The sequence below is a fragment of the Triticum aestivum genome, chromosome 4B (assembly GCF_018294505.1).
Source record: "Triticum aestivum cultivar Chinese Spring chromosome 4B, IWGSC CS RefSeq v2.1, whole genome shotgun sequence".
NCBI classification, from domain to species: Eukaryota; Viridiplantae; Streptophyta; class Magnoliopsida; order Poales; family Poaceae; genus Triticum; species Triticum aestivum.
Window position 1 is genome coordinate 415,229,869 of NC_057804.1, and position 72,089 is coordinate 415,301,957.

A 72,089-nucleotide genomic window follows, 5' to 3' on the forward strand; every position below is an offset into this window, starting at 1 on the left:
TCAAGTAGACCGAAACGATTCTGCATCTACTACTATTACTCCACACCTCGACCGACTCCTGCCTGCATCTAGAGTATTAAGTTCATAAAGAACAGAGTAACGCATTAAGTAAGATGACATGCTGTAGAGGAATTAACTCAAGCAATATGATGAAAACCCCATCTTTTTATCCTTGATGGTAACAATACAATACGTGCCTTGCTGCCCCTACTGTCACTGGGAAAGGTCACCGCAAGATTGAACCCAAAGCTAACCACTTCTCCCATTGCAAGAAAGATCAATCTAGTAGGCCAAACTAAACTGATAATTCGAAGAGACTTGCAAAGATATCAAATCATGCATATAAGAATTCAGAGAAGAACCAAATAATATTCATAGATAATCTGATCATAAATCCAAAATTCATCAGATCTCGCAAACACACCACAAAAGAGTATTACATCGAATATATCTCCAAGAACATCAAGGAGAACATGGTATTGAGAATCAAAGAGAGAGAAGAAGCCATCTAGCTACTAGCTATGGACCCGTAGGTCTATTGTAAACTACTCACGCATCATGGGAGAGGCAATGGTGTTGATTAAGAAGCCCTCCATGATCGAATCCCCTCTAGTAGGACGCCAGAAAAGGCCCCTAGATGGGATCTTACGGGTACAAAAGGTTGCGGCGGTGGAAAAGTGGTTTCATTGCTCTCCTGGATGTTTTGAGGGTATAAGAGAATATATATAGGTGAAGGAGCTAGGTCAGGGGAGCTACGAGGGGCCCACAAGGTAGGGGGCGCGCCCTACCCCCTGGGCGCACCCTCCTGCCTCGTTGCCGCCTCGTTGCGTCTCCGACTTCATCTCCAAGTCTTCTGGTTTCCTTTCGGTCCAAGAAGGTCATCGCAAAAGTTTCATTCCGTTTGGACTCCGTTTGGTATTCCTTTTCTGCGAAACTCTAAAATAGGCAAAAAAACAAAAACTAGCACTGGGCTCTCGGTTAATAGGTTAGTCCCAAAATAATATAAAATAGCATATAAATGTCTATTAAACATACAAAACAGATAATATAATAGCATGGAACAATCAAAAATTATAGATACGTTGGAGACGTATCAAGCATCCCCAAGCTTAATTCCTGCTTGTCCTCGAGTAGGTAAATGATAAAAAAATAATTTTTGATGTGGAACGCTACCTAACATATTTATCCATGTAATTTTATTTATTGTGGCATGAGTTTTTAGATCCAAAAGATCAAAACAAAAGTTTAATATTGACATAAAAACAATAATACTTCAAGCATACTAACAAAGCAGTTGTGTCTTCTCAAAATAACAGGGCCAAAGAAAGCTTATCCCTACAAAATCATATAGTTTGGCTATGCTCCATCTTCGTCACACAAAATATTCAAACCATGCACAACCCCGGTTTCAACCAAGCAATTGTTTCATACTTTAGTATTCTCAAACTTTTTCAACTTTCACGCAATACATGAGCATGAGCCATGGACATAGCACTATAGGTGCAATAGAATGGTGGTTGTGGAGAAGACAAAAAAGAGGAGATAGTCTCACATCAATTAGGCGTATCAATGGGCTATGGAGATGCCCATGAATAGATATCAATTTGAGTGAGTAGGGATTGTCATGCAATGGATGCACTAGAGTTATAAGTGTATGAAAGCTCAATAAGAAACTAAGTGGGTGTCCATCCAACTTGCTTGCTCATGAAGACCTATGGCATTTGAGGAAGCCCATCGTTGGAATATACAAGCCAAGTTCTATAATGAAAAATTCCCACCAGTATATGAAAGTGACAAAATAAGAGACTCTCTAGCATGAAGATCATGGTGCTACTTCGAAGCACAAGTGTAGAAAAAGGATAGTAACATTGCCCCTTCTCTCTTTTTCTCTCATTTTTTTGATTGGCTTCTTTGGCCTCTTTTTTATTGGCTTCTTTGGCCTTTTCTTATTTCCTCACATGGGAAAATGCTCTAATAATGATGAACATAAGACTTCTATTTACTTACAACTCGAAAAATTACAACTCAATGCTTAGAACAAAATATGACTCTATATGAATGCCTCTGGCGGTGTACCGGGATGTGCAATGAATCAAGAGTGACATGTATGAAAGAATTATGAAAGGTGGCCTTGCCACAAATACGATGTCAACTACATGATCATGCAAAGCAATATGACAATGATGAAGCGTGTCATAATAAATGGAATGGTGGAAAGTTGCATGGCAATATATCTCGGAATGGCTATGGAAATGCCATAATAGGTAGGTATGGTGGCTGTTTTGAGGAAGGTAAATGGTGGGTGTATGGTACCGGTGAAAGTTGCGCGGCACAAGAGAGGCTAGCAATGGTGGAAGGGTGAGAGTGAGTATAATCCATGGACTCAACATTATTCATAAAGAACTCACATACTTATTGCAAAAATCTACAAGTCATCAAAACCAAGCACTATGCACATGCTCCTAGGGGAAGGGTTGGCAAGAGTTAACCATCACGCGATCCCGACCTCCACACAAAGGATGACAATCAAAGAGATACCTCATGCTTCAAATTTGTTACACAACGGTTACCATACGTGCATGCTACGGGAATCACAAAGCTCAACACAAGTATTTCTCAAATTCACAATTACTCCACTAGCATGACTCTAATATCACCATCTTCATATCTCAAAACAATCATAAAGAATCAAACTTCTCATAGTATTCAATGCACTTTATATGAAAGTTTTTATTATATCCCTCTTGGATGCCCATCATATTAGGACTAGTTTTATAACCCAAGAAAATTACCATGTTGTTCTAAAAGACTCTCAAAAAAATGTAAGTGAAGCATGAGAGTTCAACAATTTCCACAAAATAAAGCCACCACCGTGCTCTAAAAAGATATAAGTGAAGCACTAGAGCAATATTGCCTAGTTCAAAAGATATAAGTGAAGCACATAGAGTATTCTAATAAATCATGATTCATTTGTGTCTCTCCCAAAAGGTGTGTACAACAAGGATGATTGTGGTAAACTAAAAAGCAAATACTCAAATCATACAAGACGCTCCAAGCAAAACACATATCATGTGGTGAATAAAAATATTGCCTCAAGTAAAGTTACCGATAAACGAAGACGATAGAGGGGATGCCTTTCGGGGCATCCCCAGGCTTAGGATTTTGGTTGTCCTTGAATATTACCTTGGGGTGCCTTGGGCATACCCAAGCTTAGGCTCTTGCCACTCCTTATTCCATAGTCCATCAAATCCTTACCCAAAACATGAAAACTTCACAACACAAAACTCGACAGAAAATCTCATGAGCTCCGTTAGTATAAGAAAATAAATCACCACTTTAAGGTACTATTGCAAACTCATTCTTTATTTATATTGGTGTAATATCTACTGTATTCCAACTCCTCCATGGTTCATACCCCCCGATACTACCCATAGGTTCATCAAAATAAGCAAACAACACGCGAAAAACAGAATCTGTCAAAAACAGAACAATCTATTGTAATCTGTAACTCTCGAATACTTCTATAACTCCAAAAATCCATCCAAATTAGGAAAGAGAAATTTGTGTACAAATCCAGAGCAAAAAGAATCAGATCAAAAGCACGTTTCTTTGAATTGTCAAAACTAATTTACTAAGCGCAAAAGTTTCTTATTTTCAGCAGGATCAACACAACTATCACCGTAAGCTATCCTAAAGGTTCTACTTGGCACAAGCACTAATTAAAACATAGAACCACATCTAACCAGAGTCTATATGAATTATTCATTACTAAACAGGAGCGAAAAGCAAAGAACAAAAAATAAAATTGGGCTGCCTCCCAACAAGCGCTATCCTTTAACGCCCTTAGCTAGGCATAAAAACATGAATAGATCTAGGTATTGTCATCTTTGGTATGCAATCCATAAGTGGCTCTCATAATAGATTCATAAGGCAATTTAATTTTCTTCCTAGAAAAGTGTTCCGTGCCTTTCCTTAATGGAAATTGGAATCTAATGTTTCCTTCTTTCAGTTTTTTCTTCAAAACTATCACTATTTTTATAGCAAATTTGGAAAATATAGCACCCAATGCAAAAAAATATATCAAAAATATGACCCCGTCGGCCTCGTGTGGGCCGAAAGGGAGTTTTCAGCCAGGATTTGGCCGAAAAGTGCTTTTCGGTCGTGCCTTGGCTGAAGAGGTGCGTACGTGTGCCGAAATGACCTTTTTGGTCAGCAGTAGGCCGAAAAGGCCTTTTTGGTCAGCAGTAGACCGAAAAGTCCATGGGGCCCACCTTTTCACGTTAACGGGTGGCCGAAGCTGCATGGCTCCACTCTTTGGCTTATGTTAGGCCGAAATGATTTTTCTAAAATTTTGGCTTATGAATACTGTGCAACCATTGCACATCTTAGACATTGAAAAAATATATTTTCACACAACCCTTTCCCCTCAATATTTTCCCGCCAACTCTTTCCCTCCATATGTTCCCGCCACCCGATTCCCACCAACCCCTTCCCACCATATGTTCCCGCCATACCGCAGTCGTTCTTTCCCACCATTTTCTCCTCTCTACCTATAAAACCCCCTTCACACGGAGGGGGATAAGCAGTCCAGCGTACTGTAGTCGAGATGTCCGATTATCCTTTTGATCGTAGTTTTCACCCTGGGATGAACAGGTGTCTTCTGAGGCTAGCCACCGATTTCAGGATGGACAATAGGATAGTTCCATGGGACGAACTCACCGGTAGTGACACCATAATGAATGAGTTGGCTCACAAATTACGTAGGTCTGGGTGGCCTGAAAGGACCTATGACGAGGTATGTAAAGAACTTCTTAGGTTGCATGAAAGGTGGAAGAAGGTAGTGGAGCCGAAGAGTGAAACTTTCAGAAGGACTGCAGCAAAGAATCCATATTTATGGACTGCTGACAGCGACGACGAAGACGATATCTTCATGTCGAGCACCACGACCAAGAGTACCGCACGTTGAAGGGCAAGAGTAGTGCCGCATCGTCGAAGGGCAAGAGTGCTGCATCGACAGAGGGCAAGAGGACCACAACGTCGACTACACTACACTGGATTGCTTATCCACCTTCATGTGAAGGGATTTTTATAGGTAGAGAGGAGAAAATGGCGGGAAAGAACGACTGTTGTATGGCGGGAAAGGGTTGGCGGGAACATATGGCGGGAAGGGGTAGGAGGGAAAGGGGTGGCGGGAAGATATGGCGGGAAGGGGTTGGTGGGAACATATGAAGGAAAGAGTTGGTGGAAAAATATTCAGGGGAAAGGGTTGCGCGAAAATATTTTTTTTCAATGTCTAAGATTGGCAATTGTTGCACAGTATTCATAAGCCAAAATTTTAAAAAAAACATTTCGGCCTAACATAAGCCGAAGAGTGGAGCCATGCAGCTTCGCCACCCATTAACGTGAAAAGGTGGGCCCTAGGGACTTTTCGGCCTACTGCTGACCAAAAAGGCCTTTTCGGCCTACTGCTGGCCAAAAAGGTCTTTTCAGCCCAGGTACGCACCTCTTCAGCCAAGGCACGACCGAAAAGCCCTTTTCGGCCAAATCCTGGCCGAAAACTCCCTTTTCAGCCCACACGAGGTCGGCGGGGTCATAGTTTTGATTTTTTTTGCATTGGGTGCTATAGTTTCTGAATTTGCTATAAAAATGGTGATAGTTTTGAAAAAAAATCCTTCTTTCATATCAATAATTGCACCAATCATTCAAAGGAAAGGTCTACCAAGAATAATAGGACATGTAGGATTGCAATCTATATCAAGAACAATGAAATCTATGGGCACAGAATTCCTATTTGCAACAATAAGAACATCATTAATCCTTCCCATAGGTTTCTTAATAGTGTTATCCGCAGGATGCAAATTTAAAGAACAATCATCAGATTCACGGAAACCTAACACATCACACAAAGTTTTTGGAATTGTGGAAACACTAGCACCCAAATCACACAAAGCATAGCATTCGTAATCTTTAATCTTAATCTTAATAGTAGGTTCCCACTCATCATAAAGTTTTCTAGGGATAGAAACTTCTAACTTAAGCTTTTCTTCAAAAGATTGCATCATAGCATCAACGATATGTTTAGTAAAAGCTTTGTTTTGATTATAAGCATGAGGAGAATTCAACACGGATTGCAACAAGGAAATACAATCTATTAAAGAACAATTATCATAATTAAATTCCTTGAAATCCAAAAGAGTGGGTTCATTGCTACTTAAAGTCTTGACCTCTCCAATCCCACTTTTATCAATTTTTGCATCTAGATCTAAAAACTCCGAATCATTGGGACACCTTTTAACTAAAGTTGACTCATCTCCAGTCCCATCTTTATCAAGATTCATATTGTAAAATAAAGATTTAATAGGTTTCACATCAATCACTTATAGATCTTTAATATTATTATCATGAAAACTAGAAGAACATGATTTTACAAACCAATCTTTTTTAGCACGCATCTTAGCGGTTCTTTCTTTGTACTCATCAATGGAAATTCTCATGGATTTGAGAGACTCATTGATATCATGCTTAGGTGGGATAGATCTAAGTTTCAAAGAATCAACATGAAGAGAAATTCTATCCACGTTCCTAGCCAAATCATCGATCTTGAGAAATTTTTCTTCAATCAAAGCATTGAAATTCTTTTGCGAACTCATAAATTCTTTAACACTATTCTCAAAATCAGAGGGCATCTTATTAAAATTTCCATAATATTTGTTGTAGGAATTTCCATAATTATTATAGGAATTACTAGGAAATGGCCTAGGATTAAAATTGCCTCTATACGCGTTGTTACCATAATTGTTCCTACCAACAAAATTAACATCCATAGATTCATCATTATTCTCAATCAAGGTGGACAAAGGAATATCATTAGGATCATAAGAAACACTTTTATTAGCAAATAATTTCATAAGTTCATCCATCTTTCCACTCAAAACATTAATCTCTTCAATCGCATGAACCTTTTTACTAGTGGATCTTTCGGTGTGCCATTGAGAATAATTAACCATAATATTATCTAGGAGCTTAGTAGCCTCTCCTAAAGTGATTTCCATAAAAGTGCCTCCCGCAGCCAAATCTAAAAGATTTCTAGAAGCAAAGTTCAATCCGGCATAATTTTTTTGTATAATCATCCACAAATTCAAACCATGTGTAGGGCAATTACGTATCATCAATTTCATCCTGCCCCAAGATTGTGCAACATGCTCATGATCAAGTTACTTAAAATTCATAATATCGTTCCTAAGGGAGATGATCTTAGTGGGAGGAAAATACTTAGAGATGAAAGCATCTTTACACTTATTCCACGAATCAATACTATTTTTAGACAAAGATGAAAACCAAGTTTTAGCACGATCTCTAAGCGAAATTGGAAATAGCTTCAATTTAACAATATCAGTATCCACATCTTTCTTCTTTTGCATATCACACAAATCAACGAAATTGTTTAGATGGGATGCGACATCTTCACTAGGAAGGCCAAAAAATTGATCTTTCATAACAAGATTCAACAAAGCGGCATTAATTTCACAAGATTCAACATTAGTAGTGGGAGCAATCGGGGTGCTAATAAAATCATTGTTGTTGGTATTGGAAAAGTCACACAATTTGGTATTATCTTGAGCCATCGTGACAAAGCAAGCAATCCAACACACAAGCACACAAGAAGCAAGCGAAAAAAGACGAACGGAAGAGGGGTGAAGAAAAGGCAAAGGTTTTCGAAAATCATTTTAGAAGTGGGGAGAGGAAAACAAGAGGTGAATGGCGAATAATGTAATGCAAGGGAAAAGAGTTTATGATGGGTACTTGGTATGGCTTGACTTGACGTAGATCTCCCCGGCAATAGTGCCAAAAATTGGCAAGTTGATGGGAGACAAATCTTGACTTGACTTGGCGTAAATCTCCCCAGCAACGGCGCCAAAAATCCTTCTTGCTACCTCTTGAGCTTGCGTTGGTTTTTTCCTTGAAGAGGAAAGGGTGATGCAGCAAAGTAGCATAAGTATTTCCCTCAATTTGAGAACCAAGGTATCAATCCAGTAGGAGATAATGCACAAGTCACCGAATACCTGCACAAACAATCAACAACTTGCACCGAACGCGATAAAGGGGTTGTCAACCCCTTCACGGTCACTTGCAAAAGTGAGATCTGGTAGAGATAGATAAGCAGTAAAGTAAATATTTTTGGTTTATAGATCGAAAAGTAAAAGATTGCAAAATAGTAGATCAGAAACTAGTAAGATGTAAAAGAGATTCAATATAATGGAAAAGAGACCCGGGGGCCATAGGTTTCACTAGTGGCTTCTCTTAAGATAGCAAATATTACAGTGGGTGAACAAATTACTACCGAGCAATTGATAGAAAAGCGCATAGTTATGACGATATCTAAGGCAATGATCATGAACATATGCATCATGTCTGTGTCAAGTAGACCGAAACGATTCTGCATCTACTACTATTACTCCACACATCGACCGACTCCTGCCTGCATCTAGAGTATTAAGTTCATAAAGAATAGAGTAACGCATTAAGTAAGATGACATGATGTAGAGGAATTAACTCAAGCAATATGATGAAAACCCCATCTTTTTATCCTCGATGGCAACAATACAATACCTGCTATGCTGGCCCTACTGTCACTGGGAAAGGACACCGCAAGATTGAACCCAAAGCTAAGCACTTCTCCCATTGCAAGAAAGACCAATCTAGTAGGCCAAACTAAACCGATAATTCGAAGAGACTTGCAAAGATATGAAATCATGCATAAAAGAATTCAGAGAAGAACCAAATAATATTCATAGATAATCTTATCGTAAATCCACAATTCATCGGATCTCGGCAAACACACCGCAAAAGAGTATTACATCGAATAGATCTCCAAGAACATCAAGGAGAACATGGTATTGAGAATCAAAGAGAGAGAAGAAGCCATCTAGATACTAGGTATGGACCCGTAGGTTTGTTGTAAACTACTCACGCATCATCGGAGAGGCAATGGTGTTGATGAAGAAGCCCTCTGTGATTGAATCCCCCTCCGACAGGACGCCGAAAAGGGCCCCTAGATGGGATCTCACGGGTACAGAAGGTTGCGGCGGTGGAAAAGTGGTTTCGTTGCTCTCCTGGATGTTTTTAGGGTATAAGAGTATATATAGGCAAAGGAGCTAGGTCAGGGGAGCTACAAGGGGCCCACGAGGTAGGGGGCGCACCCTACCCCCTAGGGGCGCCCTCCTGCCTCGTGGTCGCCTCGTTGCATCTCCAATTTCATCTCCAAGTCTTCTGGTTTCCTTTCGGTCCAAGAAAGATCATCGTGAAAGTTTCATTCCGTTTGGACTCCGTTTGGTATTCCTTTTCTGCGAAACTCTAAAATAGGCAAAAAAACAGAAACTGACACTGGGCTCTCGGTTAATAGGTTAGTCCCAAAAATAATATAAAATAGCATATAAATGCCTATTAAACATCCAAAACAAATAATATAATAGCATGGAACAATCAAAAATTATAGATACGTTGGAGACGTATCACAGCTTATGAACCAATGATCTATCCAATTCCTCATGAGCATGATTGGACAAGGGCCCCTGGTCCAGACATTGACCCACCTGCATTTAAAGTGAAGATAGGAAGAAAGAAAGAGAAGAGGATCAAGGGGAGATTTGAAGTTCCAAAGCCAGAGGACACATCAAGAATGGGGACTATAACATGTGGCAATTGTGGACTGCAATGACATAGGTACACAAGCTGCATGAAGCAGTTGAAACCTGAGCTGGCTATGAGGAAGAACAAACATGTGGTAATCCTCTTTTAACTACTAACATGTTTTCCTTCTTGTACATTCCATTCTTTTACTATTTGCTAACTCATTTCCATGTTTATGCAAGCCTCTAGCAAGGAATTCAAATGTTGGTGCTGCCGCTCCTACACCAGCACCAAGAGCTTCTCATCCAGCTCCTACAATAGCACCAACAACTGGAACAGGAGGTGCTTGGAGAGGTGTTGCAGCTGCAGCTGCTGGGAGAGGTGCTGCAAGAGGTGTTGGGAGAGGTGCTGGGAGAGGTGCTCGGAGAGGGACAGGTGCATTCTATGCCCCAAGTCAATCTGCTCCCTCCACATCTACTGCTCCTTCTGTTGGAAATATGCCCTAGAGGCAATAATAAAAGTGTTATTATTATATTTCTTTGTTCATGATAATAGTCTTTTATTCATGCTATAACTGTATTATCCGGAAATCGTAATACACGTGTGAATACATAGACCACAATATGTCCCTAGTGAGCCTCTAGTTGACTAGCTCGTTGTGATCAACAGATAGTCATGGTTTCCTGGCTATGGACATTGGATGTCGTTGATAACGGGATCACATCATTAGGAGAATGATGTGATGGACAAGACCCAATCCTAAGCATAGCACAAAGGTCGGTTAGTTCGTTTGCTAGAGCTTTTCCAATGTCAAGTATCTCTTCCTTAGACCATGAGATCGTGTAACTCCCGGATATCGTAAGAGTGCTTTGGGTGTGCCAAACGTCACAACGTAACTGGGTGACTATAAAGGTGCATTGCAGGTATCTCCGAAAGTGCCTGTTGGGTTGACACGGATCGAGACTGGGATTTGTCACTCCGTATGACGGAGAGGTATTTCTGGGCCCACTTGGTAATGCATCATCATAATGATCTCAAGGTGATCAAGTGTTTGATCACGGGATCATGCATTGCGGTACGAGTAAAGTGACTTGCCGGTAACGAGACTGAACGAGGTATTGGGATACCGACGATCGAGTCTCGGGCATGTAACGTACCGATTGACAAAGGGAATTGCATACGGGGTTTGATCGAATCCTTGACATCGTGGTTCATCCGATGACAACATCGAGGAGCATGTGGGAGCCAACATGGGTATCCAGATCCCGCTATTGGTTATTGACCTGAGGTCGTTTCGGTCATGTCTGCATGTCTCCCGAACCCATAGGGTCTACACACTTAAAGTTCAGTGACACTAGGGTTATCAGGAAGACAAGTATGTGATTACCGAATGTTGTTCGGAGTCCCGGATGAGATCCCGGACGTCACGAGGAGTTCCGGAATGGTCCGGAGGTAAAGATTTATATAAGGAAAGTGGTTAAACGGACACCGGAAAGTTTCGGTGGCATACCGGTATTGTACCGGGGCCACCGGAAGGGTTCCGGGGGTCCACCGGGTGGGGCCACCCCTCCCGGGGGGCCACATGGGCTGTGTGGGAGAGGGAGCCAGCCCCTAGTGGGCTGGGCGCGCCTCCCCACCTAGGCCCATGCGGCTAGGGCAAGGGGAGGGGAAACCCTAAAGGAGGCGCCCCCCTAGCTTGGGGGGCAAGCCACCCTTTTTCCCTCTCCCTTTGGCCGCCGCCCCCCCCTAGGGTTTCCCCTAGAGGGCCGGCCCCCTTGCCCCTCTCCTCCTATATATAGAGGGGTGAGGGGAGGGCTGCTAGAGACAATTGAAGGCGCAGCCCCTCCCCTCCCCAACACCTCTCCTCCTCCGTGCGAGCTTGGTGAAGCCCTGTCGGAGAACTTCTGCACCAACTGCACCACGCTGTCGTGCTGCCATTGGAGCTGTCTTCCTCAACCTCTCCTTCCTCCTTGCTGGATCAAGACGGAGGAGACGTCCATCGTCCCGTACGTGTGTTGAACGCGGAGGTGTTGTCCTTTCAGCACTTGGTCGTCGGTGATCTGAATCACGGCGAGTACGACTCCCTCATCACCATCCCCTTGAACGCTTCCGCACTCGATCTACAAGTGGTATGTAGATGCAAACTCACTCCCTTGGCTCGTTGCTTAGATGAACTCATAGATGGATCTTGGTGAAACCGTAGGAAAAATTTTAATTTTCTGCAACGTTACCCAACACCTTCACCTTCTGGTGGTAGAAATAGTGGATGGAGGGCCTACTTCTATGCAAGTGGTAACCACTAAATGGCAGATGTGCCATTTAATGTTCAAAACTAGATACTTCATGTGTGTTCTTGCATCCTATGATACAATGTGATCTTGCTACTGCTCTCAGTGTACTTTGCTTGTGCTCTTAGTGTACTTTGCTGGTGTACTTTAAGAATCAATGCCATATATGGCTTTGTTCATCTGGATGGATGGATCTATTTATTAGTTAATGCCATTTTTGGAGCTGCTTCATGTGTCTTGATGCATCTTATGAGTTAATGCCTGGAATGGACTATGTTCATGTGGATGGTTCTTTTTATGATTGATATGTTTATGTTGATGAGTACTCATTATATTATTGGATAGAGTAACTCTGTTGTTGGATATATTGCTAGATATATTTTTGGATATGTTGTTAAGGTCTAGGCTAAAAAAGAAGCACTTTGGGTTTTGGGTGGCTCGGGGTCGACGGAACCACCTACAAGAATCAATTAGGGTCTAGGGTGGCTCGAGGTCGATGAAACCACCTAAAAGAATCAATTGGGGTTTTGGTGGCTCGGGGTCGACAAAAACACCTAAACCTATCATCTAGGGTCTAGGGTGGCTTGGGGTCGACGAAACCACCTAAAAGAATCAATTAGGGTTTTGGTGGCTCAGGGTCGATGAAAACACCTAAACCTATCATCTAGGGTCTAGGGTGGCCCGGGGTCAACGAAACCACATAAACCTATCAGTTAGGGTTTTGGTGGCTCGGGGTCGACGAAAACACCTAAACCTATCATCTAGGGTCTAGGGTGGCTCGGGGTCGACGAAACCACCTAAACCTATCAGTTAGGGTTTTGGGGCTCGGGGTCGACGAAAACACCTAAACCTATCATCTAGGGTCTAGGGTGGCTCGGGGTCGACGTAACCACCTGAACCTATCAGTTAGGGTTTTGGTGGCTAGGGGTCGACAAAACCACCTAAACCTATCAGTTAGGGTTTTGGGGCTCAGGGTCGACGAAAACACCTAAACCTATCATCTAGGGTCTAGGGTGGCTCGGGGTCGACGAAACCACCTAAACCTATCAGTTAGGGTTTTGGTGGCTAGGGGTCGACAAAACCACCTAAACCTATCAGTTAGGGTTTTGGTGGCTCGGGGTCGACGAAAACACCTAAACCTATCATCTAGGGTCTAGGGTGGCTCAGGGTCGACGAAACCACCTAAACCTATCATCTAGGGTTTTGGTGGCTAGGGGTCGAGGAAAACACCTAAAACTATCAATTAGGCTCTAGGGTGGCTTGGGGTCGACGAAACCACCGAAACCTATAAATTAGGGTTTTGGTGGCTCGGGGTCGACGAAAACACCTAAAACTATCAACTAGGGTCTAGGGTGGCTCGGGGTCGACGAAACCACCTAAACCTATCAGTTGGGGTTTTGGTGGCTAGGGGTCGACGAAAACACCTAAAACTATCAATTATGCTCTAGGGTGGCTCGGGGTCGATGAAACCACCTAAAAGAATCAATTAGGGTTTTGGTGGCTCCGGTTCGACAAAAACACCTAAACCTATCATCTAGGGTCTAGGGTGGCTCGGGGTCGACAAAACCACCTAAACACAAGCATCTTGGGTTTTGGGTGGCACCATAACAAAAGAATGATGAGGAAGCATTTAAGCATCACTCTAACATAAGAAACTATTCCTTATGCAAATGCATTTAAGCATTTAAGCATCAGTATAAGATAAGCATCTTCCAATGCTTGGTATGTCATCATTTTCAGTCTAACATTCAAAGCAAACAATACTTGCCGGAGTTCAACACATTATGGGCATACACAACCATTGTTCACAATACATAGTGGAGTTCAAATGCACAATCCATCCTTTTCTCACAAAAGGATGAATAGCATAACTACTAGGTACATAAACATCCAGAGTTCCCAATTGCTAGAACCATACATTACACAAACATAATTCTAAGTTACTAGGTCATTGCACGGCCATCCTTCCTAAAAGGTCTGCAATGCCCACTAATCTCAATTCATCTTGTTCAGTTCTGTAAGATGGCCTGGATCCCCTTGATCTTCTCCTTGAGCTTCTCCTCTGCCTTCATGAGCCCACTAATGTTAAGCTCTTGCATGTGCTTCTCTTCATTATGGTTTTCCTTGAGCTTCAGCAGATCAGCAACCTAAAACTTCAACTCTAGCTTCTCTTGGGTGACCTTCTCCTCAAACTTTGTGAACTCTGCATTCTTTAACTCCAAATTCATCCTAGCCTCACTCAGCAATTCCTTTTCTTTCATATTCTTCAACTTCAGGTTCCGGATGACAGTTGCTTGAGCACTTGCCAGGTTGCACAGGAGTTCATACTTCCATTGAAGCTTCTCTATAACTGCATCTTTCTTTGCCATTTCTGCCTTCATACCAGCCACCAATTCAACTCTGCATTGGTGCTGATATGTGATGTTGGACTGCAGATAACTGAAATCCACAACCCTATCCTCCTGCATATCCACAAGTTGATGCACATCTTTCACTAACTTGGCATAGTCTGCATCCAGCTTGTTTTTTTATTCTGTCAAATGGTGAATATAGTTAAAGCACTTTCAAGATTATCATTCACCCTAGCAGACTTGCTCTCTTCAACCATTGACCAAAGCTTCAACAATGCATTGTCCATTGTTGGGGGCCACTGCTCATTAACCCACTGAACAAACCCACAATTCTGACCTTCCTGGAAAAATAACAAGGGCAAAATTTAGTACAATACAACTACTATGAGTAGTAAGCAACAGTTAGTTGATGGCAGTATCTAATGTTGGTACTGATCAACACTGAATTTGCACAGCCATGTGCTAAGCAACAGAAGCACATTGTAAAATAACTTAACGTAATCCTACAATGGGTGATCAATATATTTAGCAGAGTAACACTCCATTCAACTTAGCATGTGCTAAGCAACAGGAGCATATATTTAGCAGAATAACTAATTAGAATTGACCATTAATATAATGGAATCCTACAATGTGCACTACTATTGAACTACTTTGCCCTATATCACTAACAAATGGAACATAGACATCACTGAATCAAGGTTATCAAAGCACTACATTAGCCCAACTAAATACACTACATTAGCATGCAGCAAAAAACTATCTAATGAGACTACCTACTGTCAGCAGTAAGCAACAGTTACTTAGTGGCTCCACTAACTTAATATTGAGCAACACTACATTTGGAAACAAATATAAATAAATAGCATGTGCACACAACAGGAGCATATATTTAGCAGAAATGCACTCCATTGAACTTAGTATTGAGCATTCCTACAATGAGCACTACAGTAGGGCATATATGACTAACAAATTTACCATAGACATAACTGAATCACGCTTGGCAAACAAGACTCTGCCACTTGCAATGAACACATCCAGTGCATAATCAATAAGGCAAGAAAAATACCGGCTCTGTACATGCTAAGAACCTTCTCCCAGTCATTGTTCCTTCAAATGCAACAAGCCTCTCTGATGGCTTCCCATGCTTGTCGCAGAACGACATCAAATCTAGCTCAAGGCCCTTGTAATCCGAGTCCTCAAGTGAGAAAGGCACCTGCCCAAGCAAAATCCAAGTTACCATCATGTGCAGAGGACGAGGACAAAGCAAATCAAACAAAATCCTCACAACAAAGACCACCTACACAGAAAAATCGCCAAAATTTCTAAACCTAACCCTAGCTCCAATGGAGTAACTGACCTGGTTGAGCCCATCGGTGGAGGTTTCGGAGTACATGTACGTGAGGCTTGACTTGTCATCGCTGCTCTCGTCCTCCAAAACCATGGCTACAGCGGCGTGGTGTGGCGGCCGGCGGGGGCGAGCACAGGCGGCGGCGGCGAGGCAGAGAGCAGGAAGAAGGCAGAGCAGAGCGAAGAATGAGCGGGGTTTGGCTCAGTCCGCACCAGTCGCGCCTAAACGGTGCGACCTGGGCTCGTCCGAGTGAGCGCGCGGGCACGCGCTCACTGGCCAACGTGGCACCTGACAGGCGGGCCCAACCGGTCAGATTCCCTGTCAATACGTATAAAACACACTTTTAGCCTCTTTTGCAACGTCTCGCCCCAAACCTGGTACAGACACGTAAAAATTACCAATCTTAATACCAATCTACTTGCAATGCCCCATGCCTTCAGTTGTGGTGCTTCTGTGCAATTTACTCACCCGAGGCTGACTACCACGCCAGGGAAGGAGAGGTTTGCTGAGCGCTCATCCGGCGGCCTCTCGTACACGCCGAAATACGCAGCAACACATATAGCCAGTTTATATTTCACAAAGCTGAAATTCAGACTAGGTAGCGTATCCACGCCCACGCGGTTACCTGGATCGATTCCAAATCCTGGCATTATAAACTGAATCTGTGGTGTTACATGTAAATCTTGAATGAACAAGTTCAGCTGAACATGAATGAATCCATCTGGATTGCCCCAAGCGAACCTTTACATCGCCAGCCAAAATTCAAAACTAGGATCATCTATGAGCCAGACTTCACAATGAACTATAGCTTTACTTCTGGACAATGAAATATAGTGATACGTTTGGGTATCATCTACATCTACATACTTCGGTAAATAAAACTATCATCCGAAAATTTATTTGTGCTGTCTGAACTGAGAGGACAGACTCCATGCGCCATGCCTCAGACCTCTGCAGTTGGGTTCACTGCGTCCATGAGTTTGTATCTTTTCTCTTCAACACCAGTGACGCCCATTTTTATCTCAATGATTGTATGAAGAGGTATCTAGAGGAACAAATGATTTCAGTCGTGACGAACAAATGATTTCAGCCAGGATGACACTATAAGATGTTGCACACGTGCTTACTTCAATCTTAGGAACTTCCTCCAGTGGTTTGTCCGCGAAATACGCATATAGTGATCTCAGCACAGCCTACAAGAGTTTCTTCCCTCATACATCCATAATGCATACTTCGGTAAGAAAAGGTCTAGAAAAATATAAAAGCTGGACATGCTTACCTGGTGAGCTATGACTACCACTGGGGCACGCTGCCTTTCAAGCTCAATTATTACAGGTTCCAATCTGCACACAGAAAATTGACAAGATTAAGAGAGGCACCAACAAGAAATACACTAGTTGAATTATGTAAAGAGGCATGTGATGCTACTAAGCAACTCGGATTAACCTCTGAATGACATCGAGGTAGGATTCTCCTCTAGGATAACGGTACCTCAGCTTGTCTTTGCGACGTGATCTAAACAGACACATATAGGTAAATGAAATCTTCTTCAAGAAAATGAGGAACGGTAAAAATTCAGACATAGATTCACAGGCACCGGATGTGCAGAGACTCCTGGATTGCTGGTTGACAGATGCTGCGTTCATATATCATGGTACGTTGTTAACCATTTCACTAAATTTCCTAACTTTATAACAGATTTATACAAAATATTACAAGCTAAAATACTGTATAGAAAAACCCATCGATAAGGATTAGTATGATGCTCGATTAATATTGCATGATTAAAAGAACAATCCGTGGCTTGAATTTGATCAGATTGTTGCTACAAATCACTGAGCCTCTTGAAGTCTTGATTATAGGTGCAAGCTTGGTTTACTAGTGTATGTTTATAATTGTGCAAGCTTGGCCTGGTAGGATCTGTTCTACTTGGCGGGATATGGAGTTGCTAAAATTATAGGTGCATCAATCAATATCGTGTGGCATGCCTTGTTTCCAGGGAAGAAAAGAAGCAATAAAATCAGTGAATTTACATACTCATATTCTTCAGGTTTATTTTTCTTTACTTCATCATATGTCATCCCATCACAAACACCAGCATTTATCTCATCAAGGGCACGCCATTGTATCTACAAGAAATGTGGGAAAACCATTTAGTGTTCCCAGCTCCTATCAGGGGCAGATAAATCTTGCTGAGCTTTGTTAATTATTAATGGCAACCTACCTTTGGAAATCCGATGATTGGATATGCAGTTAATATTGTCCTCTGGAGTGTGCTAGTCCAAATCTGAATCGGATTTTGCACATATATTTAGCAAGTAGGTTTCTTTCTCAAAAGTAGTAACAAAAGGCATACTCACAGAGGCGGTTCTCTCAGACTTCAGTCGCTTCTCTACAAAGCTTGCAAGTTTCCTTGAATAAACCTCCCCAGCCTCACTGCAAACCATTTATTTTCAGTTATGTAAAGCCAAAGCATAGGTTTTCAAATATAACATGCACAGGGGACTGACAAAAGGAAAGATGAAAACTACCGTGCCCAGACATGCAATGACCAGGTTGTTGATTGGTACTCTGTCCCACAATATAAGACGTTTTTGCAAACTGTTTTAGCTTGCAAAAACATCTTATACTGTGGGACAGAGGGAGTATATCATTATGCATGAAGTTACTGGTCTCCTTCCACCAGGGCATGCTATAATCCCCCAATCCTTTTCCCTTCTCTCTTTTTCCTTCTCCATTTTTAGTACAAATAGAGATGAATGTCCAAAAAATTTCTATAGACAATAAAGGTTACTGGTATGTATAACATTAGATAATCACACGTTCAGTTTAAATAATCATGCACGCGGAGGTGCCATATGGATAGTCTAAGAAAGGCACTCAACTAGAAAGGGAAAAAACCGTTCAAGAACTAGAAAAAGAAAAAGAAAACTTAGATTAGCTAGCACAAAAAGGATTGTTCAGCCCAAATTTTATAATTTGGGCCTATAAATGTTGTCCCCTTAGTGGGCAGATGGTTTTACAGCAAGCACGAAAGATTAATAACCATTTAGAACTTCTGATGTCATGTTCCTTAGTGTAGTACCCAAATGGAACTCAGTATGGCAGCAAAGGCTAAACAACAAGACTCTAGGACAAAGAAATCGAATACCTCAAAGATGAATCTCCACCGATTCTTCCTCTGACATTATCTAAACTTTCCCCATGCCTAGTTAACAGGATAGGACGAGGTGTAAGATGGCAGTTCACCTGTAACAACAATAAATGTGTCAGTTAACAAAACAAGTAGCATTGGAACCAAAACAGCAGCATGCCCCTTAATTACATCCGCTACTACCAGAAAAAAATGGAGCTCGCCAATATAGTAATAACATAAGCCATAAGCATGATTCAGGGCCACTGTCAGTATTATGCATTCAATATCAATTTGAAAACTAGGTTAACATGGCAAGCATTGCTGCTATCGACCTTAAAGTGGTAGTAGTCAATCGCATGAAAGGTACCCAAAAGGAAACATGGTCCAATGGAAAGTTCCCTGGGTCCTTATACAACATCAATTGTAGAGTATCGAGCAGAGCAAGGAAAAATATAGTTCCAATTTTCAAATATGCAGAGAACAGTGCATAAAATTAGAGAGACCCGAGATAGATGCTTGTATCATTGAATCACTAAACGAAACTCACATTGCAATTTGATCTACCATTAGATGAATTAGAAATTATAATCATAATGAACTTCAAAGCAATCAGTTAATCTTAAGGTGTGATAAGAAAAGGTTCAGATATTCTGGATATATACCAAGAAGAAAACAATCCGTCCAGGCAAGTAACCACTTATATTGTTGATCTGCATGAAGAAGTAATAGATAGATTAGGATATTTGGAACTAGTTGCAAAGATTGCAAGTTAATAATATCGTCTTCACCACAGCAGTATATACTTGCATCTAGTCCACATATTAGGTTTTATAAAGCAAGCGCGAAGAGAACCGACTCTTAGATTGTATAGTTAATAAGTATACAGTTATCACAAAATAAAAAGAAACACCAAATTTCAAACAATGTCCACGATAGTATGAAACCAGATGAATTTTGGCTCTATTTAACATATCTCAGATTGACTGCTCATACCTGCAACTGGCCCCCGTTCCCACTAACCATATCGATCATTTTTATGTATGACCCTTCATCTACTGGTTCATACACCTGCACAGATTTCAAATTATTTGGGTATAACTATTCCGAATTCTACACACATTTTTTTCCCCAAATAACACAATTTAGCAGCTATGGACCTTCTCATAATATGCCAGTCGCTCTTTGAAATCTCGCACACCAGCTTCAAAATCTGTTCTGTAATACAAACAACATCAATGACATAAGAAATGCATTGATATGATGTTGACAAGTGAGTAGGCAAGATGTTTCTCACTGCTCCGCATAATCGGGACTTTGTTGAACTTTCAGGCGAATATTTCTCTCAAGAACATCCTGATCATTACATATTGTTTCCACAAAGATGATCTAGAAAGTAGAACGAATGGCCAATATTAAAGGGTAGACAATTAGGTCACAAACTGCACAGTAACTCGACATATTTAACATGTGTGGTGGCGCATTTGGTCTACATGGTGCTTTATGTGACTCAAATCAGAATATGAAGAGCAATATTAAATGTGCAAAACAATGCCAAAGTGAGTGGTGTTTTGTTGAACAGGTCACTTGGACCTAGCGTTTGGTGCAACTCAAAATAGCTGGTGTGATGTCAATTTATTCTGTTGTGATTATATTAGTCTTTCAGATAATAATAGTAATTACTATGGTTTATTTATGTGTAAGAACACTAGAGTAAATTTTGTTACTTCCTCCTGATTAAATTTTAGAGATCATGCTTTTAGAAATTCGCCCTTTAAAATGTGAATGCATTCACTAAGCGTGCGCACACAACAATTACTTTAAGGCCAACACGAACAAAAATGTTCACATGGAAATGGAACAGTATTCGCCCCTGGAGTTTATCCTGAACGTATACCCCATGATAAATGGTTTCAGGTGTTACTTAAAAAAAACGCAGGGGACATGGCCAGCTACACTGAAAACGTGAAAAGTGAAAGTGACAACTATCACCAATGGATCAACGGTCAGCTACTTACTAGGTGAATCCAAATGGTTCAATTAACCAAGAAGACACTCAAGAGCTACCGCCGATTTAATTTGTACCTTACATTTTCCTTCAGCCATTTTCATCAGCATGTTCCTTCGACTTCTTGTGCTGTTTGTGGCATCACAAATACCAACCTGCAGACCGGTAGAAATAACCATAATCAGTTACTAAAAAAAGAGAATAACACAAGAAAAATTGCCTTACCTGGCCACCTTCCTCCATCCAGGATAGCATATCTTCCATTGCTAATGCTGCCACCTAAAAAGGACGAAATAATTTAGCATAAAATTCAAGAATAAGTGTTTCATGGAAAGCATATAGGTTTATTACTTTGTTATGTATGAAAATGCACACAAACTAGATTAGCAGAAAGTAAATTATTCCCTTAGGGAAAAAATGTGTCTGACAATCAACATCAACATATATAGAAGGATCTTGAGCTCTAGATTGTCCACTTGGTATTACCTATTTCATCATGAACATACTTCCATAATTGTAACAGCATACTGGACACATGTTAGTAGTCAAAATAGTGCACTGGACCGTGTTATTATCCAAAATTGCACAGATTTGGAATTAGAGGGAGTAGCATTGGCCATGCTCCAGGTTCAACATAAACACCTATGATTTCCATGTTACTTTTGACTTTCAACATAGTAATAGTAGCAATGCACCAACCTCGTTACGTGCCTCCACACCCTCCTTGTTATCTCCACGAAAGAAATCAGCAGTCTATACAAAATGATGCAATTAGAGAACTATTCCAGAACAAAACTCATAAATAGGACCATAACTTCAAAGTACATTCAGATTTAAAATACTGCATGAGTGAATAAAATCCTATGATGGACTCGGTGGAAATGGAAATGAAAAGATCCTCATTTCTCATGAAAACCACCAGAAATTTAGCCAGTTGACAGTAGCACCTGAGCATTGTTAAAATACTGCAATGTTAGTAACAGTGATTAGGCACATAAGAATGCAAGTACCTGATTAGTGCCATGCTTGAGCCGACGGTACTACATTTGAAACATCAGAAAATACATAGGGTCAGCGACTATTCCATAAACATGTGCAGTTATCTAGAAATCTAGCTTAAGCTAAATGTTCACCTTTCCAACATTGAAGTGTTTTGTTTCGTGACCTAACCATCGGAGATATCTTGTAAGCTTAGCTGCTGTAAATGTCTTACCACGAGCTGGCAGCCCAACCTACAATGTCAGCACACGATTGCAGAAGGACAGTCAGGGTAGTTGAAACAACAGAAAATGCTTCAAGGAGTGCAGAGGAATGAGTATAACCATATTTAACTATATTCATATCTTGTCAACCATAAATATTTAACTGAGCGATTATCCACACAAAAAAAATCCTGAGGTAGTGCTGCACAATATTTGTTGTTAAATAATTTGTTGAACACATAAGTGACATGAAAATTACCAGCACAATGACTAACTTGCGGTCCTCTTTTGGTCCGTACATCTGATCAGCTACAGCTGCTGCTGCAACAGCTCCTTCTGCTGCTGGCATACCCTGATAGCCAAAGCTGAAAGAACTTCAGTTGGCAGACTTGAAAACATGTATTTTTTGATAGGTTCAGAAACTTCATAGTGCAAGACTTTTCATAGGGGATGAATTTTTATTTTTAAAGAAGAAATCAAAGGGTGGAGTTCATATGTGATACTATATAATAGCTTGAAACAAATGAGCTGATGAGTTTATGCACAATAAATATTTCTACACAGTTACTGTAGTTTACGATTCGAGAGAACTATGTACAACGTATCCCCTGCATGAACTGCAATAACGAAGAAGTTATGCAAGTTTCAATGAGTTAAAGCTTAACTCCCTCCGTTTCATAATATAAGACAATATTACATCTAATATATGAGTATATTGGATGTAATAACGTCTTTATTATGGGACGGAGGGAGTACCTATTTAGCATATATCAAATAGCTCAACAATACATACCAACTTTGCTTCAGAATCCTGCTTGATGTTGCTCGTTGAAATGGTTTCGTTTGTTGGTCTAGCAAACCTTGGCGAACCAACACCTCTATCAACAAAGACTGCCTTTTGTTCTTCCTGTGACGGTGTATGTCTTCCATCTACGTCCTGAGGCACAAGTTATAAATCATTCCTAGTGTTGATATTGACAGAAAGTCCTCTATCCAAATGCAGGAAAATGTAAACGTATATATTTCAAAAGTTGTTTCTAATCTGAATAGGATGTGTTCGCCTCCTTCGGCTGTTGAGCAAATGACAATGATACCAGACACACAAACAGTGGTATACACAACAGGGGGTCAGCCAAGGCGGCTTAGCGGGGGCACTTGCTATGGCCAGAAGGTCCGGTACAATCCCAGGCATGCCCAGAGCATCGGCTTTGGGAAACCTGACAAATGCATGTTTAGTTCTTCATGTCACACTATCCTGGTCTTACTAGCAATAGTTACATTTTAATCCTCCCATGAGGCATAAATAAATCAGAAAAAAACTAAAAGAATATTTCATAAACAAAAGCTTCTTCGGCTGCTACAGAAATAATTGCAATGTTTCAGTTCGTAGACATAGACTGCGAGCCAACTGTATGGCACCTATGCATATTAAACGAGTTTCAGCCTCTAACGCATGCAGATAAGTCCATCCATAAGATGAACGTCCATTATCTGCTTACTTAAATGATACAGAGGAATATACTTTTGATAAGGCTTAAGTTCAAACAAGTAAAGAAAACTTGGTAGCTCCATGACCACAGGAAAACTCCAAGCACGTCACTGGTAACTAGTCACATTTTGTAAGATATATAACATAATAATTAATAATAGAAACTTAGTCCTGGCTCATAATCTCATTTAACTTAAATCAGTTCAACCTAATCCTTTTTTTTTCTGAATGAACAAACAGAAGACCTAACAGAAAGTAGCTCATTTGTCAGTGGATATCACAGTGCTAAGATGACAATATTTACAATGTGGCTTCTACGAAAGCTGCCCAAATTTCCACATGGTTTACTAAAAAGGGCAGCAACTACCCTTCTATAATGGACTGTATAAATGAAGAAATGTCGACGCTACATGATTTAAAGCTAACAGCCAATTCTCAATTGAGCAGAGAAAACTAGGTCATACCTTCTTTGTGTTAGCATAATGATTCGCAGGACTGTCGAGCGAATTGTGCAAAATGACCTTGGTGGTATCATTGTTTGACGATAAAGAGCGGGGATTCTCAGTCAAGTTAGCTGCATAAACAACACCTGAGCCCATGTTGGGTGTTGTTGGAACTACATACTTCTCTAAATCAAGCTCCAAACCAGAAGCGAAGTCATTCTGCTTGAGGGAAAAAGACAAAATTGGCAGAACAGAAAAGGAAGCACCAGCTATTGTGCAAATAGAAACGCCCTGGCAGCACAATAAGTCAAAATACAAAAGTAAGATAAAGTTAAAAGAATACAAACCTCGTCCCTGGCTTCAGTCTCAGTGTTCATAACGACATCATAGGTCCCTCGCACCCTTGAAGGCTGAAGATTCTCCTGATGAGCCTTCCAGCTAGCGGCTAGGTCAAATGGGGACAACATCTCTGTCTCAACCCAAACCTTACACTCAAGTGAATCTTTCTCAGTGAGTTTAAAGACTGCATCCGTCATTTCCACTTGATTGCTCCCGCAACCTAGCGGTCGGTTCGGTCCCTCCTCAACAATGCACTCTGAGCTATCGTCTTTTGCCTTCAATAGTAACTTGAAATCCAGTGTTTCTAACAAAACATAACAAATAAAGGGCATAAAAGCTAGTCAGAATGCTCAAAAAACTGAACAGAATCTAACTCCCTGCATATGTAGTAAGTAAACAACTCAGTTAACCAGAGCATAGCAAATGATCAGCTCAAGAATCACTTTATTTCATTTCGAAGGCCCAGCTCCATGTACTACATTGTTATACTCAGCAATGACAAATCACTAGTTCATGACAAAATATGTACACACATTAAACAGACAGGAGACAGCCCCAATAAATAATTAAAGCCCAACCCAACAACTCAAACCAGAGCATCCCAGCGGCATGCCACAGCAAGATAGCTCATCATAGCACAAACCTCCCAGAAGGGATCTCAAACCCACATGGAGTTGTCGAACAGCATGATAAAATGAGCCAACTCACCGTGTCGAGAAGGGAGGACGCAGCTGAGCTCCCAAATGGCGGCCGCCGCCCGCTCCATCGGCAGCTGCGAACACCACCAGGAAAAAAAATCCATCAATCTCCGCACGGGAACACACTCGCGAACAAGAGGGGATAGATGCGACGCTTACGGCTTTGGAAGGGTCCCACGAGCCGGCGGCGGGGTGGGAGCCGAAGAGGTGAGGGGCGAGGTCGAGCGCCGCCAGGCGGAGGCTCTCCAACTTGACCGAGACATACTGATGGTCGGATACGCCGCCGGAGCTCGCTGCCGTCGCCATCGCCGGGGAGGCCAGAAGGAAGGGGGACTTGGAAGGTGCCGGAAGGAAGAAAAGCGGGCGCGTCGGTATCGTCTTTTCGTGCGACTGTCAAGTGGGGCCACGAGGGGAGGTGCGATGGTGGTAGATCCCTTCGTAATCCGCAACAGCAGGTGGGGCCGAGACGTACCTGGCCCACCAGCCAGCCTAAGAATGTCCGATGGCAACAGCGCTACCGCCGGCCGGCGACGGCGGGCGAAGCGTCTCAGCGCGGAGAAAGGGGGCGAGCAGCCTAGAGAGAGAGAGGGATACGCGGGAAGTAGGCGGTGCGGCGGCGAGACGCCGTCATATGGACCGGCCCGCCGCCGCCGGTTGTTTCGGCCGCACCAGCAAGGGCTACACGATCCAGGTATTTTTTGGGGGTGGCTGATTCCTTCTTTTCCCGTCTGTGTGATGCTCTTGTAGATTTTGCAGCAGCCTGCCAGCTCCATGCATTCGTGCTTGGTTTGCTCGCGCATCTCTGTTTGGATAGCTGAATAATCTCGCACATCCTTTCCAGCATTGGGATTGTGCAAAATATTTGGGCTTATGGTGCTTAGGTGGTTTTTCTTTTGAGGGTTATATATAGGTGGTATTCCTATTGCTTACGGGCAATAGCTGCTAAAGAAGTAATGACGTTGTTGATTCAACACACGCTTGAACACATTTTGAGCGAAACAATGCAGCAGTTAACAGCAGAATCTGAAATGGTAGGCGCCGTAGAGCGAAGTTGATTGGTGCCTGTGTTTTTTTCATTTTTTGACAGCAACCTTGTAGATTTTCTCTGGTTTGTGGATCTTTGGCGCCGGGAACACTTGCACATTTTGCCAAAGCGCATGATCCTGCTGCCTTCGGTCCAAAACACGATTTGAGACGATAGTACTTCTTAAGATTTTCTGTAGCTTATTGTTAGACCATCCTCATCACATTTATGCTTAATCGGAAGCCAAAAGGAGAGGTGTGGTTTGGCAATTATTACTTAATGTGAAGCATTTACAGCCAATTTGCTCTTGAGCAAACCTCAGACAAATTTTAACAAGAAAAAACCCTATTCAGTGTGCACTAACAGAGTAACAGTTGTGAATCTTACTCTTTAGGAATGAAGGGGACATACTGTCGTCCTATCTGTATAGTAGGATTATACTGTCGTCCTATCTGTATAATAGGATTATACTGTCGTCCTCTGTATAATAGGGCTATCCAGCATTGGTGGATTGTGGGAAATGTCGGACTTATGGTGCTTAGGTGGTATTTTTATGGCTACAGACAATTAGAGCTCCTGCGAAGTAGAGGATGTTGTTGATTCAACGTGCACTTGAACACCCTCTAACAGCGGAATCTCAAAAGGTAGGTGCCCTAGGTAAAAGTGGATTTGTCTGCTTTTTTTATGGGAAAACTGGATGTATCTGATACTCTTGTCACTTGTCGCATAAATGCTGTGCAGGTTTGAATACTTGGAGCAGTCACCTAGTTTTTGAGCATTTACAGCCAATTTGCTCTTTAGCAAACCCCAGACAAATTCTAACAAGAAAAAATCGTATTCAGTGCGCCCTAACAATTGTGAACCTCACTCCTTAGGAATGAAGGGCACATACTGTCGTCCTGTCTGTAACCGTAAATTATGCCATTTCCAGATTCTTACTTCATACTTCATGGTATGACCACCTAACAATCAAAGGGTTGGCTCTTGTTTTCTTTTATTTACCAGCCTCTAATGAAATTTTAGAATGTTCCCAAAAGGTGTACTTAAATTAAGAGTTCTGAGTAGATGCACTTAGAATTCTCAGGCTTCAAATTGCATCCAAGAGGTCCGCATCTTAGATGCAAAATAATTAAGTTAAGAAAATTGTTCACGGAATTATCCTGGAGACTAGTGGATTCGACCTGGAGCCAACCTCGGCAAAACTTAATTATGTCCGTTGTATCCCAATGATGCTTATTTGAACCCATATATGATCCATCAGATCACTCTGACTTGCTTGTGTACGTCTTGAGTTCTTGGAATGCTTTCCGGCAACCTTCATCAAAGCCACCCGCAAGCTGCAAATTTGGTTTGTTGCAGTTACCTTGGTTGGTTAGTTTGTAGGTAGCAACTCATAATGCCATCCGAAAGTAATTCGTGATTGTGGTAGAATTACCTGATGTATTCGGAAGGCAAAGCGGACACCTTGCAGGAGCAGTTCCTCATCATTTACAAATGGATCTGACTTCAGTGCATTCATAATGCGGTTCATGTATTCTTTTGCAAGCTTCAATGAAGCGGCCTTTAGCTGTTAAGGTAGCAAGAGGATACTTCATATATGATATGTCTATTAGACATGAATTTATAGCTAAAAAGGGTAGTGGGATAATTCCAATGTGTACCACATAACTCGTAAGTTGGTTTGGAGTTGAAGACGAGTTTGTAAAATGCACTTAACTATCTCTTCTCTGTTATATCAAACTGATGAAAAAGATGGATATTAGAAGTTTGGGAGTAGATGGTACATACTTGGCTTATGATTCCAGAATCAAGCATCCAATCCCATGGGATCATGAGATCCTTGTATCTTCCACTTGCACTGTCCCTTATTTTTTCAGTATTGTGAATACCTTGTTCAATTCTACAAGGGGAAGTATGAATCATGTCATATTGTTGAAAGTTTGACAATGCAACAGCCTTACTAAATGCATGCAGTTCGTCTACTCACTTATCCTGTAGAGCTTGCATGCGCTTCAAAGCCATAGGTGTAGCCACTCTCCTGTCGTCGTGAAATGATGATGCTTCTGCTTCCAGGTTCTTCAGATCCCGGTAGGTGAATGCTGCTTCTCTCATGGCATCTGCTTTCTTCTCAGGCCAGTTAGGGAAGTGCTTGAGCACTGCCCGTTCGTCTATCAGGTATGATAGTTCCCCATCTAGCCACTTCACAAACTCTTCAACATCGGCTATTTCCTTGTATGCTGCATTCTGAACTTCCCTTGCCAGGAAGCTAATGAATTCGCCCTGATTTTCTACATCTGATTTAATCTGTTGGAACACAATCATAAGGGAATATTTTTGGATTGGTGAGGAAATTATTGATCTGTACAGAATAATAGGGAGAAAACATGACTCAGATGTACATTAAAAGATTATTCGTACTATAAAAAAATAAAGAGTTATATAACATTATCAACTGCAGGAGGGAAACAGAAAAATCAGAAGAACATGTTGCATTCTCTTAAACTAACACATGGCATTGCTTTTTGATGCATAAAGAAAAGATATCATATATTGTGGTGTATTCGTAAGGTTTTAAAGGTGAGTGAAAATTTTACACAATAAAAAATTACTATTTACGAAATGGGAGAGATGTTTAAAGAATAGTCTATCTGTTGAGATATTGTCTTTAATACAACAATGAACTGGTAACTGTCATGCGGGAGGAAATATTGTGCAATTGTCATACTACTCATACTCTTGTTGCTTATGTTGGTTCGAAAAGAAAAGAAAAATTAAACCAAGGAATTGGCAGCTAAGTAAACAATATATCATATGCACATCTAAAAATAGATAGAAAATTGTATGTACTTACAGCTATAACATAAGCTGATCTGTTCTCTATCTCCCCGATCATGTCTCGGCTGTTAGTAGCTACTGGAATTCCCACAGATCCAGACTTCGCATCGCTTTTGCCTTCTCTTCGTACTAACAACCGGTACAACTCAACTACCTCTGGCACCCTTTGGACTCCCTTGGTGCTCTTCAGTAATTTGGAAGGTAGGGGAGGTGGCGGTGGAGGAGGAGGACCCATGGATCCTTCCTTTTTTGCCTTGATGATCGGTTGGATGCACGTCGGACTTGGTGGTGGATTTGGAACTCTTGGTGCTCTTGATTTCACTGACGGTGTCCTAGAAAATTGCTGCCTGCTGTAACATGCCGAGCTGTTGAGATCCATGGCTTCCTTCACATCATCATTGTTGTGAACAAACTGTTTTTCCTTGAAGTAATTGTTGCTGGTGGCAGAATTCTCTGGCTTCTTCCACATTATCTTTCTATCAGTATCCTGCCCTTCAAGTGAGGAGACTTGGCCTTTTAGACGGCTGACTTGATGCCTCAGTTGCTTGTTCTCCTCTTCCAGTGTGTGGTTCCTCTCGATCAGGCCATGGAGCTTGCTTCTCAGAAGTGCAACACATGCATCACCCTCCCTCATCATCTCTTCTTCGCCAGAGGAGATGATGATCTCTCTGTATGGTGGTACTGATTCCTCTCGTATAATCTATATATGTCTCTTACTTCATCACTCATATAATTCTGTGGAGCACTAAAGGAGATGTAAGTGAGCTTCTGTACAATTCTGTTGAGTCTAGCCAAGAGGAACTTACATATGTGCAGGGAAGAACTGGTGGAACATAAAGTTAGGTAGGATAGGTGCTGCTGCTAGGCTAATTACTTGTCCTTCAAGTGATTGCTATGGGGTACCTATCTTCTTTGTGTAACTTCACTAAAGAAATTCAGTCGTACAAGCTTACGTGTTTCTCTTTTCCTTTTGTGTACGACTATTTTCCAATTCTATCATACATTATTTACCGCCGTCTATGTTCAGTTCACTTGGCTGGTATATTTTTTAGATTTACCTTGAGCTGTCGGTGTGCTATTTTACACCAACCAAGAGGTAAAGGTTTTTTATCACTCTTCTTTCTCTGAAAAATATGTCATTTTCCTTCATGCTTGGTTTCTTCTGATTGCGCTTTTTTCCTTTTTGTGAAGTTGTGACAGCAAAGCCTGAATACTAGCTTTCTTCTGCCTCAAGCTGTGTAAAAGGAACTCAGATGGAACTCCTTTACCAGCCCTGGACACCTTTGGCTAATAAGACCAAGTGAATATTTTGAAAAGTAGAGGGACAAGAAGAAACAAAATAAAGCTGAGCAAAAGAAGGGGAAAAGCAGATCTGAATGTGTTTATCTTTCAAAACACACGGTATTGTTACACTCCTTGGAACTGTAGCTCCTACTGTAACAATCCTATTCCTCACCCATGTGTTTTGATTGCTGAAGATTTCTGGTGAAGCCTTTCCTACCTGTATCTGAACAGCATTGGGCATCTGTTTATGTCACCAAATATAGGCAGTAGCAGAGCCCCGAAAACAACATATAGTAGGTTTAGAAAAAGGAGTCCCTACGAAGGAAGATTCTGGCAATGTTATAAAGGAGATGTAGAAATAAACTGTTACAGGATGACAACAGATTAAGCTGGCATCAAAGGTTACTCTGTGTACTCTGAGATACAGGTACCATTGTGAAGTCCCTGATCCGTAGGGAATTGCGGCCATGTTTAAGGAGTTCATTGATTTCGCTGCGTCAGTTTCCATGCTCGGATTGGGTGTGATTTGTGTAGAATGCGATCTCAGTACCTGGTTGGTGGAAGTACTACATACATACATGCAGTGCGGTGCATCAACTGTGGAAGATACTTTGCATGGACCCCCTGTGACTGCATGTACCATTACGCCTAATGATGTACCAACAATTGCGCTCATAAATGTAAGGAGTGTCTGGGACTGAGTAGTGATCATTTTCCATTATTCATACTGTATAAGCTAACAGAAGGTGGACGACAAACTTGGCAAATATGGAGATCATATATGCCGAATTACCCCCAGGTAAGCATTGCTTTCATGAGTTTTCAGCTCTGCTAATGTGCAATGCCAACCAAACTGGAAGCAGTGCAATTTCAATCCTTGCCATTACTGGGAATGCCTTAAGGGTGAGGAAACAGTCAGGTAATGTTGTGGAAGAAAAATGGTCCAGACCTGAACCAAGAATAAGGAAATTGAATGTTGATGCTTCCTACCACTTGGAAGAAGGTACAGGAGCAACTGCAGCAGTCATCAGAGATCATGACGGCTCCTTTGTACTCCCTCCGTTCCTAAATATTTGTCTTTCTAGAGATTTCAACAAATGACTACATACGGAGCAAGATGAATGAATCTACACTTTAAAATATGTCTATATACATCCGGATGTGGTAGTCCATTAAAAATCTCTAAAAAGACAAATATTTAGGAACGGAGGGAGTAGCAGCTAGGTGCGTTTATTTAAACCATGCGGCCGATGCTACAACTGCTGAAGCAATGGCTATGAAGGAAGGTTTATCTCTTGCATATTCTTTGGGCCTTGATAATGTTGAAGCCGAGTCGGATTCTCTTGAAGTGATCAACTTCTGCACTGGCCAATCGCAATGGTGGGATTCAGCGGCGGCTATTTACGCGGAGTGTGTTGATTTAGCCAATCTAATTGGGAAGGTTAAATTTAAACATTGTAATAGGGTAGTGAATGGTGTAGCTCATGAGCTTGCTAAGTTCAGCTTTTTGAATAAACATTCTGGTAGATGGGACGATGATCCTCCAAGTTTCCTATTAGGAGGATTAGCGAACGATGTAATCATTATTTGAGTTTAATAAAGCTTGTCATGATGGCCTTTCCTCAAAAAAAAGCATTCATACTTAATGATTCACATACCCTCTATTGAGTTTATCTGAAATCAACAAATGTTTTTTTCCTAAGCATAATCACCACAGTTGATAATCACGTTTGCTTTCCTTTATCAAACATTTTTCCAATATACTTTCTTCATCGCATAATATAAGAGCGTTTTTGTCGCTACTGAAGGAGTGGTTATTATAGTACGTATAAGTGAAGGCAACTTGATGCTCGCCGGTTGCCATGGTGAAAGTGAGTCCCACTCCAGCCGTTTGGCGTTGCCTGTTGGATTGTAGTAGTACGAGTACTTGGGTCTTGGTATAGCGGGCCGTGTAGAAAGAAAGAAAGAAATCTTGGCAGTGCAGCCATCGGCGTCAGGCTTTTTCTGGTGAAGTTTGGGGGGTGCTTGCCTGACCCGACGTTTGTACTGGACTGCTGCCCGTGGATCGTTGTCAGAGTACAGAAAATAGACCAGATTTCTTCACGGAAACTGACGGCCTTGAATCTGGATGGTGTCGGCGCACCTGCTTGTCCCGGTGAGTCATCCCATCACACGATTTCAGATCACGGGAGCCTTTTTTTTTACAGCTGATCACGAGAGATCGTAGTTATACTTTCCATCACTCGACTGGAAGTTCAAAAAAATGGTTTAGGTACCACGTGGTACATGGGTAAGCAACCCAAAGTTGATAAATGGTTTAGAGCATCTGTAGCCAGACTTCTCAAACTCGCCCATACGTCTGGGCGGACGGCCCGGTCAGTGACCGGTCACAAAATCATGACCCAATCGGGCTCCTCAAACCGGCCCTATATGTCTGGGTTGACCGGCACCATCCATATCCAACTCATATCTAGGGCGGATATGAGTAGGCTCGGACGTGCCCGGGCGCGTCCGCCGTGTCGGATCCAACAGACAAGACCCATCACAAATTCCACCAAATGAGCCCGATCTTGCCGAACTAGTCATTTTCTTCTCCTCTCTTCTCCCTCGTCCACCCGGCCCTCCCCTAACTCCACGCCACCCTAGCTCAGGCGTCGTCCCGACGTCTCAACGCCGCCACTACCCCCACAAAACTCATCCCCGGTCGTCTTGTCGCCTTGGACCCCGCCACGGTATGCCCAGCTAGTCTCAAACTGCACCCTGCACTCTATGTGTTCGACAAATTATCCGAGCAGTTTTTTGTGATTCTTTTGTAGGCAAATCGATGGATTCGGATGGTTCGTCAGATGAGGAGTATGGAAACATAGAGCTTGATAAATTAGTGCAAAGAGAGTTCTTCAATTCCTCGTAGTCGGACAAAGATGCTGAGATGATGATGATGATAATGATCATGAGCGACTAGAAGGAAATGGACAGGGAGGTGGAGCACATTCCAAACTTCAAGGATTTGGTCAAAGGGGGCGAGTTTTGAACCGGGATAGGGTCACTTAAGCATGGCTGCTCAACAAGGGCTACTCCAATTCGGGCCAACACTCGTTGATAGATGGTTTCGTCGATGCTTCGGCATGTGCAAACCCTTCTTCTTGCGCATGGTGGAGGGAGTGTAGGCACATGATCCGTACTTCAGCTCACCAGGGATTGTTGCGAACAACTCTCTTTCTTTGCTAAGCAGAAATGCATGGTTGCTATGAGGATGCTTGCACTAGGTACTGTCACCGATGTCGTTGGTGAGATGGTCCGGATGGTGGGAGCACATGCCTAGAGACAACTGTGAGATTTTTCCATGCCATGGTGCAGGTGTTTGGAGAAAAGTATTTGAGAGAACCAAATGTGCAAGATACAGAAAGGTTGATGGCTATTGGAGAGGCAAGAGGTTTTTCGGGTATGCTCGGTTCTGCTAATTGCATGCACTAACAATGGAAGAACTGCCCCAAAGATTTGTGCGATGTGTACCAAGGTCACATCAAAGAGGTCACCATCATACTCGAAGTAGTGGCATCAAAGGACTTGGATTTGGCATGCCTGATTCTCACAACAACATCAATGTGCTCCAGCGATCTCCTCTGTTCAGGAAACTTTGTAGTGGGGAAGTGCTGCCATGCAACTACACCGTCAATAGGCACGACTACAATGTGGGGTGCCGATGGTATTTATCCTTAGTGGGCGGCATTTGTGAAGACCATATCCGATCCCCATGGCAACAAAAAGGCCACTTTGCAACAATGCAAGAAGCGGCTAGGAAGGATGTGGAGAGAGCATTGAGAGTGTTCCAAGCTCGTTAGGAAATTTTTCACAGAGCTGCAATGATGTGCGAATCAGAGACTTTGTGGTAGCTGATGACATGTTGCGTCATTTTGCACAATATGACTGTCTGGGACGAGGGTGAAGGGTAGACTGAACCCATGATTTTGAGAAGCCTGGAGAACAAGTCCACATCCTGAAACAAGATGCAAACAAATTACGAAGTTTCTATAGATGCATCAGAATCTTCAAGATCAACAGGTGCACTTGCAACTACTCAATGATCTTGTGGAGCATATGTGGATCCACAATGAAAACCAAGGAGGAAACCAAGGAGTTTAATGTTTGAATTGTGCACTTCAAATAAATTTTATGTTTTAACTATGTTTGAATTATGAAACTACTCGATGATCTTGTGATATTCGTGGATATGCATGGATTTGAGGGTTTAGATATGAGGAGTGTGGTTGTCCGGCAGGACATATGAGGGGTCATCCGGCGCTGTCCGGGGTTGTGTCCAGGCGCGTCTGTGGATGTTTGGGAGCCCAAATTTGCTAAGTCTATACGCTCTTAGATGATGAAGAAACTACTTTGGTATAATCTTCTAATAATTAAATTCCTAGTGTTCTCAAAGATCTCGGTAAGATATTGCATGTGCTTCAATTCAAAGGGAAGCTAATTTTTTCTTGAATTCCGTTCAAAAGGATCTTTATTCATTAAAAAGGTCCTCAATAGCCAGCAAATGTTCTCTCCGGTCAATAACCAATAGCGGAACCTGGATGCCCATATTGGTTCCTATATATTCTACTAAGATCTTTATCGGTCGAACCTTATGATAACATACGTAATTCCCTTTGTCTGTCAGTATGTTACTTGCTCGAGATTCGATCGTCGGTATCTTCATACCTAGTTCAATCTCATTACCGGCAAGTCTCTTTACTCGTTCCGAATACATCATCTTGCAATTAACTCCTTAGTCACTTTGCTTGCAAGCTTATTATGATGTGTATTACTGAGAGGGCCCAGAGATACCTCTCCCATACATGAAGTGACAAATCCTAATCTCGATCCATGCCAACTCAACAGACACATTCGGAGATACCTATAGAGCATCTTTATGATCACCCAGTTACGTTGTGACATTTGATAGCACACAAGGTATTCCTCCGGTATCCGGGAGTTGTACGATCTCATAGTCAAATAAATTTTTATGTCACATTAAGAAAGCAATAGCAATAAATTGAAAATCATATGCTAAGCTAACGGATGGATCTTGTCCATCACATTATTCTCCTAATGATGTGATCCCATTATCAAGTGACATCACATGTCTATGGTTAGGAAACCTTAACCATCTTTGATCAACGAGCTAGTCTAGTAGAGGCTCACTAGGGACACGGTATTTGTTTATGTATCCACACTTGTATTTAAGTTTCCGACCAATACAATTCTAGCATGAATAATATTATGATGAATAAGGAAATATAAAATAACAACTTTATTATTGCCTCTAGGGCATATTTTCTTCAGTCTCCCACTTGCACTAGAGTCAATAATCTAGTTCAAATTTCATGTGATTAACACTCATAGTTCACATCGCCATGTGACTAACACCCAAAGAGTTTACTAGAGTCAATAATCTAGTTCACATCGCCATGTGATTAATATCCAAAGAGTACTAAGGTGTGATCATGTTTTGCTTGTAAGAGAAGTTTAGTCAACGGGTCTTCCACATTTAGATCTGTATGTATTTTGCAAATTTCTATGTCTACAATGCTCTGCATGGAGCTACTCTAGCTAATTGCTCCCACTTTCAATATGTATCCAGATTGAGACTCAGAGTCATCAGAATCGGTGTCAACCTTGCATCGACGTAACCCTTTACGACGAAACCTTTGCAAGCAATGAATTCACAAAATGAACTACACCCAAAACTATTTCACGCGCCTGACCTTTTTGTGTGGTGCTCGACACGCAGGCGCCACACCCTACGGTGCATCGCCCACCTCTAGGGCGTTGCACCCCTGTCCACCGTTGCAGCCCTGGGCCCGCACCCCAAGCAGTGCAGCGCCTCCGAGCTAGGCGCCACACATGTAATGTGCAGCGCCTAGCCCTTAGGCGCTGCACTGTCTGTTACTACTTGGCCGGGCCCCCTCCCCCACTCCCCCCACACACAGCCCCACCCCACACATAGCTCACCCGAGATCTGCCCCCTCTCCCCCTCTCAAATCCTTCCCCAAATCCTACAAATTTGAAGATTTTGTCCGTGGATTTCGAACTCAAACCCTCCCTCAAGGTAATCTTCTCCGATCCCCTTCTTTTGATTCAAGTAATGTTAACAAATTGCTCATTTGTTGCTAGTTTGGGGAAACCCTAGTTTTGTATGGATCTAGAGATTTGCATGGATATGTGAGATGCTTGTTTGCCAATTTCCTATGATTAGGCTTGTTAGTACGTTAGGGTTAGGGTTAGGGTTATGGTTAGGGTTATGGTTGTTGTTTCATATATATGTTGGTGCTAGGGTTAGGGTTAGGGTTATGGTTGTTGTTTCATATATATGTTAGGGTTTCTATTCCGTGTTAATCTTTGGATTAGTACTCATGGAAGAAATGTTACGTTGTGTTGTTTGAATGCTTATAGGGATGGGACGAACATGTGTGCTTGTTCATCATGGGGACAAAGACGCCTTCTTGAAAGGCAATATTGAACCGGACCCGGATGAGATTGACATGGTGTTTGATAATAGTCCTAGCTATGTGGAGCTCTTGCGACAAGTGAGGAAAGATTTGAATTGGATGGACCCTAGTGATATCGTTGAGTTGGAGGGAAGGCATAATGTTGGTTTTGGAATGCACATCCATTGGAAGACAATGCGTGTCAACTCGGAGCAACGTTGGGTTGCTGATACGTCCATTTTGCATCATGCTTTTATATCGATATTTATTGCATTATGGGCTGTTATTACACGTTATGTCACAATACTTATGGCTATTCTCTCTTATTTCACAAGGTTTATCATGAAGAGGGAGAACACCGGCAGCCGGGATTCTGGCTGGAAAAGGAGCAAATATTGGAAACCTATTTTGCACAGCTCCAAAAATCCTGAAACTCCACGGAAGTCACTTTTGGAATTAATAAGAATTATTGAGCAAAGAAAGTACCAGAGGGGGCCCACACCCTGGGCATAAGGGTGGGGGGCGTGCCCAATAGGGGGGTTGCCCCCACCCTCATGGCTAGGGTGTGGGCCCCCTGTGGTACTTTCTTTGCTCAATAATTCTCCATGGTGGCCCTCCGGTGCCCATCTTCTGCTATATGAAGGCTTTTACCCTGGAAAAAAATGATAAGCAAGCTTACGGGACGAAACTCCACCGCTACGAGGCGGAACCTTGGCGGAACCAATCTAGGGCTCCGGCGGAGCTGTTCTGCTGGTGAAACTTCCCTCCGTGAGGGGGAAATCATCACCATCGTCATCACCAACGACCTCTCATCGGGAGGGGGTCAATCTCCATCAACATCTTCACCAGCACCATCTCCTCTCAAAACCCTAGTTCATCTCTTGTATCCAATCTTGTATCAAAACCACAAATTGGTACTTGTGGGTTGCTAGTAGTGTTGATTACTCTTTGTAGTTGATGCTAATTGGTTTACTTGGTGGAAGATCATATGTTCAGATCCTTAATGCATATTAATACTCCTCTGATCATGAACTTGAATATGCTTTGTGAGTAGTTGCGTTTGTTCGTGAGGACATGGGTGAAGTCTTGATATTAGTAGTCATGTGAATTTGGTATTCGTTCGATATTTTGATGAGATGTATATTGTCTCTCCTCTAGTGGTGTTATGTGAACGTCGACTACATGACACTTCACCATTATTTGGGCCTAGAGGAAAGCATTGGGAAGTAATAAGTAGATGATGGGTTGCTAGAGTGACAGAAGCTTAAACCCTAGTTTATGCGTTGCTTCGTAAGGGGCTGATTTGGATCCACTAGTTTCATGCTATGGTTAGGTTTACCTTAATACTTCTTTTGTAGTTGCGGATGCTTGCAATAGGGGTTAATCATAAGTGGGATGCTTGTCCAAGAAAGGGCAGTACCCAAGCACCGGTCCACCCACATATCAAATTATCAAAGTACCGAACGCGAATCATATGAGCGTGATGAAAACTAGCTTGACGATAATTCCCATGTGTCCTCGGGAGCGCTTTTCTCATTATAAGAAATTGTCCAGGCTTGTCCTTTGCTACAAAAAGGATTGGGCCACCTTGCTGCACCTTATTTACTTTCATTGCTTGTTACCCGTTACAAATTATCTTATCACAAAACTATCTGTTACCTACAATTTCAGTGCTTGCAGAGAATACCTTACTGAAAACCGCTTGTCATTTCCTTCTGCTCCTCGTTGGGTTCGACACTCTTACTTATCGAAAGGACTACGATAGATCCCCTATACTTGTGGGTCATCAAGACTCTTTTCTGGCGCCGTTGCCGGGGAGTGAAGCGCCTTTGGTGAGTGGAACTTGGTAAGGAAACATTTATATAGTGTGCTGAAATTTTCTGTCACTTGTTACTATGGAAACTAATCCTTTGAGGGGCTTGTTCGGGGCATCTTCGCCCCGACCAGTAGAGCAAAGAGTTGCTCCTCAACCTACTGAACCTACTGAAAATGTTTACTTTGAGATTCCTTCGGGTATGATAGAGAAACTGCTAGCTAATCCCTTTGCAGGAGATGGAACATTGCATCCCGATTTACACCTTATCTATGTGGATGAAGTTTGTGGATTATTTAAGCTTGCAGGTATTCCCGATGATGTTGTTAAGAGGAAGGTCTTCCCTTTATCTTTGAAGGGAGATGCATTGACATGGTATAGGCTATGTGATGATACGGGATCTTGGAACTATAAACGATTGAAGTTGGAATTTCACCAGAAGTTCTATCCTATGCATCTTGTTCATCGTGATCGTAATTACATATATAATTTCTGGCCTCGCGAAGGAGAAAGCATCGCTCAAGCTTGGGGGAGGCTTAAGTCAATGTTATATTCATGCCCCAATCATGAGCTCTCAAGAGAAATGATTATTCAAAAAATTTATGCTCGGCTTTCTCTCAATGATCGCACCATGCTTGATACTTCCTGTGCTGGTTCTTATATGCTGAAGACTACTGAATTCAAGTGGGATTTATTGGAAAGAATTAAACGCAACTCTGAAGATTGGGGTTCCGACGATGGTAAGGAGTCAGGTATGACACCTAAGTTTGATTGTGTTAAATCTTTTATGGATACCGATGCTTTTCGTGGATTTAGCGCTAAATATGGACTCTACTCTGAGATAGTAGCTTCTTTCTGTGAATCTTTTGCTACTCACGTTGATCTCCCTAAGGAGAAGTGGTTTAAATATAATCCTCCCACTGAAGTAAAAGTAGTTGCACCTATTACAGTTGAAGAAAAGACTATCACTTATAATGATCCTATTGTTCCTACTACTTATGTTGAGAAACCACCTTTTCCTGTTAGAATAAAGGATCATGCTAAAGCTTCAACTGTGGTTCGTAAGAGTAATACTAGAACATATACACCTCCTCAGCAAATTAAAGTTGAACCTAGTATTGCTATGGTTAAAGATCTCTTGGATGATAATATAGATGGGCATGTTATTTACTTCTGTGGTGAAAGCTGCTAATATTGCTAGACCAGATGCTAAGATACATAGACCTGTTGTAGGCATGCCTGTTATTTCTGTTAAAATAGGAGATCATTGTTATCATGGCTTATGTGATATGGGTGCTAGTGCTAGTGCAATACCTATTTCCTTATATAAAGAAATTATGCATGATATTGCACCCGCCGAGTTAGAAGATATTGATGTTACTATTAAGCTTGCCAATAGAGATACTATTACACCAGTTGGGATTATTAGAGATGTTGAAGTCTTGTGTTGGAAAGTTAAATATCCTGCTGATTTTCTTGTTCTTGGTTCCCCACAAGATGACTTTTGTCCCATTATATTCGGTAGACCCTTCTTGAATACTGTCAATGCTAGGATTGATTGTGAAAAGGATGTTGTTACAATTGGCTTGGGGGATATGAAACATGAGTTTAATTTTTCTAAATTCCGTAGACAACCCCATGATAAAGAATTGCCTAGTAAGGATGAAATTATTGGTCTTGCTTCTATTGCCGTGCCTCCTACTGATCCGTTAGAACAATATTTGCTAGACCATGAAAATGATATGTTTATGAATGAAAGAAGGGAAATAGATGAAGTATTCCTTCAACAGGGTCCTATTCTGAAACACAACTTACCTGTTGAAATCCTAGGGGATCCCCCTCCACCCAAGGGTGATCCCGTGTTTGATCTCAAACCTTTACCTAATAATCTTAAATATGCTTATCTTGATGAAAAGAAGATATATCCTGTTATTATTAGTGCTAAACTTTCAGAGCAAGAAGAGGAAAGATTATTGAAAACTCTGAAGAAGCACTGTGCTGCTATTGGATATACTCTGGATGATCTTAAGGGCATTAGTCCCACTCTATGCCAACACAAAATAAAATTGGAGAAAGATGCCAAACCAGTTAGAGATCCTCAACGACGGTTAAATCCTAAGATGAAAGAAGTGGTAAGAAAGGAGATACTAAAGCTCCTTGAGGCAGGTATAATTTATCCCGTTGCTGATAGTGATTGGGTAAGTCCTGTCCATTGCGTCCCTAAGAAGGGAGGTATTACCGTCGTTCCTAATGATAAGGATGAATTGATCCCGCAAAGAATTATTACAGGTTATAGGATGGTAATTGATTTCCGTAAATTAAATAAAGCTACTAAGAAAGATCATTACCCTTTACCTTTTATTGATCAAATGCTAGAAAGACTATCCAAACATACACATTTCTGCTTTCTAGATGGTTATTCTGGTTTCTCTCAAATACCTGTGTCAGTGGAGGATCAATCAAAAACTACTTTTACTTGTCCTTTCGGTACTTTCGCTTATAGACGTATGCCTTTTGGTTTATGTAATGCACCTGCTACCTTTCAAAGATGCATGATGGCTATATTCTCTGACTTTTGTGAAAAGATTTGTGAGGTATTCATGGATGACTTCTCCGTTTATGGATCCTCTTTTGATGATTGCTTGAGCAACCTTGATCGAGTTTTGCAGAGATGTGAAGACACTAGTCTCGTCTTGAATTGGGAAAAGTGCCACTTTATGGTTAATGAAGGCATTGTCTTGGGGCATAAAATTTCTGAAAGAGGTATTGAAGTTGATAAAGCTAAAGTTGATGCTATTGAAAAGATGCCATGTCCCAAGGACATTAAAGGTATAAGAAGTTTCCTTGGTCATGCCGGTTTTTATAGGAGGTTCATTAAGGACTTTTCTAAAATCTCTAGGCCTCTGACTAATTTATTGCAAAAAGATATTCCTTTTGTCTTTGATGATGATTGTGTAGAAGCATTTGAAATACTTAAGAAAGCTTTGATCACTGCACCTATTGTTCAGCCACCTGATTGGAATTTACCCTTTGAAATTATGTGTGATGCTAGTGATTATGCTGTAGGTGCTGTTCTAGGGCAAAGAGTTGATAAGAAATTAAATGTTATCCAGTATGCTAGTAAAACTCTTGATACTGCCCAGAGAAATTATGCTACTACTGAAAAAGAATTCTTAGCAGTTGTATTTGCATGTGATAAGTTCAGACCTTATATTGTTGATTCTAAAGTTACTATTCACACTGATCATGCTGCTATTAAATATCTTATGGAAAAGAAAGATGCTAAACCTAGACTTATTAGATGGGTTCTCTTGCTCCAAGAATTTGATTTGCATATTATTGATAGAAAGGGAGCTGAGAACCCCGTTGCAGACAACTTGTCTAGGTTAGAGAATGTTCTTGATGACCCACTACCTATTGATGATAGCTTTCCTGATGAACAATTAGCGGTCATTAATGCTTCTCGTACTGCTCCATGGTATGCTGATTATGCTAATTACATTGTTGCTAAATTTATACCACCTAGTTTCACATACCAGCAAAAGAAAAAGTTCTTTTATGATTTAAGACATTACTTCTGGGATGACCCACACCTTTATAAAGAAGGAGTAGATGGTGTTATTAGACGTTGTGTACCTGAGCATGAACAGGAACAGATCCTACGCAAGTGTCACTCCGAACCATATGGAGGACACCACGCTGGAGATAGAACTGCACATAAGGTATTGCAATCCGGTTTTTATTGGCCTACTCTCTTCAAAGATGCTCGTAAGTTTGTCTTGTCTTGTGATGAATGTCAAAGAATTGGTAATATTAGTAGACGTCAAGAAATGCCTATGAATTATTCTCTTGTTATTGAACCATTTGATGTTTGGGGCTTTGATTATATGGGACCTTTTCCTGCCTCTAATGGATATACACATATTTTAGTTGCTGTTGATTACGTTACTAAGTGGGTAGAAGCTATTCCAACTAGTAGTGCTGATCATAACACCTCTATTAAGATGCTTAAAGAAGTTATTTTTCCGAGGTTTGGAGTCCCTCGATATCTCATGACTAATGGTGGTTCACATTTTATTCATGGTGCCTTTCGTAAAATGCTTGCTAAGTATGATGTTAATCATAGAATTGCATCTCCTTATCACCCACAGTCTAGTGGTCAAGTAGAATTGAGTAATAGAGAGCTCAAATTAATTTTGCAAAAGACTGTTAATAGATCTAGAAATAATTGGTCCAAGAAACTTGATGATGCATTATGGGCCTATAGAACTGCATATAAAAATCCTATGGGTATGTCTCCGTATAAGATGGTTTATGGGAAAGCATGTCACTTACCTCTTGAACTTGAACATAAAGCATACTGGGCTATTAAAGAGCTCAACTATGATTTCAAATTGCCGGTGAGAAGAGGTTATTTGATATTACCTCACTTGATGAATGGAGAACCCAAGCTTATGAGAATGCCAAGCTGTTCAAAGAAAAAGTTAAAAGATGGCATGACAAATGGATACAAAATCGAGAGTTTAACGTAGGTGATTATGTGTTGCTATTCAACTCTCGTTTAAGATTTTTTGCAGGAAAACTTCTCTCTAAATGGGAAGGTCCGTACGTTATCGAGGAGGTCCATCGTTCCGGTGCCATAAAAATCAACAACTTTGAAGGCACAAGTCCAAGGGTGGTGAATGGTCAAAGGATCAAACATTATATCTCAGGTAATCCTATAAATGTTGAAAGTAATATTATTGAAACCGTAACCCCGGAGGAATACATAAGAGACACTTTCCAGAACGTTTCAGACTCCGAAAAGGAATAGGTATGTGGTACGGTAAGTAAAGCGACTCCAAAACAATTCTAATGGCATTTTTTCTCCGTTTTGGAATATTTAAGAATTTTGGAAAGCAAGAAGTAATCCGGGAAGGACACGAGGCCTCCACGAGGGTGGAGGGCGCGCCCACCCTTACTGGGTGCGCCCCCCTGTCTCATGGGCACCTCGTGTGCCTCCCGAACTCCGTTTTCTTGCACGTTACTTCTTTTGGTCGGTAAAAATTCATTATATAATATCCCGAAGTTTTTGACCACCGTATCACGCAAAAATCTTCTGTTTTCATTTCGAGCTATTTTTCTCACAGATCTAGAGCACCATGACGTCTCCAAGCGCTCCCAAGGACAAATTTTTCGAGAGGGTTATCAACCCCTATCTTGCGGAGGTGCTGCAACACCCTCAAACCATTGAGATGCGTGAGGGGGTGCTGCACATCCGCGATGTGGAGGGACCAAGGCGTTCCGGAAGCATGGAGACAAAGCTCGAAGCCATGGAACAACAAGTTTTCAAGTGCCAAGGGATGGTGGAGCGTGGACTCAACGCCAACTAGATGATGATCGCGGAGTTCACCAACAACCACAAGCTGGATGCCAAGAACATTGGGGAGACCATCTTCAAGCTTCAAGAGAAAATTGAGCACCTCCAAGCCCAGAATTATGACCTGCAAAACCAAAATTGTGAGTATGAATATAGATTAAAGAGGATGAGTTTGGCTGCAGATTTGAGGATCCCAGAGACTCGATCATCCTTCTATGATGGTGAGCCTATGCCTTGGAAGATGGACGACAAGCCTACATCATCAACAACTCCTTCTTCACCACCTCCGAGGACATAATCACATGGGTATGGGCACTCCCCTTGGCAACTGCCAAGCTTGGGGGAGGTGCCTCGGTATCGTATCAACATCACACTCCTATCTTTACCGTTTTACTTAGTTCGGTCCTTTTAGTAATATCTTGATCTAGTAGATTGAAGTTTTGGTATGAATTAGTTTTGAGTTTTGCTTTGATCCTTCTATGTAATCGAGTCCGTGAGCTATCTATAATAAAGATTAGTGTTGAGTCAAGGGCTTTGCTATCCTGCTATGATCTTGAGAAAATGGAAAGAATAAAAAGAATAAAAGAGTGCATATTAATCTTATGGATAGTAACGACTTCACATATAAAGAGTATGAGGCATAAAAGTTGTTGAGAGTTGACAAACATAGTTTTGGTCATCGTTGCAATTAATAGGAAGTAATAAAGAAAGAGAGGTTCTCACATATAAATATACTATCTTGGACATATTTTATGATTGCGAGCACTCATTAAGTATGATATGCTAAAGAGTTGATGTTGGACAAGGAAGACAACGTAATGGGTTATGTTTTCTCACATCTTAGTTAAAGTATATTGTCATGGATCGTCCAACATGTTGAGCTTGCCTTTCCCCCTCATGCTAGCCAAAAATTCCTTGCACCAAGTAGAGATACTACTTGTGCTTCCAAATATCCTTAAACCCAGTTTTGCCATGAGAGTCCACCATACCTACCTATGGATTGAGTAAGATCCTTCAAGTAAGTTGTCATGTTGCAAGCAATAAAAATTGCTCTCTAAATATGTGTGACTTATTAGTGCGGAGAAAATAAGCTTTATACAATCATGTGATATGGAAGTAATAAAAGCGGCGGACTATATAATAAAGGTTCATATCACAAGTGGCAATATAAAGTGACGTTCTTTTGCATTAAGATTTTGTGCATCCAACCCTAAAAGCACATGACAACCTCTGCTTCCCTCTGCGAAGGGCCTATCTTTTACTTTATGTCTTTATATTATGCAAGTGTCAAGGTGATCCTCACCTTTCCCTTTTTCATTTTATCCTTTGGCAAGCACCTCGTGTTGGAAAGATCCTGATATATATATATATATATATATATATATATATATATATATCCAATTGGATGTAAGTTAGCATGAACTATTATTGTTGACATCACCCAAAGGTGAATACGTTGGGAGGCGAAATTATAAGCCGCTATCTTTCTCAGTGTCCGATTAAAACTCCATAACCATAAGTATTGTGTGAGTGTTAGCAATTGTAGAAGACTATATGATAGTTGAGTATGTGGACTTGCTGAAAAGCTCTATTCTTGACTCTTTCTGATGTTATGATAAATTGCAATTGCTTCAATGACTGAGATTATAGTTTGCCAGTTCTCAATGAAGTTTATGATCGATACTTGACATTGTGAATAGATTGTTACTTGAGCATAAGAAATCATATGACAAAATCTATATATGTTGCTGTTATAAGAATGATCATGATGCCTTCATGTCCGTATTCTGTTTTTATCGACACCTCTATCTCTAAACATGTGGACATATTAATCGATATCGGCTTCCGCTTGAGGACAAGCAAGGTCTAAGCTTGGGGAGTTGATATGTCCATTTGCATCATGCTTTTATATCGATATTTATTGCATTATGGGCTGTTATTACATGTTATGTCACAATACTTATGGCCATTCTCTCTTATTTTACAAGGTTTATCATGAAGAGGGAGAACGCCGGCAGCCGGGATTCTGGCTGTAAAAGGAGCAAATATTGGAAACCTATTCTGCACAGCTCCAAAAATCCTGAAACTCCACGGAAGTCACTTTTGGAATTAATAAGAATTATTGAGCAAAGAAAGTACCATAGGGGGCCCACACCCTGGCCGCGAGGGTGGGGGCGTGGCCCCCCTACTGTGCGCGCCCCTTGTCTCCTGGGCCCCCTGGTGGCCCTCCGGTGCCCATCTTCTGTTATATGAAGGCTTTTACCCTGAAAAAAATGATAAGCAAGCTTACGGGACGAAACTCCGCCGCCACGAGGTGGAACCTTGGCGGAACCAATCTAGGGCTCCGGCGGAGCTGTTCTGCCGGGGAAACTTCCCTCCGGGAGGGGGAAATCATCACCATCGTCATCACCAACGATCCTCTCATCGGGAGGGGGTCAATCTCCATCAACATCTTCACCAACACCATCTCCTCTCAAAACCCTAGTTCATCTCTTGTATCCAATCTTGTATCAAAACCACAAATTGGTAACTGTGGGTTGCTAGTAGTGTTGATTGCTCTTTGTAGTTGATGCTAATTGATTTACTTGGTGGAAGATCATATGTTCAGATCCTTAATGCATATTAATACTCCTCTGATCATGAACATGAATATGCTTTGTGAATAGTTACGTTTGTTCCTGAGGACATGGGTGAAGTCTTGCTATTAGTAGTCATGTGAATTTGGTATTCGTTTGATATTTTGATGAGATGTATGTTGTCTCTCCTCTAGTGGTGTTATGTGAACGTCGACTACATGACACTTCATCATTATTTGGGCCTAGAGGAAGGCATTGGGAAGTAATAAGTAGATGATGAGTTGCTAGAGTGACAGAAGCTTAAACCCTAGTTTATGTGTTGCTTCGTAAGGGGCTGATTTGGATCCACTAGTTTCATGCTATGGTTAGGTTTACCTTAATACTTCTTTTGTAGTTGCGGATGCTTGTAATAGGGGTTAATAATAAGTGGGATGCTTGTCCAAGAAAGGGCAGTACCCAAGCACCGGTCCAGCCACATATCAAATTATCAGAGTACCGAACACGAATCATATGAGCGTGATGAAAACTAGCTTAACGATAATTCCCATGTGTCCTCGGGAGTGCTTTTCTCATTATAAGAATTTGTCCAGGCTCGTCCTTTGCTACAAAAAGGACTGGGCCATCTTGCGGCACCTTATTTAGTTTCATTGCTTGTTACTCGTTACAAATTATCTTATCACAAAACTATCTGTTACCTACAATTTCAGTGCTTGCAGAGAATACCTTACTGAAAACTGCTTGTCATTTCCTTCTGCTCCTCATTGGGTTCGACACTCTTACTTATCGAAAGGACTATGATAGATCCCCTATACTTGTGGGTCATCAGTTGCATACAAGGAGACGGTGGCCGAATCACTAGACAAGGCTCTTGAGTTATTTGCAACGAAGAAGGTTGATTCAAGTTTGCATTTGGACTTGAACCAGAACCCCTCCCCTTTGGTTGCTAGTAGCCCCCCACCCTTGAACCGAGATGAAATTGTTGGACCTATTATGACCCAAGAAGTGAGGCCAACATTGAGCCCTTTTCCAAACAATCAAAATGAAGCTTTGCAAGAGGAGAATGATGAGTATGCGGACGAGGACAATGAAGTTGATCTCCATGACAACAATGTGGGTGATCTCAACAAATATCATTTACAAGAGACAATGGACCATTCCATCCCTTATTCCCGTGGCTATGCATCGGATTCAGATGACAAAGGTCCCGATGAACAAGTTGATGAGGAGGGGTTCACGGCGAAGGAGGCCGAAGGTTTCGAGAAGGTATTTGGTCAAGATCATCGGAGTACATTGTTCAAGAATGTTAGTCTCACGGATGAAGCCGTGTGATGTAGGGCAGACCCCTATGGGCCAATCTTTCACGTTTGGAGTGGATCCTACGGGGAAACACGAAGAACGCGCGGAAAACACGAAGGGAAAAACACGGGGAGGAACGAGAGAATTACTCAACCGACAAGTATCGATCACACAAGGGCTAGATGACCGAACACATGAGGTAGCACACGATTCAAAATCAACAAAGGAAAGATACACGAGTAGCCATTCTTCTCCGTGAGGAGGTCTTGAATCCATGATGGGATCTTCCCGTAAAGGGGTCTTGAATCCAAGTGGATCTTCTCCGAAGAGGTCGCGGTCTCTCACGAGGAGGAGATCCGATGGATGAGCGAGGCTCTATCTCACAAATGCGCTAAATCAACGCTAAGTCTCAAAGTGAGGAGGAGGAGTCCTATATATAGGCTAGGGGGCGAAGGGGTACATGGGCTCAGCCCAACACGCGCGCGCAGGCGCTGGCCAGATGATCTCGGGGTGGAGCCGGATGATCCGGGCTGGTCCGGATGACCCGGGTGGAGGCCCGGATGAGTTGGAGGCACGGCTAGTGGCGGTGCAGGGCCAGATGTCCGGCTGGGGTCCCGAATGTCCGGGCAGGGTCCGAATGATCCGGGACGGGGTCCGGATGATCCGGCTTTAGGTGGGAGCTTCGTGCCTTCAGGGTGAGTTAGCCGGATCGTCCAGGCCGTGGTCTGGATCGTCCGGGCTCTGTCCGGATCATCTGGGCCGCCGTCCGGATCGTCTGACCAGTCTGGGACTTGGCGTTTTTCCTCTCCGTCTTCACGCATGTCTTCCGCTTCCGGTTCTCCTTGCTTCCTAGATTCTTCATGGTTAACTCCTTGGTACCCGAGTATGCATAACGTTTCCATTTGAGGTAGTAACCATGTCTCATGTGAATCGAAAGGGAGTTGTGAGAGGAGTGATGTCACCTCGGTTTCAAGAGCTCTTGCACTTGCTCGAGTCATAGGTCCAAGTGGTGTTGTAGGGGATGTAGATGCGTCCATGGGGATGATCGTGGGATGCTCCGCATCATCTCCCCCCCCCCTTGGGAAAGATCTGACCTCGGATCGAAATCTTCATCACCATGGTAAGGCGAGAGGTCTTTGACGTTGAAGATGTCGCTCACATTGTACTTGTTGCTTGGTAGGTCGATCTTGTAAGCGTTGTTGTTGTAGAGTGCTAGCACCTTGAAGGGTCCATCGGCTCGAGGGAGTAGTTTGGACTTGCGTGTGTTGGGGAAGCGGTCCTTGCGAAGGTGTAGCCACACGAGATCGCCTATGTTGAAGATCATGGGTTGCTTGTTGATGTTTAGCTTGGTCGCTAGTCGTTGTACTTGGCGCTCGATGGTGTTCCTTGTATCCTCATGCATCTTCTTGATGTAGCTTGCTCATGCACTCGCATCCATGTTGGTGCGCTCTTGTAGAGGAAGAGGGAGAATGTCCAATGGTGACAACGGGTTGAAGCCGTAGACGACCTCGAAGGGGGACTTGCCAATAGTCGAGTGTCTTGCACGGTTGTAGGCGTACTGAGTGATGGGTAGACACACCTCCCACTCCTTGATGTTCTTCTTGATCAACACGCGAAGTAGAGTAGATAGCGTCCGGTTCGTCACCTCCGTTTGGCCGTCGGTTTGAGGATGGTATGCGGATGAGAACAAGAGTTTGATTCCGAGCTTGGCGCATAGGGTCTTCCAAAAGTAACTCAAGAACTTGACGTAGCAGTCGGAGACGATTGTCTTTGGTACTCCATGGAGGCGCAAGATTTCCCTACAAAAGAGATTTGCAATGTGTTAAGCATTGTCTATCTTGTTGCAAGGGATGAAATGTGCCATCTTAGAAAATCGGTCCACAACAACAAACACGGAATCCTTTCCATTTCGAGTTCTAGGCAAACCAAGTACAAAATCCATGCTAATGTCTTCCCAAGGTTGATAAGGAATAGGAAGAGGCATGTAAAGACCATGAGATTGAGCTTTAGACTTAGCTTTGCGACATGTAGAGCATCGGGTGGTGAAGCGTGAGACGTCGCAGAACATCTTGGACCAAAAGTAGTTCTTGGAGAGCGTGGCAAATGTCTTATCTCGTCCAAAGTGTCCCATGAGTCCGCCTCCATGAGCCTCTTGCAAAAGTAGCAAACGAAGAGAGGACTCGGGAATGCAAAGTTTGTTAGCTTTCATAAGATAAGCATCCTTGATATAATATTGTTCCCAGGAAATATGCGTCAAACACTTAGCATAAGGAATAGCAAAAGATGGATCATTAGCATATAAGTCTTTGATGTGCTCAAAACCAATAACATTCAACTCAAGTTTAGTGACAAGCGTGCATATGCGTGAAAGTGCATCGGCAACTACATTTTCCTTGCCCTTAATGTACTTGATCACATAGGGAAAAGATTCAATAAATTCACTCCATTTGGCATGACGCTTGTTCAACTTAGTTTGACCTTTTAAGTACTTAAGCGTTTCATGATCGGTATGGATAACAAACTCATGAGGTCTAAGATAATGTTCCCAAACATGTAGCACACGCACTAAAGCATACAATTCTTTGTCATATATGGGATAGTTAAGTTGAGCACCGGAGAGTTTTTCACTAAAATATGCAATGGCTCGTTTTTCTTGCATCAAAACTCCGCCAATTCCGGTACCACTTGCATCACAATGAACCTCAAAAGTTTTGTCAAAATTGGGCAAAGCAAGAATCGGAGCATGAGTAAGCAAAGACTTGAGCTCATCAAAAGCGGTGGATTGCAAAGATCCCCAAACAAAAGGAGCATTCTTCTTACTCAAGGCATGCAAAGGAGCTGCGATAGTGCTAAAATCTTTCACAAAGCGACGATAAAAACCTGCTAGACCAAGAAAGCTACGCACTTGTTGCAAATTGGTGGGTTGGGGCCAAGTTTTAATTGCTTCAATTTTAGATTCATCAACATGGACACCCTTGGAAGAGACAACAAAACCCAAGAAAACCACTTTGTCAACACGAAATGTGCATTTTTTCAAGTTTGCATGAAGTCGTTCCTTGCGAAGGGTTTGCAAAACAGCCCTAACATGATTAAGATGTTCTTTCATGGTTTTGCTAAACACAAGAATATCATTGAAGTAAACCACAACAAAGACTCCAATATAAGGGCGAAGCACATAATGCATGAGACGCATAAAAGTACCGGGTGACTCCGATAAACCCATAGGCATAACTAACCACTCATATAAGCCAAATTTGGTTTTGAAAGTAGTTTTCCATTCATCACCCTCTTGTATGCGGATTTGATAATAGCCACTTTTAAGATCAATTTTTGAGAAAAAGTTGGCTCCACTAAGTTCATCAAGCATATCATCTAAGCGAGGAATGGGATGCCTATAGCGAACGATAATAGCATTTATAGGTCTACAATCGGAACACAAGCGGAAACTTCCATTGGGCTTAGGCACAAGTATAACCGAAACGACACAAGGGCTTAAGCTTTCACGTACATGACCGTTGTCGATTAGTTGTTGTACTTGTCGTTGAATCTCCTTGGTTTCTTAGGGATTGACACGGTATGGAGCTTTGTTTGGAAGTGGCGCTCCAGGGATGAGGTCGATTCGATGCTCAATGCCTCGTAGAGGAGGTAGACCCGGAGGTAGCTCATCGGGGAAAACATCTTGGAATTCCTGCAAAAGAGATTTAAACACTAAAGGTAGCTCGTGAGAGGTGTTGGTTTGTGGTTCTCCATCCTTGCACACAAGGACAAAGTGTATCACACTCGAAGGTTTCTCACACACTTCTCTAATCTCACTTTTTGTGGCAAATAGTATGAGGTTTTTCTCTCTAGGCGAAGAGGCGCTCAAGTTTGGCTTGTGGCTCTCACTCACTTTTGGGTGGGTCACTTTTGCACTCTTCTCTCCTTGATATGTGGCTTGCTTGTCGGCTATCACTTGACTAGGAGACATAGGTCGTAGCACATATTCCTTCCCTTTCATCTTGAAGTTATAGTGATTGGTACACCCATTGTGGATGACACCACGGTCGAATTGCCATGGTCGACCAAGAAGGAGGTGGAAAACGGTCATTGGGACCACATCACACTCCAAAGTGTCTTCATATGCACGAATTTTGAAGGAGACTTGGACCGTATGCTCAACTCGGATAGTGCCAGAGTCACTTAGCCATTGAACCTTGTAGGGGTGCGGGTGCTTCCTCTTGACCAATTGAAGCTTGGAGCATAGTTCTTCACTTGCCAAGTTGTGACAACTACCTCCGTCGATGATGACCTTGACGGACCTTCCATTGATGCCGGCCTTGGTGTGGAAGATATGGCATCGTTGGTCTTCTTCTTGTTGATGTTGAAGAGTCAAGACCTTGGAGACAACAAGAGCGGGGCTCGTATCTTCATCACAAAAGACTTGATCATCTTCACCCTCGTTCACGCGCCGGTGCATGGCCACTTGCTCCAGAGCTTCCATCTCCTCATCACTCATGGAGTCGTAGGTGCCATCATTGTTGAGGATCATGGTTCTCTTGTTTGTACATTCATAGGACTTGTGTCCTCGGCCGCCGCAAGTGAAACACTTGAAGGAGCTTGTCTTGACGGTCTCATCGGTCGGAGTGGATGAAGAAGCACACGGCTTGAAGTTGCTTGTAGTAGGAGGAAGACAACTTGAACTTGACGAAGTTTTCTTGTAACTCGGCTTGCCGTCGTTGCTTGGAGAAGGTTTGTTTGATGTAGATGTTGGAGGAGTTGTTGAAGCTTGGTTGTTGGAGAAGCTGTAGGTCTTGGAGGAGTACTTGGCATACTTGAAGTCATCTTGCACTTGACGTTCCGCCTTTGTAGCTTGATGTACGAGCTCAATGAGGTTGGAGTAGGGTTGGAAGTCGGCGATCTTCTTGATGGGATGATTGAGTCCATTCAAGAATCATGCCATAGTTTGCTCATCATCCTCCGTGACATTGGCTCGAATCATGGCAATCTCCATTTCCTTGTAGTATTCTTCAACACTCTTTGTTCCTTGCTTGAGGAGTTGTAGCTTCTTGAAGAGATCGCGGTTGTAGTATGTGGGCACAAAACGTGCTCGCATGACATCCTTCACCTCTTGCTTGTCGGCGCTCAAGGACTTGTTCCTACCATATGGGCACATAGTCTTGGAACTCAAGTGATGCCATAGCGATCTTCTTCTCTTCCTCATAGTTGTGCAAACAAAAGATTTTATCGACCTTCAATGCCCATGAGAGGTATTCTTCGGGATCATTGCTTCCATTGAACTTGGGCATTGTGAATTTGAGCTTGCCATGGCGTTGCTCGTCGTTGTGTTTTTGGCGATGGTGTTGATGACGCCCTTGACGTGGAGGGTAATCATCCTCATGTTGCTCTTGGTGTGGAGGAAGTCCATGATCAACTTGCTCTTGTTGAACTTGAGGTTGAGGGGGAGCTTGACGAGCTTGTGGGGGAGCTTGTGGAGCTTGGCGTTGCACACGCGATTGGTAGTTCCTCTCTTGGATTTCTTCTCGAAGGGCTTCCTCTCGATTGCGCCATTCGCGATTGCGGTTGGCAATAGCTCGACTTGATTCTTGAAGAGCACGTTGCGCCTCAAGAGCTTGCGCTTCACGTAGTTGTTGTTGAAGACGTTGAGCCTCGGCGTCTTGTTGCTCCTGGTGTAGACGCGCTCGTTCTTCTTCTTCTTGGTGACGAAGACGTTGTCGTTCTTGAGCTTGGGCAAAAGTGACTTGATTTTATTGAGGACGAGGGACTTGCTCATCGGCTTGCTCTTGTGAATGCTTGACGAGTAGTGGGTTGCGAGATGCATGACGGTCTTGACACGTGGCTCGTCGAAGAGTGTTCAATGACGGTGTACTTGAGCCAGAGAAGGAGTCGTCGGAGTGTCGACTTGAGTGGCTCCGTCTTGAGTATGACGATGTAGAAGGAGGACGGTTCACCAACAAAGCGCGGATCTCGTCCATTCTTGCATCATTCTCTTGCTTGTGTGCGTCGAGCTTGTTGTCGAAGTAGTCTCGTGTACGTTGCTCGGAGAGTCATAAGCCGGTGGCGAGGTTGTCGATGCGGTCGTTCATTGCTTGTTGCTCTTGATGTAATGCTCGTTGTGCACCAAAGAGGTGGCTCTTGGTGATGTATGATGACATGTCGTCGTCTTGCTCGATGAAGAGTGGGTTGGTAGAAGTACTTGGCCTATCCATCATTCCAAGCAAAATTGTGAGTGGTAGAAGGAGAAGAACTTATACCAATGTACCTTTGACCGATGTTGATGATGAATCAAGTTCAGTCAAATGCGGACAATGAAATAGCACTATTGGTACCAATCCTTGTCGGTTCTCACACCTACACAAGTAAAGCTTATGGTGGAGCTTGGTTAGGATGGTGGCAGAAAATTGATTGCAATCGTTAGTTTGACTCAAAGATGTTGAAAAAGATTCTCAAATTCGCAAATGCAACAAGTAGACCAAGCAAGTAGGGGTACACGGAAACACACACGCAAATAGATAAATGGGATTGTGCAAGCCAAAAGTGAGCCAAAATGTGGAATCCACGAAAATGCTCTTGTTGCACAATACTAGAGAGACGCTAGCACGATTGCACAATAGGCGGATACGGAGCTTATGCACAACCTACTAGGCAAAAATGCAACGATCTCTATCCCAAGTATGCTATATGTATGGTATTTCGGTGCTATGATCCAAGATGATCTTATATGACAATCTTAATGTAGTATGATGCTATGGTTCTTGCTTATAAGCTCTTTGCTTATCTTTCCTCTTTGCTTAAAAGCTTGGGTGGCTCTTTGACTTTTGAGCTCTTTTCTCATGCAAAACTTCATGAACCAAGATAGCAATTTTGTATGCTATGACAACTTTGTGACACACAAGTTGATTCCAAGATATGCACCACGGTGGTATGGTATGTATGGTATGGAGTATGATCACTAATGTGCACAAGTCACATTGCCGGCAATACTCAAAGGCTAGTCTCGATGGGTAAGCTACGCAAAAGATGGGGTATGATGGTTATCAATGCAATTGCAAGGTATGACAAAGATGTCGTCGAAGTTACCGTCCGTAGCGAAGATGAGTAGTCGACGAAGATGAGCATTGGTAATGTTGATGTTGCACCGTACCTAAATAGCCGAAACACAATAGGACACGGGAACTCACAACTCAAATTCTCAAACCCAAAGTCGAATGGTGGTACGGAGGTTGTGTCGTGGGGTTTTGGCAGGTGGAAATGGTGGTTGTCGGTGTCAAAACCGGCGGATCTCGGGTAGGGGGTCCCGAACTGTGCATCTAGGCAGATGGTAATAGGAGACAAGGGACACGATGTTTTACCCAGGTTCGGGCCCTCTTGATGGAGGTAAAACCCTACGTCCTGCTTGATTGATATTGATGATGTGGGTATTACAAGAGTAGATCTACCACGAGATCAAGGAGGCTAAACCCTAGAAGCTAGCCTATGGTATGATTGTTGTAATTGTTGTTGTGTCCTACGGACTAAAGTCATCCGGTTTATATAGACACCGGAGAGGGCTAGGGTTACACAGAGTCGGTTACAATGGTAGGAGATCTACATATCCGTATCGCCAAGCTTGCCTCCATGCCAAGGAAAGTCCCATCCGGACACGGGACGAAGTCTTCAATCTTGTATCTTCATAGTCTTGGAGTCCGGCCGATGATGATAGTTCGGCTATCCGAACACCCCCTAGTCCAGGACTCCCTCAGTAGCCCCTGAACCAGGCTTCAATGACGACGAGTCCGGCGCGCATATTGCCTTCGGCATTGCAAGGCGGGTTCCTTCTCCGAATAGTTTATAGAAGATTGTGAACACCAGGATAGTGTCCGACTCTGCAAAATAAATTCCACATTCCACCGTAGAGAGAATAATATTTACACAAGTTCAATCTGCTAACGTATTTTGTGGCGTGACGTCACACCACAAACACGCCTTTACTTGAATCGTCTTTATTATACCGCCTCAGCGCGTTTAGCGAAGCGGTTTCCTTGGCACGTCTTGTCGAAGCAGAGATCGTGTTCCCCTTATTCCGGGATTCTCATCAATACGGACGTGGGTAACCCAACCGCGCCATTGATTGTGGCGCTTGGGAGAAAAGCGAGTTTTATCAGGCCGGTGGGGATGCATAGTTTCGTCCGCCCATATATAAGGGGACAAGGATCCACCTTTTTACCTACGCCTTCTTCCTCCTTTGCTTATCCATCTCCGCACACTTGAGCTACAGTGCCCAAGCCCGCACATCTCACCTCGACCTTCTCCAGCCATGTCCGGAGCGGGAGGCAAGTGGATGGCCTTCTCCGTTACGGAGGGGCACATCGAGAGGCTGCGCGGTGCCGGATACCTGTCCAGCGACATCACGCACCGGCTCCCCGACAAGGGGCAGCTCATCCCCACCCCCAGGCCCCATGAGAGGGTGGTATTCCTTCCCCATTTCCTCCGCGGACTGGGCTTCCCACTTCACCCCTTTGTCCGGGGGCTCATGTTCTACTACGGCCTGGATTTCCATGATCTGGCCCCGAATTTCATCCTCAACATCTCGGCGTTTATCGTCGTGTGCGAGGCCTTCCTCTACATCCAGCCCCACTTCGGCTTGTGGCTCAAGACCTTCAATGTCAAGCCGAAGGTCGTAAAGGGGAATCAAGCGGAGTGCGGAGGCGCCATGGTGGGCAAGATACCCAATGTTACCTGGCTCGAGGGTGCCTTCGTGGAAACCATCAAGGGATGGCAATCGGGGTGGTTCTACATCACCGAGCCGCGTGACCCTAAATGGGCAGCGGCCCCCGAATTCAGATCTGGAATCCCCACACGGCTCACCTCTTGGAAAGAGAGCGGCCTGACTTGGGGCGATTTGGAGGAGCTGACCGGACTCCAAGCCTGCATCCAGAAGCTGGTGAACAAGAAGCTCAAGCTTGTCAACGTGGTCCAGGTCATGCTCATCCGCCGGATTCTCCCGTGCCAACAACGGGCCTTTAAATTGTGGGAGTTCGATCTGGCTCAGCACCAAACCTTGAGCGGGCTCTTCGACACTAGGTACGAAGATGCCTGGAAGGTGCTTTTTAAGGGTGCCGAGGCTCCCACATGCGCTACCGAAGATCGCGGATTCCGCTTGCAGCGTCAGGCTGACAAGGTAAATGATTCTACCCTTTACGGGACACTTGTTTTCCATAGTTTGACTCTATGCAGGATCTAATCTCCCTTTCCTTTGACATGACTGGCTGAAGAAGGCCGAGCAGACTAACTGCCCGGCCCCCTTGCCAGAAGACCCAATGGATGCCCGTCTAGCGGGGCTGCTGGTTCCAGCACCCCATGTGGTGCCGGAGAAGAAGGCCAAGAAGGAGGCCACGGGTACTCGAAAGAGTTCCCGTTTTTAGGTGTTCGATGACTCCGAGGCGGACTCCTCCCCCGAGGACGAGGAGGATAAGAAAAAGGCCTCTCCCCCAGCGGGGGGAGGGAAGAAAAGGAAGGCCTCCCCAGCTAGGGAGGCCGAAGGGTCCAAGAAGGGGAAGGACCCTTCGCCCGGACTGTTCCGCCAACGCCGGTGGCGACGACGAGGATTGGCCTCCAAGGACCAAGCCCCTGGCGAGATCGTAAGTATCCGGACTCCCGAATGATTTCATGATTTTTCTTTTTGCCACTTGGTGTCTTTCTAACGCCGCGTACAACCCTGCAGTCCGCCCAAGGACGATCTTCCCGCTTTGTCGAGCGGGTCCTTGGGCTCGTCGGATGTGAACAGCACTTCACTTCCAATCGCCTCCTCTCCCCGTGACGCTGACAACGTCGACGCGGGATCCCAGAGAGGGACCCATCCGGAGGAGGAGGACCCGGAGGTGGCACAGGGCGACCTCCCGGACTTCGTGCCGGACTCCGCACCGGAACCTGTAGTGGTTTCGGAGTCCGGTGGGCGGCCCCTTCGTAAGAAGGGCAAGACCGTGGCGCCGGTAGCCTCCATCCAACCGGAGGCGCCGGACAACTTTTTGGAGGCGCTCGACGGCGCTTCCATCGAGGAGGAACACCGCACTGTCATGAGTGCAGTGATTCAGAAGGTCCAGCTCGCCAAAAGCAGGCTGACCGAAGCCTGCAGCAGCCTTCTATCAGGCTTTGAGGTAAGAATATTAATATATGTAAAATAGTATCGCATAGACAGTAGCCCCTGATGCTCGGTTCGGTGTTCGGAAAGAAAAGCCGGACTGAGGATCTAAAAAGATATACGCAGGAGTCATAAAAAATATGTCAATATGGGATTGCAGGCTACGCTGCTGACCTCCGCCGCACTGACTACGGAGGTCAATGCTTTGAAGCAAAACCTCGAGTGGTCCGAGAACGAGCTCGGCCGTGCCAAGAAGCAGCTCGAGGACAAAGAAGGTGAGTAGCACCTTATTAAAGTTGTACCTTACAGAAAAGGATTTGGTTGCAAGAAGAATGATAAGGATAACGTGGGTATTGCAGGGGCCACAAACAAGGTGGCGACCCTGAAGGAGGCGGTGTCCGTGGCCGAACGTAATGCGGCCGCGGAGCGCACCGAGCGAGAGAAGCAGGAGGCGCGGGTGGCGGAGGTACAGCAAGAGCTCCAGGCTCTCGTGGAAAAACATGAGAGTTTGGAGCGTGACTTGAAGACTCGAGAGTCCGAGCTTGCATCGGCTCTTGAGAGTGCCAAAGCCGCTAAGGCCGAAGCCCACAAGGCCCTTCAGGAGATCGAGGCGTTGAAGAAAATAGCGGCGGGTAAGGCATTTTTCATGCAAAGCAAGCATGTGAATGTAAATTACCTGTTACTTACCCGAATTCGGAGCTCTCCAGGAGCGTTCGCAGATCTGCCCTGCAGCGTGTCCGATGCTGCCGCTTTCTACGGGCCGAGGAGGGGAGCTCGACGGAGAAGGTCTTCTGGTCTCAGTATGCTAAGGCCGGACATCTGGTGCCCCTTAGCGACCAGCTGAAGCAGCTGGTCGAGCTCCACAAGGTGGCCGAACAGGCCATGAAGGGCCTCATAGTTCGGCTGTGGCCCAATGAGGCCATGCCTGGGAGCTACTTCGGCCTGGTGCGGCGGTTGGTGGATGCGTGTCTATGGGTTGAGGTCATCAAGTGATCCGCCTGTATTGAAGGTGCCCGTCGGGCCCTTGCCCGTGCTAAGGTGCACTGGGGCAAGATGGATGCTGAGAAGCTTGTGACGGACGCGCCACCGCCGGGCAAGGAGTATCGCATGCCCGAGATGTATTACAAGAGTGTCCTGAAGGGTGCCTGCACTATTGCGGGTGAGTGCTCCAATAATGTAATATTTGAGTAGACTCGTATTTTGTTATCCTGTGCGCAGAAAACTTTGTTCATATGCGCTAAGCAACGCTTGTTGATTTAAAATATTGCCTTCTGTGCGGCTGTTTATCAAATCTGAGAGATGGCAAGTCGTCGGCTTCAGCCCCCATGCCACGAATGCTGGGGTGTTCGGGATAAATTTGAGCACTCTTGTTCCCATATTTGGGTCCATCTAGGGAGGCGCTCAACACGACGAACTAGGCAACCGTACTTATAATGCTTGAACACTCTCACTTAGCCATAGAATTCTATAATTTTAAATTTCGGCGAAGCCCCTAGTGTTTGGAAGGCCGAATTCGGGGCGCTATCCATGCCTGGGCCGGACAAAGCCGGTTCCTCGCTCTAAGCGGCATAAGTCTTTAGGGACTCGAAAAAACCTCTCGAACAGCGACCGGCTCTCGCCTCATCGTGACGGTCAGTTTTAGCTTTCTCCACTGAGGCGTTAACCCAGCTCAACTGGGGCGCAATCGTAGTGGTTCTCCCAGTGCTACCTTCGCCGATATAACGGAACGTAAGGTACCAAAACATGAGAGCCGGGCAAACCCAACTATTGACCCAAGACATGATTCGGAGCTGATGCATATAATGCTATAAGTTCGGGGTGCCGCACTTGTGAAAGTGTTCGGACTTATCACACCATGATGTGGGGAACATAAGCCCCTGGTGTTTTTAGCCATACCAAAGTGTACGGATGCAACATGTCGTAAATGAACATATGTATAAGAAAGAAATGCAATTATAAGCAAAAAGGTGTTGCATTGTTTTATTCAAGGAGTACTGCTATGAATGCAGAACGATACAAATAGTGTGATAAGCAAGGGAGGGACTATTAAACATGTCCCCCTCCAGGGGTAGGCTGCGGAGTGGTCTATAAGACAGATTTAATACTCGTAAGGGAGACCACCTGGATATTCGTCGCAGCCTTTTTCCTTCCCTGGCTGTTGCATCGTGAGTTCGGCCGGTCTACTGCCGGACAAGGCCTCTGGTGAACGGAGTCCTGTGGGTAAGAAAGAAAAAAAAAGGAAAAAGAAAAAAAAGAAATGACACACTTGGGAGCCCCTGATGTGGTTGAGCCGCATTCTGGGCATGTCGTGGTCGTGCCCCTTCCCCTATGCCCATGGTATCTCTAGAGCGTAATGACGTACGCGAAGGACCAGTTGTGCGATCTTGCAAGGGCTGGGGTTGGGGCCGCATTGCTACGCGTGCTCGGAACGCGCCAGGTGGTCTTGTTGTAGGTTACTTCGGGCGCGTTTGGCCGTGTCCGGTCGCTTAACGGCCGGACTCGAGAATTGCCTTAAGAGGCTGCATTGTACTTCTGCTGCGAGAGCCGCTGTATGTTCCTCCGTTCGGAGGGAGCGCTCGGTGTTTCCGTTGACTGTGATGACTCCTCGAGGGCCTGGCATCTTGAGCTTGAGGTATGCGTAGTGCGTCACCGCGTTGAACTTTGCAAACGCGGTCCGTCCGAGCAGAGCATGATAGCCGCTGCCGAACGGAACTATGTTGAAGATTAACTCCTCGCTTCGGAAGTTATCCGGGGATCCGAAGACCACTTCCAGTGTGACTAAGCCCGTACAATTGGCCTCTACACCTGGTATGACGCCTTTGAAGGTCGTCTTTGTGGGTTTAATCCTTGAGGGGTCTATGCCCATCTTGCGCAATGTGTCCTGATAAAGCAGGTTCAGGCTGCTGCCGCCGTCCATCAGGACTCTGGTGAGGTGAAATCCATCGATGATTGGGTCTAAAACCAATGCGGCGAATCCGCCGTGGCGGATGCTGGTGGGGTGGTCCCTTCAATCAAAAGTGATCGGGCAGGAGGACCATGGGTTGAACTTCGGGGAGACTGGCTCCATCGCATATACGTCCCTAAGTGCACGCTTCCGCTCCCTCTTGGGTATGTGGGTTGCGTATATCATGTTCACCGTTCGCACTTGTGGGGCAAAGCCATTCTGCCCTCTATTGTTCGGCGGTCGGGTCTCTTCTTCGTCATTGCTATGCAGCCCCTTGTCATTGTTTTCGGCAATTAGCTTGCCTGCCTGCTTGAATACCCAACAATCCCTGTTGGTGTGGTTGGCTGGTTTTTCGGGGGTGCCGTGTATCTGGCACGAGCGATCGAGTATTCGGTCCAAATTGGACGGACCCGTAGTAGTTCTTTTGAATGGCTTCTTCCGCTGACCAGGTTTGGAGCCTCTGAATCCGGCATTGACTGCCATATCCTCTTTATTGTCGCCTTTAATGCAGTGTTTATTCTTGTTGCGACGCGACCTGCCATTGCGATCCTTGGTATCCGGACTGCCAGAATTTTTGCTGAGGTTGTTGCTGCGAGCTAGCCAGCTGTCCTCTCCCGCGCAAAAGCGGGTCATGAGTGATGTGAGGGCTGCCATGGATTTCGGCTTTTCCTGCCCCAGGTGCCGGGTAAGCCACTCGTCGCGGATGTTATGTTTGAAGGCCGCGAGGGCCTCCGCATCCGGACAGTCGACGATTTGGTTTTTCTTAGTTAAGAACCGTGTCCAGAATTGTTTGGCCGATTTGTCTGGCTGCTGAATTATGTGGCTTAGGTCATCAGCGTCTGGTGGTCGCACATACGTGCCTTGGAAGTTATCAAGGAATGCGGCTTCCAGGTCCTCCCAACATCCAATTGATTCTGCTGGCAAGCTGTTAAGCCAATGCCGAGCTGGTCCTTTAAGCTTGAGTGGGAGGTATTTGATGGCGTGAAGATCGTCACCGCGGGCCATGTGGATATGAAGGAGATAGTCTTCGATCCAAACCGCGGGGTCTGTTGTGCCGTCATAGGATTCGATATTCACGGGTTTAAACCCTTCGGGGATTTGATGATCCATTACTTCGTCTGTGAAGCATAGTGGGTGTGCGGGGCCTCTGTATTGGGCTATGTCGCGACGAAGCTCCAACGAGCTTTGTCTATTGTGTTCGGCCCGGCCGGACTTACTGTGTCCGGCGCGACGGTTGTCGTCACATATCATGGGGCGCCCACGCGATCCGTAGATTGATCTTGATTGTCTTGCCTTATCCTCCAATATATCTCGCAAGTCCGGAGCATTCCCCTGTGGCCTTGTGCTGTTCGAGCGATGCCGGGGTACGGTTCTAGTGAAGGGCCTAGAGGCCTCTCTATCGCGGCCACAAGGTGGCCGGTCAGCCGTATTGTGCTCTGGTGATGCAGGTTTATATGCCTCTTCCTCTAATCGGGGGAGCAACTTGCGTTTGGGGTAGCTTTTGGAGGGGCGTTCGAGCTCATGCTCTTCGGCCGCCAGGACTTCCGTCCATCTGTCGGCTAGCAGATCCTAATCAGCTCTAAGTTGTTGCTGCTTTTTCTTGAGGCTGTTGGCCGTGGCCATAAGCCTGCGTTTAAAACGCTCTTGTTCGACGGGATCCTCAGGCACGACAAATTCGTCGTCGTCGAGGCTTGCCTCGTCTCCAGAGGGAGGCATGTAACTATCGTCCTCTACCTCTTCGTCTGCCACCCTCTTGTGAGGGTTGGCATCTCCGTCCTCCTGCGCTGAATCTTGCTGGAGGGGGTTGTCTTCGGCACTATCTGGGGTATTATTATCTCCAGTACCGGAATCGCCATTCTTGCTATGGCGGGATTTAGAGCGGCGCCGCTGACGCCGGCGCTTGGGCTGTTTCTTGGAGGGATCTTCCTCCGCTGTTCCTTCGCCATTCCCATCCTTTGGGATATCCACCATGTATATGTCGTATGACAAGGTGGCTTTCCAGTGCCCAGTAGGCGCTGGTTCTTGGTCGTCTCCGGCATCGTCGTCCATACCGTCGATGTCTTCGGAGTCGAAGTCTAGCATGTCGGTTAGATCGTCGACAGCGGCTACTAAGTGGGTGGTGGGTGGGTCTTGAATTTCTTCATCGTCCGCATCCCAACCGTCCTGACCACAGTCCGGCCAGGGTTCTCCTGATAACGAGAGATATTTTAGCGAGCTCAGAATGTCGCCAAAATGTGAGTGTTGAAAGATGTCCGCGGCCGCGAACTCCATGATCGGTGCCCAATCGGATTCGATTGATGGGGACGCGGGAGGTTCGGAGTCCGGCAAGGAGTCCAGCACCTTGGAGTCACGAGCTTCAGAAGGGACAAAGTCAATATTCGGCTCTATTGCCGTAGAGGTTGCAGCCCCCTAGGCGGTGTCTAACCATCCATCCTCGATCTGCGTAGCCGGCTCCAAATCGAGGGTCGGAGCAGATTCGTTGGCGGCCTCCAGGGCACTGTCCGGCAGCAGAGCTAAATCATGCCCATCGTGACAGTGTGGCGCGCTCGGCTGTGGCTCGAATCCGTTGAAGATCAAGTCTCCGCGGATGTCAGCCGTGAAGTTAAGACTTCCAAATCTGACCTGATGGCCAGGGGCGTAGCTTTCGATCTGCTCCAGATGGCCAACCGAATTGGCCCGCAGTGCAAAGCCGCCGAATACGAAGATCTGTCCGGGGAGAAAAGTCTCACCCTGGACCGCATCATTGTTGATGATCTAAGGAGCCATCGAGCCTATCGATGACGGCACAGAGGAACTCTCAATGAAAGCACCAATGTCAGTGTCAAAACCGGCGGATCTCGGGTAGGGGGTCCCGAACTGTGCGTCTAGGCAGATGGTAACAGGAGACAAGGGACACGATGTTTTACCCAGGTTCGGGCCCTCTTGATGGAGGTAAAACCCTATGTCCTGCTTGATTGATATTGATGATGTGGGTATTACAAGAGTATATCTACCACGAGATCAAGGAGGCTAAACCCTAGAAGCTAGCCTATGGTATGATTGTTGTAATTGTTGTTGTGTCCTACGGACTAAAGCCATCCGGTTTATATAGACACCGGAGAGGGCTAGGGTTACACAGAGTCGGTTACAATGGTAGGAGATCTACATATCCGTATCGCCAAGCTTGCCTTCCACGCCAAGGGAAGTCCCATCCGGACACGGGACGAAGTCTTCAATCTTGTATCTTCATAGTCTTGGAGTCCAGCCGATGATGATAGTTCGGCTATCTGGACACCCCCTAGTCCAGGACTCCCTCAGTGGTGGTTGAAGTGGAGAAGTGCATAGACGTAGGTGGTGGTGGTGGAGAACTGCACAAATGCAGTTTCGGCAGAGGAAGTCGGATGATCCGAGCCAGGAGCCGGATGATCCGGGCATGTCCGGATGATCTGGGCCAAGGTCCAGATAATCCGAGCAGGTCAAACGCGGTCGGGAACTGCTCGGGATGAACTAGAAAATGGCGAGAATTTCGGCGATTCCGTGGATTTTGGACGGATTTCGAGGGGGAGAAGGTGGGGAAAAGCAAGATCCACGAGTTACACACCGAATCCACGGATCAAAATCAACAAATCATCATCAAACCAACGAATCTCAAAAAAAATTGGGGCTATTTTTTGTGGGGATTTTCGGATTTAGGACGAAAACAACAAAATCAAGCTAGAAAACAAAGGGTAGGGGCTCCAAAAACGTGATCAACGTGGCTCATGATACCAAGATGATGTAGGGCGGATCCCTATGGGCCGATCTTTCACGTTTGGAGTGGATCCTACAGGGAAACACGAAGAACGCACGGAAAACATGAAGGGAAAAACACGGGGAGGAACAAGAGAATCACTCAACCGACAAGTATCGATCACACAAGGGCTAGATCACCGAACACATGAGGTAGCACAAGATTCAAAATCAACAAAGGAAAGATACACAAGTAGTCGTTCTTCTCCGTGAGGAGGTCTTGAATCCACGAGGGGATCTTCCCATAAAGGGGTCTTGAATCCAAGTGGATCTTCTCCGAAGAGGCCGCAGTCTCTCACGAGGAGGAGATCCGATGGATGAGCGAGGCTCTATCTCACAAATGAGCTAAATCAACGCTAAGTCTCAAAGTGAGGAGGAGGAGTCCTATATAAAGGCTAGGGGGCGAAGGGGTACATGTGCTCGGCCCAACACGCGCGTGCAGGCGCTGGCCGGATGATTCGGGGGTGGAGTCGGATGATTCGGGCTGGTCCGAATGATCCGGGTGGAGGCCCGGATGAGCTGGAGGCGCGGCTGGTGGCGGTGCAGAGCCTAATGTCCGGATGGGGGTCCGGACGTCCGGGCAGGGTCCGGATGATCCGGGACGGGGTCCGGATGATCCGGCTTCAGGTGGGAGCTTCGGGTGCCTTCGGGGTGAGTTAGCCGGATCGTCTGGGCCGTGGTCCGGATCGTCCGAGCTCGATCGTCCGGGCCGCCGTCCGGATCGTCCTACCAGTCTGGGACTTGGCATTTTTCCTCTCCGTCTTCATGCATGTCTTCCGCTTCCGGTTCTCCTTGCTTCCTAGCTTCTTCATGGTTAACTCCTTGGTACATGAGTATGCATAGCGTTTCCGTTTGAGGTAGTAACCATGTCTCATGTGAATCGAAAGGGAGTTGTGAGAGGAGTGATGTCACCTCGGTTTCAAGAGCTCTTGCACGTGCTCGAGTCATAGGTCCAAGTGGTGTTGTAGGGGATGTAGATGCGTCCATGGGGATGATCGTGGGATGCTCCGCATCACCGTGGTAGATGGTGGCCAAGGTATATCTCTTGGGGTTAGGCCAAGCTCTCACCGTGATTTGAATGATGGCAAGAACGGGATTGCTAAAGGGTCTAAGTTCCAAACCTTGTTGGAATTGAGGATGTGGCTCGACAATTACTCGGTTACGCATTACCGTCCACACAAGGTGGTGCACTCGGACGTCAATGTGCGCTACACGATTGCATGTGCATGTGAATATGATGAAAAATGTCCATGGATTGTGCGTGCAAGACCATGGAAAGGAGGTCCCACTTGGCACGTAGTGAGTTGTGTGGCAACTCACATGTGCCGAGGCAAAAGGGTGGGTGATAAGGTTGTGTCCCAAGACCACAGACAACTCACATCCAAGTCCATCGCTTACAGGCTCTCCAACTCAATTTCCACACTTCCAACAATGAGCATCCAACATATCATTGACCTTGTGAAAGCCATCTTTCATTACAAGGTGAAGTATGGGAAGGTATGGAAGGCGAAGCAAGCCGCATTTAAGATGTTGTATGGTAGTTGAGAGGAAGCATACAACCGAATCCCTAGATTGTTGTTAGCCATGGCCGCCACAAACCCGGGCATGGTTCATGTGGTCGAGCCTCATGGGTAAAAAACAACGGATCATGACGGAAGGAAAATCCGAGTATTTGGCCGTGCATTTTGGGCGTTCGAGCAATGTGTGAGGGCTTTCGAACATTGTAGGCCAGTCATTGCCATTGATGGCACGTTCTTGACCGGACAATACAAGGGGACCTTGTTGGTTGCAATAACAAGTGATGCCAATAACCGGGTGTTGCCATTGGCATTTGCTTTGGTTGAGGTGGAGAACAATGACAACTGGGAGTGGTTTTTGCATCTTTTGAGGACGAAGGTGTTACCCGCTGAGAGGCAAATTTGTGTCATATCGGATCGGCATCCAGGAATTCTTAATGCGGTGGAGATTGACATTCCTGGGCATGCTCCATTGCACCATCGATGGTGCATGAGGCACTTTTCTTCGAACTTCTATAGGGCATGTGGCCTTAAGGAGTTGGACGATGATCTTCAAGATTGTTGTCTCGCTGTCTCCGACAAACGGTTCGCCACTTTGTACAACAAATTGCTGGCACACAAAAAACTTGATCCCAAAGGTCAAGACTTTCTCAATAGGCACATTGAACATCGGAACAAGTGGGCACGTGCTTTTGATGAAGATGGCCGGAGATACGGTCAAATGACAAGCAATATGGTCGAATGCTTCAATAAGGTGCTCAAAGGTGCACGTGGATTTCCCGTGACGGCAATAGTTCAATACACATTTGCCAAGATGAATGCGTACTTTCTAAAGTACTCGATGGAAACGGATGCATAGATAGCGGGTGAGAACAAGCGCAAGTACAAGTACAAGTTTCCACCCAAGGTTGATGAATGGTTGGAATTTCAATCGCGGAAGGCGGACTCACAAGAAGCTATACTATATGACAACGAAGAGTGGAAGTACAAAGTGAAAGAGCCAAGAGGAACCACAAATGATGGCCGCCAACATGGAGGTCGGGCTTTCAAGGTCTCCTTAACACGGTGTGATTGCTCTTGCGGGAGGCCATTGTTGCTTCATCTCCCATGCTCACACTTGTATACCGTCGGTCGTGTTAGGAATGTGGATGTCAATCACCCCCTAACCGTGAGGGAGTCGGAGTTCTCAATCCTGACGGTTAAGAAAACATGGGCTCCCTGCTTTCACCCATACTTTGACCAATCACAATGGCCGGAGTACCATGGAGTTCAACTATGGCCGGATCCGGTGTTGAAGGTTGTTAAACGGGGTAGACGTAAGACAAAGCATCTTTGAGGCGACATGGACGGATGGGGTCATGGTGGCCGTCGCGAAGTGGGAAATGGCCAATTCCAAGAGCCTCGTGAGAGCTCCCGTTGTGGGGAATGCAAAGGTCATGGCCACAACAAAAGAAAATGTATGAAACCATGAAAAAGGTCCAAGAAAAATGATGCAAGCACAAGCCAACAAGGAGCTACACATGGTAGCCAACCAAGTGGTAGCCAACGAAGTGGTAGCCAACAAGTGCCAAGCCAGCCAAATGGTAGCCAACCAAGTGGTAGCCAACAAGTGCCAAGGCAACCAAATGGAAGCCAAAGAGGATCTAGGAAACAAAGAGGGAGGCAACTAGGACTTACAAGAGGTCGTGGTGGTGGTAGAGCTCATGGTGGTGGTCTAGGCCGTGGTGGTGGTAGAGCTCGTGGTGGTGGTCTTGGTCGTGGTGATGGTCTTGGCCTTGGTGGTGGACTTGGTCCTGGTGATGGTTTTGGTCGTGGTGATGGTCTTGGCCTTGGTGGTGGTCTTGGCCGTGGTGGTGGTCAAGGGCAAGGTCGTTATAGAGGAATGTTTGGATACCTCGATGGACCATTTCCGTATGTTGCTTACTAATTATAATGTTTCATATGTTCTTGTTTTTCTTCCATTTGTTCTTATTGTCATTACTAACTATTATGTTTCCCTCCTTGTAGGTATGGCGGCTTCTCAACCCAACAAGACAACAATGAAGGAGGATGGCGAGGATGAGATGGCGGGGTGGTGGGAGAAGGCTGCGAAGAAGCTGAGAGAGGAGGATGCAGCCACACTAAAGAAGAAGAAGGAAGAGGAGCTCGAAAAGAAGAGGAAGGAAAGAGTGAGAGCAGATTTTGAGTGTCGCGCTAGGGAGCTAGCGTTGCACAAGAAATTTAGGACGCACAAAAGAAGCGTCTCAAGGATTTTCAAGAAAGAACCATGAAACTTTGGGCATTCGAAGCTGAAAAAAGAGGAGAGGAAGAACAAGATATTCATGGAGAGGGTGGTAAGGAGGCTCACCTCATAAGGAAAAGGGAGGAGGAAGAGGAAGAATAGAGGAAGAAGAAGAAGGGAAAGGGGCCTTGCTCTACGCAATAGAGCTATGTCATCTCCATAAGGATTGTGGACTATGAACTACTATGTGTCATGAACTACTATGTCTTTTCGACTCCTCCTTGATTTGGTTGTGAACTACTATGTGTCGTGAACTACTATGTATTATGAACTATTATGTGTCGTGAAGTACTATGTATTCCCTCCTCGATTTGGTTGTATGAGCTACTCCTCAAGTTGAAGTAGTATGTGTTATGAACTACTATGTGCGTCAAGTACTTCATGCATATGTTGTCTGCTTGCTATCAATCCTACTGTAAATCATCATACTATGTGTGCATATGCTACCTTCACACTTCTCTGTTTGTCAAAAAAATAGCTAAGTACAAGTGCAACGCCTAGCACAGAGGCGTTGCACTGTTCAGTGCGGCGCCTCCTGGGTAGGCGCCACACTGGCTGTAGCTTCTGTTCTTCTCTGGAATGTTTACCCAGGCGTGCAACGCCTCCGAGCTGGGCGTTGCACTGCATAGTGTGGTGCCTAGCATGTAGGCGTTGCACGCCTGGGTAAACATTCCAGAGAAGAACAGACGCTACAGCCAGATACGACGTGGTGTGACGCCTAGGTGGAAGGCGTCACACTGTACTGTGCAATGCCTTAAACATTCCAGAGAAGAACAGAAGCTACAACCAGATACATCGTGTTGTGGCACCTAGCTTGGAGGCGCCACACTGTATAGTGCAACGCCTTCATGCTAGGCATTGCACAGTACAGTGTGACGCCTCCCACCTAGGCGCCACACCACGTTGTATCTGGCTGTAGCGTCTGTTCTTCTCTGGAATGTTTACCCAGGCATGCAACGCCTTTGAGCAGGGCATTGCACTGCACAGTGTGGCGCTCTTAGGCGTTGCATGCCTGAGTAAACATTCCAGAGAGCAAAAGAAACTTTGCAGCCAGTTTCGAAGGGAAAAATGGCTAAGTGTTGGTGTGGCGCCTAGCCTAGAGGTGCCACACTGTATAGTGCAATGCCTCGTAGCTAGTCATTGCACAATACAGTGTGACGCCTCCCAGCTAGGCATCGCACCATGCTGTATCTGGTTGTAGCTTCTATTGCTCTCTGGAATGTTTACCCAGGCATGCAACGCCTTTGAGCATGGTATAGCACTGCACACTGTGGCGCCTAGCTTGTAAGCGTTGCATGCCTGGGTAAACATTCCAGAGAGCAACAGAAACTTTGCACCCAGTTTCGAAGGGAAAAAATGGCTAAGTGTTGGTGTGGCGCCTAGCTTGTTGGTGCCGCACTGTATAGTGCAACGCCTCCTTGTTGGGCATTGCACTATAGAGTGTGGCGCATCTTGGCTGGGCGCTGCACAAGCACTTTGTGTTTTTTTAACACATAAACTTGGTCATTTTAGACACATGTTAAGGCACATTTTCAGGCACATATACTTACATCACAGAATAAACAGTAATGATCATGATGACATTTTCAATAGCACTTCAACTAGAACAAAGATAACATTTCTTAGAGTGACCATAACAAGCTCAACATTACTAAGATCTACCACCACTTTAAGGTCAACGACATAACAAGTTCGACAAACGCCCACTAGGCGAGTTACATAACAAATAGAGGACGAAGACTAGTTCCTTGAGCACTTTTTGGCTCCCCCCCCCCCTCATGTTGGCTATCTTCTTCGCCTTCCTAGGAAAAGGAACCCGCTCCGGCTCTGGCTCCAACTCCGGTTCCTCTGCTTCATCCACCTCATCCACATAGTCATCCAAAGCTACCATCCGCGAGGTGCCGACCGTCCTCTTGCCTCTTTCGGTGAAGTCTTCGGGTGTGTATTTATTGATTCCCCTCCTACGCTTTAACATGTATGCTGACCGAACTTGAAAGGTCCCCAAGGTCATGTCATCATCAGCCTGTTACAAAAACAAAAGATATGGAAAAGATCGTCTGTTAGGATATAGTTAGCAATGCATCACTAATTGAATATATGCTATTGGCTTACCTCTTGGGTGACCACACCCACATCCTCATCCTCCAAAGGATCACTACGGCCAGAATTGGGATCTGATGGTGTCGCCGACCTAGACCGTTGAGGTGATACATACTCGGGGTCACAACAACCGACAAGGTTGGATAGCCGCCTTAACCTTTGTCCCTGACGCTGCAACATGTACAAGTGAATGAGATATCGAACATAGCAACACATGTTACATGGACAACTGAAGGAGATGTGAACCTTAATGAATGCTCGAAGTGCACCTTCCCCATTGCTTTTCCCAACCGGGGTTGTCTCCAGAATAGTCTCGGTCTCGTCAGCTGCTTTCTTGATCTGGGCACGCTATGAACAGAAATGACATTAATGTGTTAGGCAAGCGAAGATGTGAATAGTGCGAATGGGAAAGCAGAAAGAGGAAATACCACAAAGTTCATCATTGGAGCTGAAGGGACTGAGGTGCCTTCCCTGACTAATTTGTTGTACTGGTGCTGGGTTAGCTCATCGAAGACGGTGGGATCATCCAAAATCTCCTCGGCATATGCCGGCTTGCATACCTCCACACGGGTACTTGCAAGAAACCATGTGAGATAGTTGTTGAACGCGATCGGGCAGTGCTCACGAAGCTGGGTTCGTTTTCCAGCCTTAGCTTGCTCCACACTAAGTGCAAACTGTATGATATACTTCTTGTGATGCTTGTCCCAATGCTTGACCTTCCATTGCTTTTTCCTATCCAACCTGCAAGTTAGAAACAGAATGTTAGCGCCATCGAAACCGCCGAGAACCTGCTAAGTGCTCAATGTTGATTATATCTTCCGCATGGAGACACTTGTCCGTGTCCTCCCACTCCGGCGGGTGTGGCTGGAACAAACCGAACTGGCGGTACACCCGATGTGGCAGGCGAAGCTCAACTGCCCGGTTGCATATGAGTGGGCACCGCATATGCCAAAGATCCCTATCCCTAAAGCACATCGGATTCAGCACAAAGTCTCTAATGATACCAAGACTATCCCCTTTTCCATACGGTTCCCATTCCACCTGCAACATAGCATAGATTGCAAAATTGATTATGAGTTACGATAGAAGCATGAGAATCACTTATACAATGTCGAGTCACCTGCTCAGCCGTGATCGTGTCCAGGTCGCTCTTGTACTACTTGTACATGACCGAGGGATCATCCGTCGTCTCATTTACCACATCCCACTTGTAAGCCCAAGTGGGGTACCGTAGTGGGTCGTCATGGTCGTTCCAATCCTCGTACTTCACGGTCTTCGGTCGTCCAACCGGCAATCGGTCCTAACTCCATATAGAAAGTGCGAGAATACAACCACCAATACCTCCTGATTTCCTACAAGAGGCTTCATCCAACTGCACATAAAAGAAAACATGGTTGAATTAACAAGAAGATCGCATTGATAGTGTAGCAACGAAGTGAAAAAGAAACAACTTTATACCTGTCTATACAAGTAAGCCAGTGTCATCAAACCCCAACTCCATTTGCTATCGAAGACGGTCAACGCCTTCAGCCACATCCATGAGCATTCTTGCCTGTGCCATCAGCAAACATAGTCCTGGATATAACGTACCACATGTACACATGAGCATATGTCTTGACCTCATCCTCATTAGCCTCCTCGGGGCAATTAGCAAAGTTCCATGCAATCTAGGTGAAAGGAGCACCGGCTGTGACTCTTTCCTTCTTATTGTCTTCTCCTTCTGGTTGCCGAGGCTCCGGAGGAACCATACCGATAAGGGCATGCATC

General features: G+C 44.4%; 2 protein-coding genes and 1 long non-coding RNA gene across 5 annotated transcripts; 1 reads left to right on the forward strand and 2 right to left on the reverse strand.

Annotated features, from left to right (window-relative positions):
* Positions 1-16,246: 16,246 nt before the first annotated feature.
* Positions 16,247-25,534, reverse strand: LOC123092441 (6-phosphofructo-2-kinase/fructose-2,6-bisphosphatase). Of its 3 annotated transcripts, none has more exons than XM_044514220.1 (23): positions 25,092-25,534; positions 24,943-25,006; positions 24,243-24,538; positions 23,917-24,114; positions 22,761-22,900; positions 22,223-22,328; positions 21,895-21,993; positions 21,772-21,801; positions 21,461-21,514; positions 20,987-21,040; positions 20,839-20,916; positions 20,051-20,142; positions 19,914-19,971; positions 19,750-19,824; positions 19,419-19,466; positions 18,772-18,869; positions 17,981-18,056; positions 17,845-17,907; positions 17,658-17,749; positions 17,067-17,135; positions 16,900-16,963; positions 16,748-16,813; positions 16,247-16,665 (listed from the first exon to the last, which is right to left on the reverse strand). In XM_044514220.1, exons 1-23 carry the CDS (start codon positions 25,236-25,238, stop codon positions 16,564-16,566), a joined length of 2,169 nt encoding a protein of 722 aa, XP_044370155.1. In that variant the 5' UTR covers positions 25,239-25,534; the 3' UTR covers positions 16,247-16,563. The 3 variants fall into 3 exon arrangements, with proteins under 3 accessions (XP_044370155.1, XP_044370158.1, XP_044370157.1); XM_044514223.1 differs by having other exon boundaries at positions 22,223-22,315; positions 22,757-22,900; XM_044514222.1 differs by lacking the exons at positions 16,247-16,665; positions 16,748-16,813; positions 16,900-16,963 and having other exon boundaries at positions 17,129-17,256.
* Positions 25,432-28,776, forward strand: LOC123092444 (uncharacterized). The gene is made up of 2 exons (XR_006444600.1): positions 25,432-25,623; positions 28,030-28,776. It is a non-coding gene; the product is annotated as an uncharacterized lncRNA (long non-coding RNA).
* Positions 26,920-29,428, reverse strand: LOC123092443 (protein CHUP1, chloroplastic). Its single transcript, XM_044514224.1, has 5 exons — positions 28,808-29,428; positions 27,944-28,260; positions 27,745-27,856; positions 27,392-27,523; positions 26,920-27,293 (listed from the first exon to the last, which is right to left on the reverse strand). Exons 1-5 carry the CDS (start codon positions 29,426-29,428, stop codon positions 27,219-27,221), a joined length of 1,257 nt encoding a protein of 418 aa, XP_044370159.1. The 3' UTR covers positions 26,920-27,218.
* Positions 29,429-72,089: the final 42,661 nt, after the last annotated feature.

What these genes read in the sequence shown, in the direction of transcription:
- LOC123092443 (XM_044514224.1), bottom strand. Translation starts at nt 29,428, where the DNA reads ATGATGAGGGAGGGTGATGCATGTGTTGCACTTCTGAGAAGCAAGCTC. An exon ending in ATGCAAGCTCTACAGGATAA is followed by an intron (nt 27,857 to 27,943) that starts GTGAGTAGACGA and finishes TTCCCCTTGTAG; the next exon opens with AATTGAACAAGGTATTCACA. An exon ending in ATTCTGGAATCATAAGCCAA is followed by an intron (nt 27,524 to 27,744) that starts GTATGTACCATC and finishes CTACCTTAACAG; the next exon opens with CTAAAGGCCGCTTCATTGAA.
- LOC123092441 (XM_044514220.1), bottom strand. Translation starts at nt 25,238, where the DNA reads ATGGCGACGGCAGCGAGCTCCGGCGGCGTATCCGACCATCAGTATGTC. An exon ending in AAGCAGGATTCTGAAGCAAA is followed by an intron (nt 22,329 to 22,760) that starts GTTGGTATGTAT and finishes AAGTTCTTTCAG; the next exon opens with CTTTGGCTATCAGGGTATGC. An exon ending in GACGGATTGTTTTCTTCTTG is followed by an intron (nt 18,870 to 19,418) that starts GTATATATCCAG and finishes TTGTTGTTACAG; the next exon opens with GTGAACTGCCATCTTACACC.